This window comes from Dipodomys spectabilis, unplaced genomic scaffold, assembly GCF_019054845.1.
Source record: "Dipodomys spectabilis isolate Male_0828 unplaced genomic scaffold, ASM1905484v1 ptg000455l, whole genome shotgun sequence".
Taxonomy (NCBI): domain Eukaryota; kingdom Metazoa; phylum Chordata; class Mammalia; order Rodentia; family Heteromyidae; genus Dipodomys; species Dipodomys spectabilis.
The window spans coordinates 2,403,956-2,469,329 of record NW_024871132.1 but is presented as its reverse complement, the minus strand read 5'-3'; the positions used below and the strand labels follow the sequence as shown (position 1 = coordinate 2,469,329).

The 65,374-nt window shown below is 45.1% G+C and overlaps 3 protein-coding genes across 5 annotated transcripts; all 3 read right to left on the bottom strand.

The window, feature by feature from the left end:
* Positions 1 to 6,359: 6,359 nt before the first annotated feature.
* Positions 6,360 to 10,655, bottom strand: Rax (retina and anterior neural fold homeobox). Its single transcript, XM_042668556.1, has 3 exons — positions 10,367 to 10,655; positions 9,853 to 10,106; positions 6,360 to 6,863 (listed from the first exon to the last, which is right to left on the bottom strand). Exons 1-3 carry the CDS (start codon positions 10,653 to 10,655, stop codon positions 6,360 to 6,362), a joined length of 1,047 nt encoding a protein of 348 aa, XP_042524490.1.
* Positions 10,656 to 20,450: 9,795 nt separating this feature from the next.
* Positions 20,451 to 34,394, bottom strand: Cplx4 (complexin 4). Its single transcript, XM_042668555.1, has 3 exons — positions 34,172 to 34,394; positions 32,368 to 32,455; positions 20,451 to 20,687 (listed from the first exon to the last, which is right to left on the bottom strand). Exons 1-3 carry the CDS (start codon positions 34,336 to 34,338, stop codon positions 20,460 to 20,462), a joined length of 483 nt encoding a protein of 160 aa, XP_042524489.1. The 5' UTR covers positions 34,339 to 34,394; the 3' UTR covers positions 20,451 to 20,459.
* An 8,897-nt stretch (positions 34,395 to 43,291) lies between these two features.
* Lman1 (lectin, mannose binding 1) lies at positions 43,292 to 64,040 on the bottom strand. Of its 3 annotated transcripts, none has more exons than XR_006145652.1 (14): positions 63,777 to 64,040; positions 59,698 to 59,852; positions 59,472 to 59,579; positions 58,468 to 58,529; positions 57,431 to 57,530; positions 56,208 to 56,331; positions 54,289 to 54,347; positions 53,489 to 53,621; positions 51,827 to 52,017; positions 51,634 to 51,704; positions 47,860 to 48,010; positions 45,890 to 46,011; positions 44,468 to 45,596; positions 43,292 to 44,200 (listed from the first exon to the last, which is right to left on the bottom strand). XR_006145652.1 is itself a non-coding variant. In XM_042668539.1 (14 exons), exons 1-13 carry the CDS (start codon positions 64,012 to 64,014, stop codon positions 45,560 to 45,562), a joined length of 1,554 nt encoding a protein of 517 aa, XP_042524473.1. In that variant the 5' UTR covers positions 64,015 to 64,039; the 3' UTR covers positions 43,292 to 44,008; positions 45,534 to 45,559. The 3 variants fall into 3 exon arrangements, 1 of the variants encoding a protein (XP_042524473.1); XR_006145651.1 differs by having other exon boundaries at positions 51,827 to 52,020; positions 63,777 to 64,038; XM_042668539.1 differs by having other exon boundaries at positions 43,292 to 44,008; positions 45,534 to 45,596; positions 51,827 to 52,020; positions 63,777 to 64,039.
* Between the last annotated feature and the right edge of the window lie 1,334 nt (positions 64,041 to 65,374).

The window sequence follows — 65,374 nt, the reverse complement described above, 5'->3', positions numbered from 1 at the left end:
ACCCTAATCTGAAAATAAACCGAAATAAAAAGGACTGGCGCAGTACTCAAGTGGTACAGCGTCTGCCTCAAAAGCTGCAAGGTCCCAAATTCAAACTCCAGCACAGGCAGTGAGGTGTGAAAAGGCCTTCCCCCCCTTTTCTTCCTTTTCCTTTTCTCTTACCTTTTCTCTTTTATTTTGTCTTGTCTTTTTTTTTCTTGACCAGAGAACTCTGCTAAGAAGATAATGGGGGAAGGTGCTTTAGTGGTAGAGTGCTTGCCTAGCATGCATGAAGCCCTGGGTTCGATTCCTTAGTACCACAAAAACAGAAAAGGCTGGAAGTGGCACTGTGGCTCAAGTGGCAGAGTGCTAGCCTTGAGCAAAAGAAGCTCAGAGACAGTGCCCAGGCCCTGAGTTCAAGACCCAGGACTGGCAAGAAGAAGGAGAAGAAAAGAAGGAGGAGGAGAAGGAGGAGGAGGGGGGAGGAGGAGGAGAAAAGGAGGAGAAAGAGAAGGAGAAGAAGAAGAAAAGGAGGAGGAGGAGGAAGAGGAAGAAGGGAAAGAAGGAAGAAGAAGGGGAAGAAGGAGAAGGAGGAGGAGGAGAATAAGATGAGGAGGAAGAGGAAGGGGAAGAAGGAAGAAGGGGAAGAAGGAGAAGAGGAGGAGGAGGAGGGAGGAGGGGGAAGGGGGAGGGGAAGGAGTGGAAGAAGAAAAGGAGGAGGAGGAAGAGGAGGAGGGGGAGGAAGAGGAGGAGGGGGAGGAAGAAGAAGTGGAAGAAGAGGAAGAGGAAGCAGGGGAAGAAGGAAGATGAAGGGGAAGAAGGAGAAGGAGGAGGAGGAGGAGGAGGAGGAAGAGGAGAAGAAGAAGAAGAAGAAGAAGAAGAAGAAGAAGAAGAAGAAGAAGAAGAAGAAGAAGAAGAAGAAGAAGAAGAAGAAGAAGAAGAGGAGAAGAAGAAGAAGAAGAAGAGGAGGAGGAGGAGGAGGAGGAGGAGGAGGAGGAGGAGGAGGAGGAGGATAAGAGGAGGAGGAGGAAGGAGGAGGAGGAGGAGGAGAAGGAGGAGTGGGGAGGAGGAGGAAGAGGAGGAGGAAGCGGAGGAGGACGAGAAGAACGTGGTAATGGGCCATGGGTTGGGGAGTGAGTTGTACTGCATGAGACTTGAAGAAATGATGTTGACATTGAAAGTGCAGAAGTGCTCACGTCTCGGGTTGGAATGGCGGCCTTCTATCTGCTGAACGTGTGGCTTCAGGGCGTGGGCAAGGCGTTGCGAGCACCCATCACACTCATCGTGGCCAGGTGTGGAAGAGGGCCCGGAGAAGGAAGGCACACCCTCAGCGCCTCAGCACCACCCTCCTCCCGCGCTCTCTGACAAAACACCAGCGGTGATTTGTCCTGGCTGATGGAGGAGGGAGGCGGGGAGATGCACTGTGCATCCTCAGCGGCCACGTGCAGAAGGTGAGAGGCACAGGAAACAAGTGGAGAGGAAAATGGGATGTAGCGCCACTCAAAGGGTCAAGAATGATAGCCATCAATTTGATACAGATGCAGAAGGAAGCACAATTTTGGGACGCTCTGGGAGGAGGCCATAAGGAGTAGTTTGGTTCTGAACCTACTTAATTCAGCAGCCTACCATGTGCTCAGGTGGAGAATGTCAGCAGGCTTCTGGAGATGTCCACAGTGCGGTTCTAATCTCACCTCCTCAAGCCATGTCCGCCAATCCTGAGACATATCATTACATGCCTACCATTCCTTGTAAAGGTTGGGTAAAACAAACAAATAAAAACAACCAAGGATTCTAGAAGCCATTCACTATTAAACTTGGAAAACAGTCTTTCTCCAGCAGCTTTGAAAGGCATTCTTGTACATAATTCATGTAGAATCCATAACACCAACATACATATTCCATAACAAATATAAGGCATAGGAAAGCAACTTCTAGAATGAGCCCTTATATTTTAGGCAGCCATGGAGAGGTGAGGTGTGAGGTGAAGTCTTTGCCCTGCAGTGAGACTCAGCACTAAGTTAAGTTTCTCCACCTGGCCATGTCATAGCCATGACTGAATCACAGATATCCCAACTCCTAGGCCCTCCCCTGCAATCACTAAAAAGCAATCTGAGCCAGGCATGGTGGCTTATGCCTGTAATCCTAGCTACTCAGGAGGCTGAGATCTGAAGGTCGTGATGCAAAGTCAGCCTGGGCAGAAATGTCTGCCTGAGACTCTTATCTCTAGTTAACCACTCAAAAGCTGGAAATGGCGCTGTAGCTCTAAGTGGTAGAGTGCTAGCTGAGCAAAAGGGCTCAGGGACAGCCCAGGCCCTGAGTTCAAGCCCTATGATGGGGGTGGGGGTGGGGTGGGAAGCAATCCGCTCCAATTAGTGGGGAATCAGGAGTCTCAGCTTCCCGGGCCTAGAAGATTTAATCTAGTGTTTCAAAAGGGGGTTTCCACTGAGCAAGTAAGGTAAGTTAATGACACGACTCTGCACACTGCTGGATAGTGAACAATAGGCTGATCCCAAATGACAGCCCCCTACCCCAGCTAAAGGGGCTATATTGGCTTCAGAGTACATGGCACACGTCTAGAAGGATCGGGTGTGCTCTCCTGGCACCGTGCGACCTCATAACATTATACATTACTGGAATCATCCAGACCCCGGTGGCTCACACCTGTAATCCTAGCTACTCCGGAGGCTGAGATTTGAGGACGGTGGTTCGAAGCCAGCCCCATCAGGAAAAGCCCAAGAGACTCTTATCTTCCATTAACTACCAAAACACGGAAGTGGAGCCGAGGTTCAAGTGACCGAACGCTAGCCGGGAGCAGAAAAGCTCAGGGACAGCGCCCGGGCCCTGAGTTCAAGCCCCAGGACCCGCACAAAATCGCGTACACAACCGAACAATAAACGCCGGGGGTGTCTGAGGTCGGGCCCAGCCCGCCCCCACCCGGCTCCTCCCTCCTCCCTCAGCCCTGCCCCCAGAACTCGGTTCCCAAAGCCGAAAGCGACCAGGGACCATCAGCAGCCCGTGTCGGCCCGGCGTCCAGTGACGCCGAGCTGGGGGCCTGCGCCGCCATCAGGACCCCAGGCTCTGCAGACCCGCACCCGGGAGGCGCCGGCGGGCGGCGCGCTGTGGGCGCAGGAGGACTCCAGAAAGGCAAAGGAGAGGCCGGCTGCACAGGCCTCGCCGCCGCAGGATGGCGCGGGCCGGCAGGTGGCGGCTCCACGCGGGACCCGGATCCGCGGGACCTGATCCGAAGGCGCAGAGCGTCGCGAGTTTCTGGGAGCGCCGCGCATCTGACTCCGCCCTCCCCTCGGCACCGCCCAATCAGACGTGTTCTTTAGACCAGGATCCGCCTCACGGAGCTTCGGGGGGCTGTGGATGGCGTCAGTGCGGCACCTCCCCTCGGCGCTGTCCAATCAGACGCGTCCTCCTCCCTCTCAGAGGCCAACGCCCCGCCCAACCTGGTTCCCGGGTGCGGAAAAGCGAGGGTTCTGACGGCTGCTTCGCTGGGACTCGGGACCCAGCCGACGCGGTCTTCCGCAGGGGAAGTTGGAGGATAGTGGGAGGATTTCCCAAACCTCCCTTTTCGAGCCAGCTCGAATCAAGGCCTGCCTCTGTCTAGGTCCGGGAACAGCACCGCCAAGAGGATTCCCGACTGCTCTCCGCTTGCCTCTGATGGCAGGAACGAACCAAACCTGCAGCCTGGCTTTGGGAGATTTAGTATGCATGCGATTCTCCGGAAGGTGATGTAGGCGTACCCGGAGAGGGCTTTCCCTCGGGGTCACCGAAAGGCAATCGTCAGCCCCAAACCAGAGCTAGCAGCTAGTTTTTGGAAGCCTGAGCCCCAGCATGGCCCCAGCCTCTGCCATCTAAGGAGGGCGTTCGGTATCTATGCTACACCACGGTGTTTGAGGTCTTCGGGGGCTTTCATGCCCTTTATCCCAAGCGTCCAGTCTCGGTTCTGTGCCGGATTCTGAGCTCCCTCCTGCCTTCAGCAGGCCCGATGACAAAGGGGCAGGGGAACCCCTGCAGGGAAGGCCTCCCACAGCTAGCTCCCACTCTCAGGATCCCACCCCAGGACAACCCAGGGCTTCAAGATGGTCTTCTATACATATCCCCGTTGGCAGTTTGTCTACAACTCTCCTTCCTCGTCTGTTTAGTTCCATCTGAGAATGGATGCTCTTCCAAGCCAACTCTCTAGGACTGGCCGAGTCACGCCTCAGAGACCAGCCTGGGATCTGAGAGACAAGTCCTTGGGAAAATACCAGAAAAATACTAGTAACAGGGTTTAGGATATGACTCAGTGGTAGAAAGCTTGTGTTAGTGGGTTAGATCGTCAGCACTACACACACACACACACACACACACACACACACACACACACACACAGAGGAGAGCTATTGACCATCAAAACTTCACTATGTGAAATCCCTCTTCAGAGAAGTTTACACCCATTCGGTTGCACCTCCCAATAACTTTATCAGAAAAATGCTATTGGCCTCACTTTACAAATGAGGAAACTGAGGCACAGAGCAGTTGAGTCAGCTTACACTGCTTGTAAGGGTTGGAGCTGAAATAATCAGAAGGTCAGTTCCAGATGGCAGTGCACATTCAAGAAACATTGCTGAGTAAGCTATCTTTAGTTTTGTTACCATTGTTTTTAAAGGGAAAATGGAAAAAGGGAGAGATGGGGAGGAGAGAGAGAGAGACAAAATGGATATTACAGTAATGATAAGGGAAGGGAAGAGGCATGCTGGTGGGTGGAAAAGGCCACAGGTGTCCCAAACTGTGGAAGGCAGAAGGAAGGTGGAGCAGGTGTACTCAGGCCTGACCACAGAAGCCGGGCATCCTCAGGATAAATCATCTGTATTAAAACCAGGACATTAGGGTGAAATAGAAGGTAGGAAAAACGGAAAGAGATTTACACACACACACACACACACTCATCATCATTTTTTGTTTGTTTGTTTTCTAGGAGTTACTTTCATTCCTCCATCCATTTTCCCACAGACACATCCTCTTGGGGCTACTGCCCAGTAGCTCTATGGAAAAAGAAAGTACTCAATACATGCTTGATGACCAGGTGATGGAGGCCAAGGGGTAGCCACCCTTGGGCTGGGTAGGTCATTAGCAGGGCAGTGTGGTTATGTCCAAGAACAGCCAGGGGTGTGTGTGTGTGTGTGTGTGTGTGTGTGTGTGACACGGAAGAGGGAGGGAGGGAGAGAGATTACCAAGTGTATCACCTAGACCTTGGGCCTGCACAGGCCACCAGAACTCCCCAATCTCACTCTCCAGCAAGGGTTGATTTAGACCAGGAAAAAGGGGGCAGTAGAGTCCCGCTGTAGTGTCCAGCTTCCAGGATCAACTGCATATACGTTGGGGGCTTAGGGCTCAGGCTGGAGACTGGGATTGCTCTCCCAACACCAGAGCGGGCACCAAAGAACCACCAACCCTGAGCTCTGGGTGCAGGGCGCCCCAGGACTCCTCCGTAGTGGGGGCAGCACGGGGAAAGGTTCTGCTTCAGTCCTTGAAAAACTAAGATCACCAGGCCGGTGACTAGCACTGTGATCTTCGTGGAACCCTTCGGGCCGAGCTGGTGCAGAGGTACCCAGACCCCCACCCCCATGCCAAGCTCAGATCACAGCCTGGGAAAGTGAGTCGTAGCTCCCTATGTAGCCACTGCCGCCTGCTGTATTGTGAGAAAACAGAACGCTCAGACAGCAGAACCTAGAGCCCCCATGCACCCCCAAATTCCAAACCGCAAGCACAGTACAAGCCACAGAAGACAGCCACGGCCTCCCAAACGGGGACGACCTGCGATGGCACCCCCGAATTGGCAACGGGAACCCGGAATTCTCCGGTGCGAGCTTCGGCACCGCCCGGTCGTCTGTCACACCACCACCCCGTCTCCTGAGACCCCCAATATTCACTCCTCGCCCCGCAGCCCAGAGCGCACATAACCAGATCCGCCGAATCCAAACAAGCAACATCTTTTAATTCTCCCTCCACATACTTGGAAACTACGTTCACAGTTTCTCAAACTATTGTGTTTTTCCTTCCTGATCCTCGCTCCCCTTCCTCCGTTTCCTCCGAGGAACAGCGGGGATCAGGGGCCGTGGCCTCTGGGGCCTGGCAGGCTGGGGGCTCCGGTTGCCCGCAGGGATGGGAGCGGCGCGGCCGGCGCGACCCAGAGGCCCCTTCCGTCTGGCGGCAAGGCTGCGGGAGGTGGGCGCGGGCGGGGGCTCCGCGGGCTCGCTCAAGGCTCGCTCAAGGCTTGCTCTTCCCGGGTGCAGGAGTGTCGGCCCGGCCCGCGGACTGGGCAAGAGTGGCCGAGTGAGGGCTTCCGGGAAGAGGAGGTGCTGGCGCGCAGCGCTGGGAGCCAAGCTCCCCTAGAGGGCCTGCCAGGGCTTCCCGATGGCCTGGATGTGCTCCTTGGCTTTGAGGCGCAGCGCCGCGATGCTGCTGTTCCGTGGATCCGCCTCCTCGAGTGGGAACTTGTCCCCGAAGCCCGGAGCGCACGGGTAGGCGGGTGGCGGCGGTCCCAGGGGCTGCAGACCCGGGCCCAGCGGCGGGGAATTGAGGAAGGGTGGCGGGGGTGGCGGGGTGTAGCTGGCCGGCAGGCCCTGCGTCGGCGGCCCGAAGCCAGGCAGGCTCTGCAGGGCCGTGGCGCCCCCGCCGGGCAGCGGAGGACCGAGCCAGGACTCCAGCGGCAAGGCGCCCCCGGGTGGCCCGCCGCCGCCGCCGCCGCCCCCCGGGCCGGCCCCGAGGGGCGCCAGAGCCGCCGAGGGCGGGGAGCGGTTGAAGGACAGGAGGGGCGAGTCCTGCAGCTTCATGGACGACACCTCCAGCTTCTCCTGCCTCCGCCACTTGGCCCGTCGGTTCTGGAACCACACCTGCCAGGAGAAGGAAGCACGCGGCCGTCGGGCTGCGGAGGGGGGCTGGGGTGGCGCAGCCCGGCCAGCTCAGACCACCCCCAACTCCACATCAAACGGGGGCTCGGACTCCGTCGGACTGCCCTTCCTTCCTCACCCACCCCGAGCTCCTTTCGGGCTTCTCCCTCTTTCTGGTCTCCCGGAGCCCCTTTGTCCCAGCCTAGTCCCATCCTTACCTTGTTTATCTCACCCAGAGCAGTGGGCTTGCTCCTGATAGGAGCAAGTGCGCCAGAGGAAATGAATTTTAATTCTGCACCTGGACCACTGGACCTGGAAACCAGTCTCACCAAATCGCGGCCTCCCTGTCTGCGGTCCCACCTTAGACCCGGCTTCCGCCCCGTGTGTACAGCCCTCCCTGACTTCGCGTTTGTCTCCGGCCTTTTTGGGGCCTTACCTCGCCTTGCCCTGTGTGACAGGCATAAAGGTAAATCTTGGCAACGTCTGAGGTTAAAATGTGGCTAATTTTCCAGCTCCCTAGTTCTGCGAACTACATTGAAGCACGTGGGTTTTTCTTAAAATCACAAGAATATTTCAATCGCTCCTTTAATATAACTTTTACTTTTATTTAGTTGATTTCTGCTTCCTAGTTCTGATGTTTCTCTACTTTGGGGGAGGGAAAGGTGCACAGAGTAGGACTCCGAACCTGGTACCTGATGTCTTTGAGCATTGGCTAGCGCTCTACTACCTGAGCCATGCCCCCAAAGGGTTGGTGGTGGTGTGTTTTTTTTTATTTTGTTTTACTTTTTTGGGGGGACGTTTCCTCTACATGACATTCATTACACTTAAGTTTACTGTGCCTGCTTTCATTTTGTGGAGTTAGTTTTGACACTGTCCTCAGCTCTGAGTACACAAAGCATCTCTCCTGGTTTTTTTCAAATAGAACTGAGAGTCTATTTGAGCCCATGACGTAACACTTTCTTCCCCTGGATTCTTCACTACAGATTTGATTTAAAGACTACAGGAAATGGCAAACAACCTTTCCTCCACCAAGTTCCCTTTGTAGATTGAACAGAGAAAACTTGAAAGCACTTTGGCCAAACTGAAGCACTGTGCACTTTGGCTTCAGTGTTACATTGATGAAGGGAGGTAGAGGGAGAATTCCAAGCTCTGAATGGAGCAGTGAGTGTTGGTATCCAAAAGGGGTGGGGGCTCCCTTCTCTGAGAGCTGAGAAAACAGCAATTTAGCCCCTGAGCAGAGAAGCACAAATATGTATGAAGCTTAAGTGAGAGAGAGAAAGAGAAAGGGGGGAGAGAGGGAGAAGGGAGACAGAGAGAAGGGAGAGGAGAGAGGGAGGGAGGGAGAGGGGAGAGGGGGAGAGAGAGAGGGAGAGAGAAGGGAGAGGAGAGAGGGAGGGAGAGGGGAGAGAGAGAGAGGGAGGGAGGGAGAGGGGAGAGGGAGAGAGAGAGAGAGAGAGAGAGAGAGAGAGAGAGAGAGAGAGAGAGAGAGAGAACAAAAGTGTAAGTAGCCTTGACCCCTTGCTATAGAAGTTTGTGCCATCACAGTTATGGGGCCCCCGTGGCCTGGAGAGATGCGATGCTCCCTGCCTCTCTGGCACAGAGAGGGCTCTGGTCTCTCACTGCCTCCCTGGCTCCCCGGACCCCCATTTTCAGCTCACTGCCTCCCTGGCTCCCTGGACCCCCATTTTCAGCCAAATCAAGTAGCCTGGCTGGAGACTTGGGATAGCTCCCACCCAGTGTGCTCCCTCCTGTTGCCCCAAACACTGTTGAGGGACTTCCTTTGGTCTCCCGACCCCATACCATCTGCCGACATCACACTCCTTTCTAAACTGACACACGCTGGGCACTGTGCTGGCCGTGTGATCACAGAATAATAATCGACAACACTGTTTTCACATGTCTAAGAATTTAGAGACGCCCAAAACCGCAAACAAGTAAAGGGCAGGGAGCTGCTGGGAGGTGGGCCTCAAGGGGCCAGGGTGCCTGAGGCTGCTGGGACCCACATTCTGCAGGGCACTGGAAGGCTTTGCCTTTTCTCGGTCTGTCCCTCAAATTGCCACCCTTTAGCGAAATCTTCGTGGTTTTACTGCCCCAAATTAGGGGAACTCAAACTCTTCTTATTAACTAATCGAATAATTTAGGGAACATTTACAAATGACTTGGACTCATTATTTTCAACCCCTAACTTTTATTTTTAAGACACAGCTTAAAGCACCCAGACACCTGTGTAGCCCAATAATAATAATAATAACTACTTTTCTAGAAACGTAATTTATTAGACACACACTTTTTAAAAATCCTATCTTATATTCTATTGCCTTTCCGATGTTCTGCAATTTGTCCCCAGTGTCTCCCTTTCGGGCCTCTGTTAAACTCATCCAATTTGGAAATCCTCCCAGATTCTTCACAGATGACTAGCAAATATTTAAGGCTTTCAAATATTTTAACGATCGAGGATTAAAGATAATTCAGCTATAATTAAGGGCGAAAATCTCTTTATGGAAAAAAAAAAAGATCTTTGCGGCGGGAAGTTTGGTTGGAGGTACACCGGAGGATGGAAGAGTCAGTTTCCTAAAACCAATCCACCAGAGTTTCACCTGGGATGGGGCCGGGTGTTCGCTCACCACGCGGCGGGGCGCGCAGCTAGTGCCAGGGGGTGGCAAGGTTGAACCCTCTGGTGCCTACATTCTTTCTGCTCACTGCACCCCCAATTGCATCCGGGTGCATCTAATGAGCTGTCAGCCAGGACCAATTTCTCCTTTAACTAGACCAGAATGTCCGAAAGGGGGAGAAAGATCGGTAATCTGTGTGTGTGTGTGTGTGTGTGTGTGTAAGAGTGTGTGTGTGTAAGTGTGTGTCTTGAGAGTGCCAAGCAGGGGGGAAAAAGTCCTCTACTAAATGCGTGGGCTCGGGAGGACTCGTTCAGAAGTGGCCATCCCCATTAGGCTCCAAGCCCTCCCGGGTCTCCGTCTCTTAATCCCGGGCGCCTTACCTGGACCCGGACTTCGGGGAGGTTGACCTTGCCCGCCAGCTCCTCGCGGCTGTACACGTCCGGGTAGTGCGACTTCTCGAAGGCGCGCTCCAGCTCGTGCAGCTGGTACGTGGTGAACGTCGTGCGGTTCCGGCGGTGCTTCTTCTTGGGCTGCTCGTCCTCCGACGGCTTCGCCTCGCCAGCCACCGGCCCGACCTGCAGCCCTGGGCTCGGCCGGGCCTCCCCGGGCTCCTTGGGGCAGCAGGGGTGAGGGGCTGGTGGGGGGGGGGGGGAGGAGATGAGGCCCGGAGTGTCAAGAACACACCCCGAAATAATCCCCCCCAGCCCACCCCATCTCCCTGCGCTCCCAGCGGAGACTAAAGGCTGGCCCGCGAGGTCCGGGTGGTCCCTACGCTTTCTCTGCGCCCCAGTTGGATGCTCTCCAAGGGACCCCAAGAAAGACACCGACCCGGGTGCGGTCTGTACCGCAGATGCTTGAGGCAAAGTGGAGGAAAGGGGAAAGGGGCGCACTCACCTTCGTAGTCGGAGCCGGGCGCCGGGGCGGGCGGTGGGGACAGCCCCGCGCCTCCCCCGGGCGCCTTGGGACAGGCAGGCCGCACCCCCAGCCTCCTCTCCCGCTCCTTGGCCCCCCGAGCGCCCCGCTCTGCGGGGAAGGCGCCCAGGAGCCCGTCGTCCTTGGTGAACCCCAGGATGGCCTCGATGCTGTGCAGCCGCGAGGTGCTTCCGCCCGGGCTGCGGAGCAGGTGGCCGGCGAGCGAGAAGCTGCCGTCGGCCATGGCTGGCGCGCAGCCCGGCAGGTGCATGGGGGGGGGGGGGGAGGGAGAGCGCGGGGCGCTTCGGAGATGGGAAGAAGAAACGCGGAGCCAAGCGTTGCACGTCGGGGCCGAGAAACTTCTTCGAAGTGCACAAGCGCACAACCCGCACGGATGGAGCTCACGCAAGGTCAGACTCTGCAGACAACCCCGCCGCGGGGTGAGCGATCGCTCGGCCCGGCGCCAGGTCGGGTCCCCGCACCAAGCTTGCTAGTTCGGCTTGGGCGTAAACCAACTGGGACTCGAGCTCTCCAGGCACAGCCCGCTGGCCCTGACCCCTCCTCTCTCCTCGGGGAAGGAGGGGGGGGGATCCAGTCCCTTCTCTCGGCCCCTCCTCCTGCCGAGGGCGGGTTCGTGCCCCGCCCAGCCTCGGGCGCCCAGTCCTGCCACCCCAAGCCAATACTGGAACAACCCCAACCTTTGGATCTGCTTCCCCTCCTCCTCCCCGCCGTCCCTCTCCCCAGTGAACGCACCCGGGGCTGACAGCGGGGTGCGCCCCAGGCCTGGGGCTCGATCCCCGCAGCCCAGTCCCGCCTTCCACCCCGGGACTCGCCTCCCTACCCCCGCTCCCCTGCTCCCACCGAGGGCTTTCCGGCGTCAGCGAGTGGGAAGCCAGCCCACGCTCCAAACTGCCCGATCACCCCCACACACTCCTCCCCGATCACCCCCACACACTCCTCCCCGGCGTTCCTGGCAGTTCTACCCCACGGGCAGCCTTCTGTGCAGACGGTCGACTTCGTGGTCCCAAGGCCCAGACCTCAGATTTCTTTTGTCTCTGTTCTTTTGTCACTACGCCTTGTCCCCTCGGAATGGTGCACCTCATTCCAGCCTGACCCCCCCCCCCCAGTCCCAGGTTGTGGGGTCATCTGTGCGCCCCGCCCATGACCTTCAGGGCTGGAGGCCCCAAGTCTGACCCGGGTGTTTCGTTGATTTGCGGTGTTGTGCCACCCCTCCTCCCCCAAACTCATCTCCCATAGCTAACCGGAAAGGCCCTTCCTTGGGGGGAAAAGGTCCACGGCTGCCCAAGGGTTACTGTGCTAATCCGCTTGTGTCTCTTCCCCCTTTGGGGCCCCTAGAGGCTTCCCTGACCCAGAGCGACTGAAAGGCTGAGTGGAAAGATGATTTGCCAGAGCGAGTCTGTTTTCTCAAATATGGGGCCAAGACCCCAAGCAGGCACCTGGCCGCCCCTGGAAGGTTGTCTGGAAGCGGAATTAAAATGCTTTCCTGGATGTCTTAGGATCTAGACAGGTCTCTAAAGTCTTCTTTCCCTTGGCACTGTGATCCCCGTCGCAGCGGTCCCTTCTTCATTCTGATCTTTATTTGCTTCCAGCCCAGAAGACAGCTGCTGGTCCAGCTCTGTGGTGGAAATCACACACTAAAGGCCAGGCCAGTGCCTGGTCCTTGAGAACTGTATGGAGCAGTATGTGAGACAAGACAAAGACAGAAACTGGGATATAAGGGCTGGTCACACTAATAATTAGCTTAAAATAAAACTCAGGAAGAAGACAAACGAAGAGAGCAGGTGTGTGAGTATTTATTCATGGATGAATCGAACTATTGATTCAGAAAGTTTTCAGGAAAAGCCAAATGGATGGAAATGTTACCATTTTCCTATTTCGTTATACTCTTCATATTACCTGATCCTCATACCTCTAGGAGGTGAGCAGGACAATCTGTCAGTTTGAGTTTCACAGAAGAGGAAACTCAGGCCCTGCTGGAGACAGCTATGGCAGGACTAGAACCCAGGCCAGCTGCTTCCTTGTTCCATGTTCTCTGATGGCAGGGCATTGGTAATACTTGTTATCACAGTGTGAAGGTTCCTCTCCTCCTCCTCTTCCTCCTCTCTCTCTCTCTCTCTCTCTCTCTCTCTCTGTCAGTCGTGGGGCTTGAACTCTGGGCCTGGGCACTCTCCCTGAGCTCTTCAGCTTAAGGCTAGTACTCTACCACTTGAGTCACAGCTCCACTTCCGGTTTTCTGGTGATTTATGGAAGAATCTCAGACTTTTCTGCCCAGGCTGGCTTTGAACGATGATCCTCAGATCTCAGCCTCCTGAGTAGCTAGGATTTCAGGTGTGAACTACTGGTGCCCAGCCTCTTTTCTCTTTTCTCCTCCTCATTCTTCTTCTCTTCTTCTCTTTTGTTCTCCTTTTCTCTCCCCCCCTCCTCATCTTCCTATCAAAGCACACTTTTAGCCTGCAACCTGTCTTTCACCCTTCCCTGAGTTATCCCTGAATTCTGTATCTCCAAGGTTGAAGTGTAGAGACTAGCCTTAGCTCTAATGCAACTCTTGGGAGGTAGATGCAGATCAAATGCCTTACAGATGGTCCAAAGCACTGGCTACAGCATAAACTACCTGGTGGCACCTCAGAAAGTCTGTGCTTGTCAACCAGACCAAGTATCTGCCCTGCTGAGGTGACCAGAAGGCAGTTATAGGGTAATTAATTGGTATGTGTTGTTTCCTCTCAGATGGAGAATGCTTTCTATGTAAACTTCCCCAACACTAAATGGATCTCTATAATCACCGATAAACAAAGGTTGGCAGGGTTATCTTAAGCTCCTGCCTGCACAAGGCAAAGGGGTTTATGGCCTTATTTTCTAAAGTTAATTCCCTCTGGACTGCCCAGTTCTCCCTAATAGGCCCAGGTGAGGTGAGCTTTTATTTAGTGTTTAGTAGAGAAAGGCAGAAAGACTTCCAGAGCCACTGAGGAGGGCCTGCCGGGCCGAGCTCCACAGGGCGAGCTGAGGCTGCCTTTGTGCAGGACACAAAGAGCCAGTCAGTACCATTGTGGGCACGGTGGAGGGTACTCCAAGCAATCAGTCGGGGGTCATTGTTAGGGGCTAATCTACATGTGTATTTCCCAAGAACTCAATTAGGAAAGATGAATGGAGCCGGCCATGTTCCTAATTCTTCTAGTAGGGAGCTACATTTTTTCCATCAACCCTTGCTTCAGAGCCTGGCTTCTGAACTCCACCTCTGTTTTAATTCATTAATTCATTAGATGGATCAAAGACAACTCCCTCCTCCAAGCCCCCCACCTGGGGTTGACCTTAGCCACAGATTGAGTTCCATTCAAGTTGGCATGATTCAGAGACATGAAATTTCCAGATGTGCAAAAATCTTAGTCTGAAGTAGCTCTGTTACCTCGAACGCATATACAGGAGGTTGAATGTCTGGAAGTCTGCTCAAAGGATGGGCTTCTCATTCTGTAGATGAGAGAGGACATGGATGCCAGCAGTCAGGCCATTTGGTCACAGTCTCTAGTATGTAACTTCACTCAGCAGTGTCTAATGTTTGGGTGAATGATGTCTGTTTAGTGATCTATAGGAGGTCACTTCATAGTGTGTGTAGAGTAAATCCAGTCATCTGCATGTAGATTGTCACCTTAACAGGTGTGTTTTAATCCCTGTGTCATACCACATCTGAGGACCATCTTCTCCTTTGACCTGATATACATGTTCAAAAAAGACAACATTATTTACCAACCCAATTCTTTTGTTCCTGAGTTTGCTTTGGCAATAGATCCAAGTCCAAATAGCCTTTATGGATTTTTTAAAAAAATAACTTGGCAGATATTTTGGTAAGTGATGGATATTCCTTCCTTTCTATTCATGAGTGTGTTGGGCCCAGGTCTTGCCGGCTTGTGAGAGCTGAAAGCTAACATCTTGTCCCAGCTCGGCATTCTGTCATTCACACTGTCATTCACATTCACTGAAATGAGCCATAGTAGACGTATTTTTATCATAGACATCCACAAACACTAAAAAACCCGGGGCGCGCCCCCAGTCATTTTTTTTTTAAACAGCTACTAGCATATCTCAGCTTTTTTCTCATCAAAGAATGCAAGAAATGGAGTGACATAATTATCTCAGAATATGTCAGTTAAAGGGAAAATTTGGATTTCTGCCAAAGAAATTGACTCTTTTTTTTTAGTTGTTAGGAGCAAAGCTATATTAAGATAATGCCTCTTTACTTGTTTTCTAATTAAACTAATTGAATTCAGAGTGTCCAGGAGAAGTACTAGAGACATTTATCTTGAGGGGATGATGGTCTTGAAGCTCCACGAATCCTCTTAGGGAGCTAAGAAGGCAAATCCGAGGACACCCATTTGCAGCAGCCTTGGCCCAACCCCCAGCAGGGCTATCTCCGCTCAGCTGCTCTCTCTTCTTTCTTCCTCCTGGGGGCTCATCCCATTCACAGTTCCCAGTGACCACCAGCACTCCAACTTAACACACGCAGCCCATTCCTCCCAGTGATGGCGAGCATTCCTCCCAGTGATGGTGAGCGTCTTCTTAAAATAAGAATTTAATACATCTGATCTTATGACTTTTAATTTGAAGAGTGAAAAGAGTCCAGAAGCCCTGACAAATTTGGTGTGAGCAAATCAGAAATACAAACAGCTCCAAGTGGAATCCTGTAGCTAAAGTTGTACCATTTTACCAAAGTATGCACTCGTGGGACACTAAGGATGCACCTGGTTCTACATCTGCCAATGCCAGCCTTCTCCAGAACATTGTCAATTGCCCAAACACTGGCCCATTAAACAATGACCCCTCCCGTCCTCTCACCCCAGTCAGGGCCTGGCAATGACTGGTCTACTTTCTGCCTCTATGAGTTTGACTACTATTAGGTATCTTGTATGGAGGAAATGATATACTATTTGTCCTTTGTAGTCTTTAAAGTGTATCTAAGTTTTAGCATGAATCAGAACTTTCTTCCTTTTAAAGGCTAAATAATATTTTGCCGTTCATACATACCACATTCTGCTTTCATGTTTTCATCCTTGATGGATACTTGGATTGTTTGTACCTTTTGACTATTGCAATAATGTGGTTATGCCCATTGATATATAATATGTACTATATATTACATATGAATGAGCACAGAATAGTACATATAATGTACACTTTATAAATAATAATGTATAAGTTATAATCAATTATATGCAATTATAGTATAGTATAATTACTATAATATGAAGTTTTCATAATTACAATATAATTCATAAAATATTATATACAGTTAAGTCCTGCATCCAATTATTTTAAATATATATGATGAAGCAGTTGCTATAACTGTTGTTATGGTAACTGTTAGTTCAAGTTTTTGAGGAAGCATGCTGTTTTTCTCAGTAGCTCTGCCATTTTCAACAAAGCGCATAGTTCTAGTTTCTCCATGCTTTTTACAATGTTTTATCTTTTCTTTCTTTAAAAAAATCACACCCATCACAATAGGTATGGAATGATATCCACTGATTTCCTGCACCCAGGATTTCCTGTTGCAAAGAATGATGGGTGATACACTACCAGGAACTCTACTTTGCATGTAGACTGTTAAATAACTCATCTATTTTACACAGCTAGTCATTGGCACAAATACTCTTTTTTTCCCCACAATCTTATACTCAGTCTTCTGGAGTTTTCTAAACTATTAGTTACTTCCCATGTGTTTGACAAATGTCAAACTGCTTTGTTTTCCTCCTCCAGTAGCCCACGGAAATCATTTGATCACTTTCAGAAGGCATTTTGGTCCACTCTGGTCTTGTTAGCATCAGCCTGGGCTGGGCTTCCCTCCTCCACCTTTGATGTGGGCCTTCGTTAAGTGAAGGGAGGAGTTCCCACACAGGGATGGGGCCATCTTGCTCAGAGCCAGCTTGTCTCAGGGATGCCATTCTTTATCCCACAGGCTCCTCTAACTCTATCACAGACACTGCTCTTTAGTGTACTTCTGCAGTTTACTATGGTTTTGTGGACAATTTTTTTGGTTGTGGTTCATTTTTTTTATTGTGCATCCTCCTTTGACCCCTTAATCCCTAAAATTGCTGATCCTATATGTCCTAGTGAATCTAATTAGACCCAGATGCTTTCCCAAAGGTGACTTGACTCAAGTGTTAGGAACTTGAGTGCATACAGCAGGGCACACACATTGTAAGTTAGGTGAATGACCCTCAACACCATGAAACTGGGAAATCTTAAACATTTCTGAAATGACTTCAGAAGACCAGAAAACATTGTTTGGTACCTGCTGGCTTAGAAGGTAGCCAGCCATGTAAGAATGAAGTCTTTATAGTTGTGGCCATGAAAAGTTTTTTCAAGGATAATACCACTTCACAGTTAAGTAAATACACCACATTTTGGTACCTGTGGATTTGCTCTATGTGTCTTCTTACTTTCGGTTAGGCTTGAAATTATTCCATAAGAAAGGTTTTCAAAAGGCACAGGATTTGTTTTATGGGAGTTCTGGGTCTGAATTTAATTTGGGTGGATTCCAAATTTTATAATATTTCTCAAGAATAATATTTGTAGTTCTCCAAACTACTATTACACAGATATAGAAAATGTCTGTGTGTCATCCAGCAACTTAATTTCTGAGTATAAACTCAAAAGAAAATAGAGACTCAATTAGGTGATTTATGTTCTTAATATCATTATTCTCAATAGCCAGAAAGTAGAAGAGCCTAAGTATTTACTAAAGCACAATACAATGTCTCCATGCCATGAAAATATTATACAGCTTACAAAAGATAAGAAATTATGACACATTTTACACGAATAAAGCTTGAAGATTTTCCTAAGTGAGATAAACTAATTATAGAAAGACATGAGTGTGCTGCTTCATATCTGTAATCCAAGCTACTTAGAGGAGAAGATCCAGAGGACTGAGGTCTGAGGCCAGCCTGGGAAAAAAGTTAGTGAAACCCCATCTCAATCTATAAGCCAGGCAGTGATGGTACATGCCTGTGATCCAGCTATATGGCAAGGTGGGATCAGGTGGATTGAGGCTCCAAGCCAGCGTAGGCAATAAAGTTCATGAGCCCCCTATCTCAACAGAAAAAGCTGGGCATGGTGGTATGTGCACATCACCTTAACTATGGCATGAAGTACAAAAGGAGGATGGATGTCCAGGACAACCTGGGGGCAAATCAATACCCAATCTCAAACACAATCACAGTCAAAAGGACTTGAAGAGTGACTCAAATGGTAGAGCATCTGCTTTGCAAGTGTGAACCCCTGAATTCAGACCCCAGAACTGCCAAAAACATGAAAAGGGTATAAATAATAAGTTTTGTATTGTATATATTTGCTTACCCTTAAAAGAAGAGAATTAGATTTTTTAAAAAAGAACAAAAATAAGAAAGTAACCTCAAACCTATTAAGAGTCTGAGGTTCACTGAAGCAAACTCTCGAGGTCTATTTATATTCTATAGAAATTTGTGTTATTGCTTGCAAATGTTCTATTGCCATCTTAGGGAAGGAATTTCTTGTGAGGATTTAAGGGATGTGTGCTGGGGTTGCATGGGGACACGCTTTATGCCTCTGTCACCTTGAGGGAGATATTTGGCTGTAACAACTGGTGCTGGGGATCCTCCTTTGAGTGTGGGCTGGGTCTGAACAGGAGGACAGAGAGGAGGCCCAAAGCCCCAGGTGCCTCTCATGGGTGACAGAGAGCATTCTGTGTTCAGCATTGCATAGAATCTGAACGCCCACATCAGCTGCACTCATGGCTCAGACACTTGTGGGACTTTGTCTTTCAAATGCCTGAAGACAAAAGACATCGTTTCCCTCTGCAGGAAGATTCATCTAGTAGAAGCTAAGCCTCAGTTCTTGGAAGCTGGAAGCCCATTTTGCCCCTTTTTTTATCTCACTCTTCTCCTTGTCTTGGCCAGTTCTGTCTGTAGGTAGTGATTAGGCAGGGGAGGTCATAAATGCTTAGGGAACTCACAGACAGGCTAGCTGGACAGTGGATAACTGAGCTTGCAAAGTCAGCCTTATTTCAAAAAGTAGAACTCCTGCTTCATGGTACTGCAGGAGTTCAGCTCTGATCCAGATGAGATGAGGTCTACTTAATTTGTCTTCTTGGATTTATTCGTCAACATCACTCCCTGGTGTCACTGTGGTTCTTCGTGCATGTGTGGAGATGCTCTCTGATCACAAGTTTTTTGTTTCCAGCCCTCTGTCTCTCTGAGCCCTCTCTCTTCTAGTACTTATCAAAAGCTCCCTCTGACTCTCCCAACCTCTCCCTGCTCCCAGAGCCCTGTTGTCACTTTGCTCACCTGAAGTCAGCAAAGAGACTGAAGCAGAGCTCAGTTCTCTCATATAAGCTACCTCTCCATCTGACGTTCATCACACCGTCAAGTATTGCAGCTCCAGCTGCAAAGTTCCAAAGAGCATAGACATCTTATCTGGCCAGGTGGAGGGCCAGTCAGAATGGACAAGGACAGTCAGTATGGCTACCTAATCGATGGCCCATGTTAGGACAGGAAGACAGAACTGATCCAAAGAAATAAGGATGCCTTTGGCATAGGAGGAAAGGTGGCTGGAGATATCACCAAAGTCCTGAGTGAGAGTTTGTCTAGTCTATGTTGTCTCATCGAATAGACTAGTGGGTCAAAGATACATGTTCATCTTAGGTCAGTTTTAAGAACTATGAGCATTATAAAAATTCTCCTACAAAACAAATCACAACTCACATGCCAGTTCTAAGTGGAGACAAGTCTTTTAAAGTGTGTCCACAGTATCTGGAGGGTTATAGACTATAAAGCTAATTATCCTTAAACACTATAAAAATATTTTTCAGCAAGTTCCAAGGACTGTAGATTCTGGATCTCCGATAATAATTTTATTTGCATTTTAAAAATAACATGAAGCTGCTTCTTCGACACACTCAGGAACTCAGGATGGAGCAGATTAATGCATGGATTTTGAGTCTTAGTTCCTTTGGTTCTCTAACAGAACAGTTCTTGGTAAAATGAGCCTTGAGCATTATTAATTCTATGAACGTGTTTGCTGAAAAGCTGCCATTTTGGTCGGGCTTGGTTAAACAGCTCTAAGTGCTGCAGAGATAAATCTGTAAATAAGTCCCTTCGCATGCGTGCGTGAGAAGATGTCAGGAAAAGATAGTGTGTCTGCCCTGGAAGACTGTGGTTTAATTTGTTGGAGGATAGTCTGAAGGGGGTGAGATGGGGAGGGATAGGAGTAGAAGAAGATAGGGAAAGGGGGCGAAGTAGGGGGGAGAAACAACTGGAGAGCAGACAGAGAGACAGAGGTTGACTCAGCTTCTTAATACTATTTGTCTATGCCTTTGTGCCCAATGCCATCACTAAGTTCAGACAAGAGACTTAGTATTATAGTAACATTCTCTCTAGTGGATCCTCTGCCTCTAATCTTGACTCCCTTAAGATCCTTGCACGGCCCCTGGGAAGAGCTCTGCAGTGCAAAGGGATGATGAAGTGGAGCCTCTGCCTCCAGTTCTTGTCTTTGGCTACGGCCCTGCTGCCAGCATGTACAGCTGCTGACCTTGCTGAGGAACATGGCAGATATCACGGAGTGGCGAGTCAGATGTGGGGTGACCTTTGATTGTCTTGTCACCTTGGCTTGCCATGGGTTCCCTCTCTTTCTGACATTGTGCTCATGGCTGGACAGGGTGAGGTTCTACCCTCTAGGGAAGAAAGTTGAAGAGGGAATGTCATTGGCCATCGCTCCTATTTGCTTCTTCCTGGCTCGCCTAAAGTTCTTTAAGATACGTGTTCTGCATCATCATTGACAGCTGAAATTGCCTAGTTACTCATAGTTATAACTAAAAGGAAAGCATGTTTCTTGCTGCAAGGGTAGTTAGGTGCGCTGTTTGGAACATAGTGAATGGTCAAATTATTGTCCATGGGTTTGTAGACAACTTTCTCATCATGGTTTCCTTAACAGTGTTTGCTATGTGGAAATGCATGCTGCTACATGCACACAGGGCAGAAGAGCAGTCTTCCTGCAGGTGAAGGGGTTCCCTCCCTCTCCACGCCCCCTCCTTTCACATCACAGAGCACTTCTGCTCTGCAGACTGCTTAATTTCAGTGAAGGTGGCCTGGGCCTTTTCTTTGATGGTATCCAAGTCCATGTTCTGAAGATTCTGTAGCTGCCCAAGAATAGAATCCTTATCTTCTTCCTCTTCTTGATCTTCGTCTACCATTTTCCGGAGATCTTCTGGCAAATCTACGTCATCTCCAGCCAACTGGATTTGAGTCTCATCCATTTCACTCTAAGTCAAAATTAAACAGAGAGAGAGAGAGAGAGAGAGAGAGAGAGAGAGAGAGAAAGAAAAAGAAAATACTGGAACCGTGATCAACTTATGTAAAATAGAAAAGCAGCAGGAAAACCCACAGTCTACCAAAGTGAAAGCAGTGAAAGTCAGGTTAGGCTGCTTAAAGCAGAGTCTGGTCTTGGTGGGAAAGACCAGAGCTCTGGGTTAGGCTACACGTTGGGCTGACAAGCACCTTCTAGCCTGGAGAGCTATCTAGCTGTGCTTCCCAGTCAAGCATCATTAACACTGGGTAGGAGCCTGCTAGAAATTGGAATTTTCTGGCTGTACTCTGGATATACTGGAGGAGAAACTCCAGCGATGGGGCCCAGCGATCTGGATATTAAGAAATCCTGTCTGTTATGTACATGCACCTGGAAGCTGGAAAAATCGCTCCCATTCCAACTTCCAACAGGAAAGTACTGGAAAGTACTAGAAGTTTTGCTGAGCCTGGGAGGGGGGTGGTAGTGGTGTCCCATGTCTTGATCCATGAATTGGCAGTGACAGAGTTGGTCATTACACTCATCAGATATTAGCAGCAACTTCTGCCAAAAACCCTTGCTTTTTCTCTCCCTTATGCTGGTCAAGGGCCCCTGGGGACACACAATCATGTCAATCATGCCAGCCTCACCCCCTTTTTGCCTGGAAGCACGTGGCGCTCAATGAACACATCTACATTATAGGCAGCTTGGGTGGCATGGCTCCTAGGGGATAGCCCTGTTGCCAGATCACCTGATAGCTTTGTTCTATGATTCTAGGCCTGGTCAAGAGTCCTGGCCAGCCCAGGGGTTCCAGTGCATGCTCCTTGACCCTTGGGACCTCCTTGCATGAACCGAGTGCTCTTTGTAATGGAAATCCAAAGAAAGGTTCATGGTTACTCCCATTCCCAGATGCTAGTTCTCAGATGGTTTTCATAGATCTGATTATAATGGGGTAAACTGAGCTTTAGTAAGGATTTGGAAGGTTAAAGAGTACCAGAAAAGGAACTGATAGGAAAGGCCAGTGACCAGTCTTGTTATTTGTAACCAATGCTTATGAAATCACCTAAAGATAACACGCGCCATCTTCATCTTAAATCCCACCACAATGCTCTGATAGAAAGATTTCAGCACCTGCTGGGGTCCTGCATGGAGCTAAAGCTAACTCCTAAGGGAGATATGGGATTTCCCTGGCCTAGATATGGGGAAGAAACAACTAGAAACACTCATCATCTCTTGGTGGCATGTCTGGGTAATGCATACACTATTCCTGGCCCACAGGAATCCAGGTTCCCTCCAGGTCTTTCCCAGTTCTGACACGTAGTGGCTTAGTACTTCTCTTGCTGATATTTGTATATGAGCCTGAATCCTTTCCCTGACATTATCTTTATGTGGCTCCCAATCTGCTTCCAGAACTGGCTGGGGGGGGCCTGGGGAGGTGGGGCGCTTGGAGTGGGGAGCTGTGCTCCAAAGATGAATGTGGCCTCGTCTAGACCTGGGTCTAGCCCCTCTGAGTGCTTAATGGATTAATTAGTTCCTCATCAAACCGAGTGGGGATTAATTAGCTAGTTAATCTGCAGGGGCTCTCGGCCAATCCTGTATTTCAATTTATTTGTTATTTCCCTACCCTAATGGCCGCTTTGCTCACTGATCATCCTCTGGGCATTTCTATGGGACAAGTGGAAACAGCAGACTTCATGGGTTCTAACTCGGTTTGTGCAAACACAGGCCATCTGCTCTGTCTGATGTACCCCCAGATTCAAGATAAAATAACGTGGAAAGACATTATTCCTGGGGACCATGGCACCTTCCCTCTGACACGTACATCTCAGTGCATGTCACTCAAGTTTGGTCCCAAACAGTGGCTGTGGACCTAGAGGTTCAGGCAGCCAGAGGTCAGAGCACCCGCCAGCCAGTGCCTCCGAGGACCCGGCCTTCTCTGCTCCTGCATCTCCTGATCACAGGCCGACCTCAGAGGAGCCCACACTTCTGCCCACTGCACAGGGGTCGCTTCCTTCCTTCCCTGGCCCAGGGGAGGTTGGACATTGGGATCCACTTTGCTTCACACTCAAAGAAAAAATTTGGATCCCCACAAGTTCCACCCAAAAGAAGATCTCAACATGGCCAGCAGCATCAGCATTGCCTGAGGCATTTCTAGAAAAATGCACCATCTCTGGCCCAACCTAGACCTGCTCATTCAGAAACTGGTGGCCTGAGCTTGATCTGGCCCTCCTGTTGGTGCTGGTGTTGCTCACGTCTGACTTAAATATTGCTACTCAATATTTATTGATTGATTGATTGATTGTCTTCCTTCAGGTGCATGGACCTGTTCAGAAGGCCTGGGAAAGACCCCTGGGAAACACAGGTGGGACACTGGAACTCTGAGTAGCTAGGGGAACAAGGGAATAGACTGCAGGTAGACATGTCTTGTGGCTCTGCAGATGCCTCACCTTACATGAGGGATGACCAAGGAAAGGCAGAGAGACTTTGCAATGTGTGAGGCCTGGAGAAGATGGCCTCAGCTGTGCAGATCTCAAGGCAGCATTGGATGTGGTCAAAGACTGTGTTCAGAGTCCCACACTCACCATCACACTAGAAGGCAATGGTACTAGCCCTCCCTGCGGAAGTGTTTTCTCTGGGCTGTTGTTGTGCCTTGCAGAAATTTGACTAAGCATGGGACAAGTAGACCAGGCCAGTGAGTGGCTAGGGGAAAGCAACAAAGTTATAGCATAGAACTTGGGCCTCTGGCTTCCTTAGATCTGGGGTTGAATCAATTGAACTGGCCCTAGAACCAGGTCTGGCCACTCTCCCTAGACTATGATCCTACAAGGTGGCCTACAACAAGAGAAAAAGTTGGGACTTGGAAGTCAGAAGACCTAAGTTCAAATCCCAGATCTGTCGTTCGTGTTCTGCGTGATTGTTCAGCTGGCTGGAGAAGGTATGGCGTGAAATGGCCTCACAAGCTTCCCACCCTGGGCAAAGGGTAACTGTGGTTATTAATGTCTCAGTGGAAAGAGGGCAGCTCTGGACCTGGATCCCTGCTGAAAGAAGGCCTGGACGGTGACTCACACACTAGGAGCCCACGGGCCTTAAGAGTGTGCGTCAGGACAGACAGAGCAAGCGTGATGGGATGGATGGTCTCTGGGTATTCTCATTTCTGCCTTTCCTAGCGAACCACCTGCTGACAAGCCTTTGTCTATGATTTGCCCAATGAATGTCTTGTCCAGATTTCTGCTGACCAGTTGCAAACCTGAAGTGGAGAGAACAGGGATCGCTGGACACAGTTCATCATTTGAGGAAAAGCAATGTCCAGTAGAGCCCCCAGGACAAGAGCAGTTAGAGCCAATAGAAACCAGCATCACAGTGGGGCTGGAAGCAGCTCAGGGCGAGGGCTGAGGGCTGAGCTAGGTTAGCAAGTGAGTGAATGAGCAAGTATGTCATGAGGGGACTGACAGGCAACACTTTGTGCTTATGAATCTCCTCTAGATGTCATTGCATTTCTATAACTCTTACCAACTTAGAACAGTGTTTGATGCATTTAACAGCGAATTATTGTATGCCAACTGAAAGAATCCATCTTAAACTCTTCTTTCTTCACCAGGCTCATTAGTATAGTTATTGCCAGAGTTGACTATTTTAATGTGTAGGTACCAATACTGGGGCTTGAACTCAGGACATGGGCACTGTCTTATAGTTTTTGTACTCAAGGCTGGTACTCTACCACTTGAGCCACAGCTCCACTTCTGACTTTTTCCCGGTTAATTGGAGGCAAGAGTCTCATGAACGTTCCCTCTTGGGCTGACTTGGAACTGTGAACCTCAAGTCCCAGCTTCCTGAATAGCTAAGATTACAGGTGTGTGCCACTGATGAGTGGCCATCCGCTATCTTGATGGTGTCCTTCCCTCTTACTGACCTCTGACTTCCTACGTAAGAGTGAGGAACCACTCTAGATTTCAGACCTGCCATGTCCTGGGTCTTGATGGCTAAACTTCTCTGATCAAGCAAGATGAGGTGAGAAATTATCTTGGGTGATTCTACCTTCAAAAGTGTGCACTACTTGTGCAGGCCAGTCAACAGACCTTTGAGTAAGTACCAGTTCAAACAGTGAGGTTGTATTTGATGCTATGTTGGGTTGTTCACTCACTTTGGGAATGCAGTTTCTCAGACAGCTGTTTGGAGGTTTCTAGCTTTGTGAGCCTTGCTTCCAGCAGCCCCTTGTCCTCTAAAGCCATTTCTCTCTGTGCTAATTCTGAGCCAGGTGCTTCCCAGGATGCTGGGTGCTGGTACTCATGCCTGTACTTGGAAGGCTGAGAGCTGAGGATAACGGTTCAGTCTGTGAGACTATTACCAATTAACCATCAGAAAGCCAGATGTGGAGCTGTGGCTCCAGTAGTAGAGTGCTAGGCTTGAGTGAGCAAGCTCGGGGACACTGTTCCAACCCTACTACCAGCCCAATAAAAATTCCCTAGGTGATTCCAGCGTGTAGTGTGGCCCTGTCTAGGGCTTTCTAGCTGCTTCTGCTTATTCCACTGTGGTTCTTACTCTGAGCTACTTAAAGAGCCATAGCAGCACCAACTAGCACAGATGGTGTGGATTTGTCTTTTGGATCTCTCTGTCTCTGTCTCTCTGTCTCTCTCTCTCTGTCCGTCTGTCTGTCTCTCTCTCTGGTCCTGAGGCTTGAACTCGAGGCCTGTGTACTGTCCCTCAGTTTTACTTAATTCAAGGCTGGCATTCCGCTACCTGAGCCACACTTCCACTTCCAGCCTTTTGCTGATTAGTTGGAGATAAGAGTCTCACAGCCTTTCCTGCCTGGGCTGGCTCTGAACTAGGATCTTCAGATCTTCATCTTCTGCGTAGCTAGGATTACAGGCGTCACCCCCAGAGCCTGGCTGGAGCTCAGTTTTTAACGATGATTGAACGCCTGTACCTCTTGGGCTCTACATGAGTCAAGAATTTCTAGATACTAGCACAGACCACCTTATAGTTCTTTTCTTCTAGGGGCTCAAGAAGCATCTAAAGGCCATGATCCAAACTTCTCTCATGACAGATGAGGAAATCAAGATCTCAAGAGAAGAAGATACTCACACTTACACACACATACACACACACACAAATTGTCACTCCTCTTGTTAGAAATGTTATTTTCATAACCCTGGTCTGTGGGGCCAGGCTGGCTTGGGGTGGAATCTGGCTGTCCATGTGCAGGCTGTGTGATGTTGAGAAGCTACGGTCCCTCTCTGAGCCAGTGTTCTCACTCACAAAGATGTATCCCCCTTATAGCGGGTATTTGAGAAGGCTGTGTGGATGAGGGAAGTCACTGAAACCTGCCTCCCTATGATTTCACCTCCCTTTCTTCCCACCCATCCCTGGGTTCTTCTAGACGCTGAATTCAGTGCTGGGTCAGGGGCTGGGTGGGAGAGGCAAAAGGAGCAGGAACTGGGGCAGGCTGTGAGGGGGGGAAGGAGGGGCGGTGCAGGGAATCCCGCTGCTCATCACCAGAGCAGCTGCCGGCCACAGGAAGTGTCTCAGATCTGGCCGGGCAGCCCGGGGACGCCTACTCTGAAGGAAGCTGGCTAAGAAGATTCAAGAATCATCCATTTATGCTTCCAGAAGTAAAGTCTAAACTCAATGCGAATGGAGCCTTGAGTAGAACACATTGAAAGAGAGCTTTCTGGGACATTTCTTCTATGTTTCAACATGATGGTAATGAACTGGGCCCTTCCTGTAGCAGACAAACACCAGGTGTAACTAAATCGTCCGTCTCGGCGGGGGGCATGACGTGATTCTCCAGTGACTAACCCAGACTGACAATTCTGTTAATAGGATTAGAATTCATTGTGGAACTCTTTTCTCTTTATTAATTTGGCTTGACTCACATATACATTTTGAATTGGCTGGAGACAGGGTTCCTTTTGCTTTTAGAAAGAATCTTACAGCCTTAAGACACGTGATTTCCTATATTTGAGGAACTAGGGCATTTTAATGAGAATAACATAAAACTTTTTTTGTGTTATGCAAAAATGTAATGTCCTCTTTGGCCTTGTTCTTTGTGAGAAAATCTACTTGAAGTCCCTTCACTGTTCTTGTTATATTGCTCTTTGAGTGTGTTACCTTTCTCAACTATTTTCCCTAACAATATCTATTTATTCAGCAATCAGTGTGTGTGTGTGTGTGTGTGTGTGTCCGTCCAAGATGGTTACCAGAAGGGTAAGTTTTCCACCTTTCTGCCCAGAATCATATAGTGCGTATCAACAGTCGGGGTATTGCTATAAGAGACATGTACTAAGTACTAAGAAGACATGAAGGAGAGTGGCCCTGTCTAGGCTTAGGTGGGAAAAGGGAGGTCATGGAAAATTCTGGAAGAAGCAAGCACTAAAACAAAATCTTATAGAAAGGAAAGGAGTCATCAGGAGCAGGGTGCAGGGACAGCAGAGGAAGGTCCTGTCTAGGCAGGGAGCAGCAGGAGACCAGGCTGGAAGAACAGAAGTGATGCCCAGGCCAGTTTGGCCTTTATCCTACAAAGTCACGATCAGCCTTTTAGAAACAAAAGAGGGGGGTTGGGATGGCTCACGTCTGTAATCCCAGCTACACAGAAGACTGAGATCTAAGGATTGTGGTTAGGAACCAGCCTGGGCAGCGAAGTCCATGAGACTCTTATCCCCAGTTCACCACCAAAAAACCAGAGAGCTGTGGTTCAAGTGGTAGAAAGCCAGCCTTGAGAGAGAGAGAAAAAATAAAGCTAAGGGACAGAGCCTAGGACCCAGTACTGGTGTTAAAAAATACACAGACAGACAGATAGACAGACAGAAAAAAAAACCAGTCTCAGATCCGCATTTGAAGGCTTTCCTTCGCAAGTGGCAATGCTATGTAACTGTGGCCGTGCTAATAGAGATGTACAATAGCATACATGCACTGGTCGTGGGAGGAGCCATTGCCCCAGGAGCATTTGGAGAGACTTGCTTTTCACCAGACCTGAAGCTGTGGTGCAGGGGGCGGGGGCGCACGGGGGAACGGGACTTTCCGATGCCAGCTGGAGTGGCTGGCCAGGAGAGCCATCCGTGCAGACAGAGCCCATAGGAAGACAACAAGCAGGCATGTTATGTACACAGCTTGCTCTGCCTGTGAGATGTCCAGCTGAGGGGAAGATGGGGCCCTCGAAGAAGGAGATCCAGATGTGAGTGGGCATGGATTCGTATGGAGAAGCTAAAAGCAACAGCCAGATACAGCTACCCAGCAAGAACATGAAGACCTGAGTGAGAAAAAGAGCTGACGGAGGGCATGCTGGGACATTCTAAAACTTCAGTGGCAGACTGGAGAAGGGTCACTTATCAGGAAGACAAAGAAGAAAGACTCGGAGGGATGTGAAGAACAGGAGTGTAGCTGGGCACCGGTGGCTCACGCCTGTAATCCTAGCTACTCAGGAGGCTGAGATCTGAGGATCCGAGGGCAAAGCCACCTGAGCAGGAAAGTCCATGACACCCTTATCTCCAAGAAACCATCAGAAAACCAGAAATGGCACTGTGGCTTAAGTGGTAGAGTGCTTGCCTTGAGCTGAAGAGCTGAGGGACAGCACCCAGGCCCCAAGTTCAAGCCCATGACTGACCAAAAAAAAAAAAAAAACAAAACAGAACGTAATTGGGGGTGGGGAGGTGGGGAGGAGAACAGGGTAAAGAAGCCTTCTGCAGAGTGGGAACAGGGCATTTAAAGGAAGGTGGCTAGCAAGGATCACTCAGAAAGCACCACCGGAAGAGACATGATCTTTAGAAGGAGGAGACCAGCAGAAAAGAAGAAACTGAAGATGTAGGCTAGGGAATAACCGATGGACAAGATCCAGTGTAATATGAGCATGGTGGATTATTTTAGTCATGGTCCTAAAATATGGTCCTATAAATAAAACTTGGTCCTAAATAGGATCCTATAGATTATGAGTCCTATAATGACTCATAACTAAAAACTAGAGGTTGGGTGTGTGATGAACAGGGTAACAACTGATACAGATGTGGACATACAGACATATAACTTAGATCCCTGCAATGGGATTGCTGAACTTTGTTGGTTACTCATCTGATTACTGCAATGAGCAATAGTCATTAAAAGACATAGATACAAATATTAGTACAGCCATTAGCAATTAGCCATCACCTTGGAACTGCAGACATTTAACTGTTCGTCTAGAGAGCCAGGACCCATATTGTTCCTTATGAAAGAGCTCCAATTTGTTTGCACCAGCCAGTCATAGAGTGAAACTTTCTTTCCTAGCAAACACCAGCCAGCCAATGTCTTCAGAAAACACAGTTCTAATTCCAAAATGTGACATAGTTATCCTTATTAGACCTGACAGCTCCTGGGAGGATATTTTCTCAAATCTGCTCCCTGTTGGGACTTGTGAAGGGGAAGGGTATGAACTGACCCTCATAGTTATGTAACTGCTGTGGTGGGACCCTGGGGAATTGTGGATGAGGTACCAGGGTCATCCTTTGTTCACAGGGGGATGTGATGGGTTCGTCCCGTTCCTATAGACGTTAACACTACTGTTAGGGCTACTTAGCCAACGTGGATTTTATAAGCTAACACAGGCCAACACATCCTTCAAACCTTGAGAACTTATCTGGCACCCACTGAAGTTTGGTGACCTTTACCTTCAGCCCAGTGCCATTTGTTTCGTGAGACTGTCAGTTCTATGTCACCTCCATAGAGGACAGAGTTCAGGAGTTTGAGGAGAAAGGGCATGGCAGGAAAAAGTAGTGGATTCATCAAGAAGAAGGAGGCTCCAGTCCCTTCTGTCACTATAAGCTTACACTATGGCTTTGAGTTTGCATCTAGGCCTGTAATTTGAGGAAAGTTCTAGAAAAGAAAACTGCCACTCAGACTCCAGCACCAGAGCCATCTTGACTTGCAAAGTAGTTGTAGGAAGAGAATTGAAGGGCTGAGGAGGGAAGCTGTGGGTGTCATGGTCTAGAGTGACCATAGATGGGATTCATTAACGATTCAAGACTCATTCATTCTTTAATTCATTAATGAAGGAGTTTCCAACCTGATAGCTGCTTTCGTTCTAGACTTCAGCCAGTCCGACCTGGGCAGCTAGACCTGCCTCTCATCTTTTTTCTCTCTCCTGGGAACCTGGAGATTTTGCCATGTAACCCTCAGCCATGTGGATGGGAGATTTTTGGCCATCCAGGATCTCTAGCTCCTTCTTGGGACATCTATAAACACTAACCCAAATTCTCACTGTTTTTTTTTTTTTTTTTTTTAGGGCATCCTGAAAGTTCTCCTGGGAAGGGCTTCAGAGCACGATCCAAGGGAGAGGAGAGATTGAGCCCCAGTACAGCCACTGGAGGGCTGGCTAGAGACAGGGTTAGAATGAAAGTCCAGCCTTTGGAGCCTGGGAGACGGCTGCGCTCACAGTCTTACATTGCCCTAGTCATAAATTCTCAAGGCTGGAGATTCCATATCTATCAATTTGCCTGTCCTTTCAGAATTGTACATCATCCTGGGGAGACACTAGCGTCCTGCTGTTTCTAGAACTTTCTCCCAGTATATCATTGGAAGATCTAAAATGCCTAGCCTCCTCCGGAAGAACAAAGAATAGATATTAAAAAGTAAAAGAAAAAAGCTTGCAGGTTCTGCACTAGCCCTACGGGCATGTCTTCCTAGTGCTGGCCACAAGGGGGCGCTGGGCCATGTGCTCCCCTTGCAGGTGGCTGCTAATGAGGGCTGGAATCACTCAACTGTCCTGGTGTTTATCTTGATGTGTCCCCCAGAGCATCTTTTAACCTTCTTGGGTTCATCAGTGGATGGGAATGTGGGAAGTTATCGGGAGAACGTGACACCATGAGAGACCGAGGGGGCACCTAAGGGTGGGGCTGGCCTGCCAGTGCATGGTACTGCATGCAGGTTGGAGACAGCTGCATCTGGTGATAACTGGGCTCGTGACATGTGATCCACTTGGTTGTTTTTTATTCTGTAGTTTCTATTTAGCACTATTTTTACAGGTAGCTATGGTGGATTTAAATTGCCATGTGCTTTACAAAAAACTACACAACCTTATAACTGATTTCAGGGTCTTTTTTAAAACATTTTTTTTTTTTTTGTCTTGAAAGATGGTGTATAGAATCAAGTTTTTGCAAAATACCCCACATATGGAAATTTACCAGGGCAGCCTTGTGGAAATAAGCTTGGCAACAAACTAGGACGTTAGTGAGAATGTGGAGACTACTTTCAAGGAAATTCTCATGTGGGACTGTATGGATTTGGAATGCAGGCAGCCACTCACAAACCACTAGACAGCACAAGGCCGAAGAGGCCTTCCCTGGCCACGGGGGTGGGGGCATCTCCCTGAAATACGGAGGCAATACAGGTTGCCCCCAAAATCATAGCACTGTTTTAAGTAGAGTTCAAAACTGCCCTAAAGCGGAACAACTTGAATAAGATTTAAGGGTTCTGTATTCAAATCCTTTTGTGCATTGCTCTTCTTCATGGTCAGGGGCCTGACTTCCATTCCTTCTTTTGTGGATGGCTAGCTGTGAGATTTTACAAATGGAAATGATTTTACCCTCTGGACTGTAATCTCAGGTCTGGAAGGAGGTCCTAACTTCAGATTAGCTAAACTTCGAGGTTTATTTTCTCAAGGTTTATGAAAACAACCAGGTGAGGTCTCAAACGCAGTGTGCATTTGAAATGGGAAGAGAAGAGGGGCACATGAGCATAGCTAAGCCCACAATGTACGCTACTGGGTAAGCATGTAACTCAACAGGCTGCCTTTACCACCTCCATAGCCTGCTCGTGGAGAAATACAGTCGCGTCTGTTCTCCAGGACCAATCTCACCATGATAACTCATTCCTCCTCTTTCCATAGTTGGAATGGCTCTTGTCCCACAGGCTAGCTTGGCACAGAGAACTGAGATGATTTCTTCTCTGAAGAGCATTGAAACTTGGCACCTAAGTCCAATGTGTTCGCCCCTAAGAGTCTAGAAATGAGCAAGACTATTGACTTACCACTAGTGAAGGAAAGGGTCGAAGGCTCAGGTTGCTTTAGTTGGGAGTCTGGAATTGATGAATCAATAACACTACAGGAATGTGTCAAGCCTAGGCCTTTCTGAACCCCTGCATGTTTCTATCAAGAAATGAGAACTCTGTGTACACAGAGCACATTGCCGGAGTAATCACAGCTATCATCTGTTGAGATCCTGCCAGTTGCCAGGCAATGCTCATGGTCCTTTATATTTTCTTGGATGAAACTATACTGGATGAAGTATTATCATTGTCATTTTACAAAGGAAGAAACTGAGGCCATCTGATGGCCTCCCCAAAACTATCTGAAGACCTAAGTGAATGTGAAGCACTGGACCTGGTGTCTAGAATCCACTCAACCCAAGTCAATTGAGACCATTTCCCCTTGTGTCTTGAAAATGTGTTTTCTCTATTTATTTACATAATCAAATCAGCTGTTGTTAATGACTTCATCTTTTGCATGGAAATGGAATTTGATAGAGTTAAATAACTGGAATGAGGTTTATGAACTCTTAATTCAATGCTCTTTTCATGATAGCAAAGCAAGCTATATAGATCTCTCTCTCTATATTCATGAACATGGCCTTCGGATAATCCGACACTATTATTGCCAGTGAGGAGGTGATGGGGTGCTTCTGCGTGCAGGGCCTTACCTTGGGGAGCCTGTACTTTTCCCTGAGGTGGACTCTGAGACACGCCCTCTCTGCTTTCTTTTGTGTAAATGCAGCATCCCTTTCCATCCTACAAGGTAAAAAAATAAAAAATAAATAAAAGATCTTAAAGACACAGATAGTCCAGGACAATCTAACTGCTGCTCAGAGAATCTGGAACCTGGGATAGTCCCTAGTTTCCCTCTGTCAACAGACACCTGGGAATTCCCCAAATGTCTGCCTCTCTTTTACTCTACCTTCATCACTGGTACAGATCCAAGAATCCCAAACACACCTTGGGACTGGGGAAGTCTTTGAGATGTAAACTAGGACAGGGATGGAGTTTTCATTCCTGGTAACTGCCCACTTGGTCCAGGACCTTAAATCACCTATGAGGGAGCTCCAAGGTCTGACTCCAGCCATGCTGTGTCAGAATCCCTAGGGAGGGGGAGAGGGAGGACGGAAGGAGAAGGGGAGGAGGAGAGCTACATTTTCCCCAAATAATATAGTCATTTATGATACAAATATAATCATGCATGTTATAGTAATATAAGTAATATATTAAATATAATAATAACATTATATATCATGTAATATCATATATAATGAGGTACTGTACTAAAGTGGTATTACATATATTATAGTAAAATAATGTAAAGCTATTTCCCTTCATTGTCATCCTCTCCAGGTTCCAATTTAGGCAGAGTGGTCCTTCTGGTTAGGAGGAGGTAGAGCCAAACAAGGTAGGTTAGATTTCCATCTTGGCGGAGCAGAGTCCTGTGCTGTGGGTAACCTAACTGGACCTAATGATCATCCTGACTTGAACGGACATCCTTGCTGATAATAATCCAGACTGAAGCAGACGCTTGTGGGGTATCAACTCTTTATTATTAGAAAACTCTTAACATGAATTCCACTGTAACTTTTTAAAAATTAAGTGTAGATTATACTTATATAATGATTCATCTCAGAGTAATGGCGAATTATTGATGTTTACATTTCATAATACCCAAAGAAAATGCTATGATTATTTTCATGTTTACCTTTACTGTATTTTATATTGCCAGGAGAATGCCTTCATTTTTAGAAGTGTAGGGCTAAAACAGTTAAGGTTTAAACTATCATATCTGTAGTGTACTTTAAAAAAAGATCGTTTTATTTCATCTACAAGCCAAAATGGAAAACTATTAACTGTTGACTCTCCATGATTGGCATATGAGTATTCATCATACCATTCTTTTTTTCTGTATGGTTAGCATTTCCATAATAACTAGCTCACAATGTTTTCATAGTTTTGACAAAGCTACCTCTTATGACACAATTGTCACGTTGCATATTCTACATATTTTCATAAGAGACTGAGGAGGTTGCATTGTATGTTATTAACACCCCTGTACCCCACCTTTCCCCCTCCACCCCTGGTTTTCTAGGAATAAAGTCTGACTCTTGACTATCTGAAAATTGTCAGGAGGATACATTTCAGAAAGTTTGTAAGGCAGTTAGCCTCCTCCTATTGGGTTTGAACACTTAAAGTGAGGCCAGTTACAACGTGTAGAGCAGGAAGCATGAAGCTGCATTAAGAATGGCAGATAGATTCCTGGTGCATTGCTCACATCCACTTGGGTAGGGGGAGGCAAGGTGGCGGGTTCATTTTAGCAGAACAAACCTGCCTGGGATGCAGGGGAAACTGTCCAAGGAAAAGCATTCTGAAAGGTACAAAACAAAAAGCAACCAGCTGGGGGGCTGAGGGTCATGTGGCTAGAATTCGAGTCCTTGGCCTGCAGGGCGCAGAGCTGAGCCTACTCACTTCTCCTCAATCATCTGCTTCTGGTACTCCTCATACTCCTCTCTGGTCATCCCCTGCGCGGCCGCGGGGTCCGAAGGGCTTCCCTCTTCTTTCTTTTCTTCAGTCCCGCCTCCAAACCCGAGATTCTTTACCTGGTTACTTATCATATTTTTCACAAAGAAAGCCATGGCTGCTGCCCTGGAAAATGAAACCTGGAGCACAGACGAAATCTGAAAGAAAAAGAAGAAAAACAGAAACGAAAACCAACCAACCGGACCAAGATAAAACTCCAGCCAGCCTCCAGGACAGCTACACATTTAGGAGCAAAGGCTTTGCAGGGCCGCCTCTCTTCAAGGGCATGGTGCGAGGCCAGAGTGGTTTGTGTGCTGTAAGCTGGATTAAAGGGTGAACTCTTAGTATAGTGGCAGATGTTCCGATTACCAAAGCCCGCGATCAGATGCCACCGAAGACCTTCTGATTAATGCACTCAGCTAATTTCCCAGGGAAGATACCCCTCATCGTCTCAGGGCCCACCTCCCCCATTCCCCACACATTTTTCAATTTTATTGTCTTTGCAATGCTGAGGATCGAACATGCTGGGGTGAGTTGCTCCACTGCTAAGCTGTGCTCCTAAACCCTAATTTTTAAATGATCAACCCAGGAGGGTCTCATCAGTACAATTAATTAATCAGAGCCTACGGATGATACAGCGGTTGTGGAATTCCCAAATTCCAGTCTTTGGGTTCAACATCCTGTTGAAAACCCGAGTTCAATGAGACTCAAACTCAGAATGCTTCATTAAGCAAAAATAATCCTTTTGATCCATATTTTATCTCATTGGACTGTAAGTCCTAGGCAAAGATTAATTTTTTTTCCCGGTTGCTTGGATTTTGTCCTGCTTTGATGGGATATGCACAAGTCAGGCAATTGTGTCTAAAGGGTGAGCCGTGCTGGAAGATGAGGTTAGCAGCTCTGGCTCCTCATATACAGTACGTGGGAAGGATATGCTTGGTATTTTCAAGACAAGTTCTCCCTGTGCGCTGGGGTAGCTTTATCCCCTTACACACAGGTCACTTCCTGGGTCCTCTGAATTAGTCTGGATACAACTGTGACAGTTTTCTAAAGTAGCAGATTCACAGCTAGCTGTGGTTTTCTTCAGGTCAAGGTAAGAACTGGGGATGGCTAAGACTTTAATCTACGCTCGCATGTTTCTAATTAAGGCAAGGGGGAGGGAGGCAGGGAGGAACAGCTCTGGGCTATTTGGAACCTTTGCTCCCTGTTTTCTTAGAAGGCGCAGAAGCTATCTCAAAAAAAAAAATTGACCACCCCTTAGCATCATTACATAATCTGGATTTAAAAAAAAATAAAAATGTTTGTTTTATATATTTGAAAGGTCTGCTTTCTTTCTTTTTTTTGGGGGGGGGGGTCCAGTCGTGGGGCCTGAACTCTGGGCCTGGGCACTGTCCCTCAGCTCTTCAGCTCAAGGCTAGCACTCTACCACTTGAGCCACAGCGCCACTTCTGGCTTTTTTCTTTTTGCTTATGTGGTGCTGAGGAATCGAACCCAGGGCATGCAAGGCAAGCGCTCTACCACTGAGCCACCTTCCCAGCCCTGAAAGGTCTGCTTTCTGTTTTATATACTGCTCCAATGGCCTCCATAGGAAAGACAAATGAAGATAATTTGGGGTGAAATATCAACTTTACTGGGTGAACTCTGATTCAGAGCATACATTGATGTCTGCTTTCACTTCTCAGCACATTATATCTAAGTTTGTTCCATTTATCATGAATGATATTTCATCTCCATCTGGTGCTGCTATCGCTGGCGTCACCCACCTTTACAGACTGAACTGAGTCTTAGCACTTACTGTTTCTTAAAAGATGAAACAGCCGGGTGGCTCACGCCTGTCATCCTAACTACTCAGGAGGCTGAGATCAGAGGGTCCAGCCCAGGCAGGAAAGTCCGTGAGACTTTATCTCCAATGAACCACCAGAAAACCGGAAGTGGCGCTGTGGCTCAAGTGGTAGCCTTGCTCGCCTTGAGCTGAAGAGCTGAGGGACAGCGCCAGGCCCAGAGATCAAGCCCCACGACCGACAAAAAATAAACAAATAAATAAAAACGTATTTTATTTTAATGACCTCAACCATTATTATTTCATCATAGTATCTATTCTCTGAAAACAGTTTGTAAGGCAGTTTCTCCCCCTCTGGTTGTTTCCCGTGCCAGGTGTGAGGCGTGTAGGGGCATCAGTGTGCGAGCTGAACATCCCCGGCTACTGCCGTGCTGTATAAAATCAAATGTTACTGGCTTCCCCAACACGTCAGTTCATGGAGAGCAGAATCCTTTCTTAAAACCTGTTTAACTCCCATTTATTACAACGGCCCCTTTACACGATGTCCTGACTGTCCCTTGTGGGGCCCCCTGGCCTGGGTGCTCTTCTTGCACCTCTCCATTTGACGCATCCTGACTTAACTCAGTACTCTGTTCAAATATACTTCCTTACAGGGAATTTCCTGACCACGCTTAGACGAATGGACAGAGACTCTCCTGACCTGCTGTGGGCACTCTGCTGGATATTGTTTCCATGAATGCAGTTGTTCACTTTTCTATGACGGTGTCAGCTCTGAGAGAGGCTGGTCCAGTTTGGTCCACTTCTGTGCAGCTTCATCACTTACAATCATACTCAGGCCATGGTAAGTGGCTGATAAAAATCTGGAGGAAAAAAAATGAGTGAATAATGGCTTATTTTAAACCCATCATGAGTAGAGGTTAATGAAGTTACTGCTTTAGGCAGGGACATCATCTTAGCCCTCGGTGAATCAAAGCCACAATGGGCGCTGTCTTCTTTGCTGTCTCCCAGGAGTAAGACTACCAGCTATAGCTTCAAAAAGCGACATCCCACCCTGCGTTAGTGGATCACCATTATAAATACTGATTGGTTGTGACCTACTCAGCTTGAAAACTTTTGATGGCATCTGACCTAAAGAATTTGCTAGAGAAATAATAATCTCATTAGTGGGTTTTAGAAAGCTATCACATTCAAACAGCATAAATCAATTTAGGCCCTTCACTTGGGGTTTTCTTTTTATATTAAACTTAATTGTTTCGGCCTGTATTTAAGGCTTGTTTGTGGTGTCATTTTATTTTTGAAATCTATATCAAGAAACTGGCTTTCAGGTTGTCCTGGTTTAGTAATTCCATCCTCAGTCTGTCTGTCTGTCTGTCTGTCTGTCTGTCTGTCTGTCTGTCTGTCTGTCTGTCTGTCTATCTATCTATCTATCTATCTATATCTATCTATCTATCTATCTGGAGAGAGAGAGAGAGAGAGAGAGAGAGAGAGAGAGAGAGAGAGGTAAACCTGAAGGTCACAGAACTAGAAGAAAAAAATAAAATGAGGGAAAAGTCCTGGGAACTAGAAGGATCATTATAGAAACAACAAACAAATCAAATATATACTCTTAATTAGACTAAGTACCAACACAAGAAATATGGTTCTTGTTTTAGACACAGACACTTCATACATAGCTAATGATCTGTCTCAAAACATGCCAAATAACATGTTTTTTCCCCCTCTCTCTTTTTCCCTCCCTTCCTTTCTCTCCTTCCCTCCCTTCCTCCCTCCCTCCCTCCATCCCTCTCCTGCTCTCTTTCCCTTCCTTCTTCCCTCTTTTAGCTCTAGAGTTAGAAATCAGAGCCTGGTCCAGGCTGGATAGATGCTGTATCAGGGGAGCTACATCCTCAGCCCATGTTCTTTTTGTTTCTTTAGGGCTATTATTTATGTAGACACAAGGTTATCCAACTGCTTATGCAAACAGATTTCTCAATCACAACAGTAACATTTTCACTGAATTATAGTACTACATTTTCATTCAGTTATAGGACTTTAGAGCTCCTTCCACATCAGTTATCGGACTGATTCTAAACCATTTGGGACACTGGGTGCCCAGTACATCTTAATCTGTTCTCTCCTAAAATAACACATTTTTTAGGAAATGTACCTTAGGTTGGCCCTCCCAATCTTCTAGGACTATTCATCAATGTTATACTTGGTCTATATAAATCCCTACAGTATTTCTCTGGCCAGGACTTTCAACTTTTTGATCATAGCTGTCACATGTTGGTGAGGTGATAACTATATTCTTTCCTCTATCTCAGTCACACAAGTTCCATGCTAGGAGAAAAGTGGTGATCGGGGGTGAAATTGTGTTTGTTCTCAGCAGGATATGCTGGGCTCCATGATCTGGTTGTCATTGCTATCATTTCTGTGTAGAAGGGGACAATGGGAACTAAGACCAATCCCTGAATTTATTGCTTGCAGCTGGCCAGTTTCATCTGAACTAGGTACAAGCTTGGAGTTCAGGTACATTTGGTGCTATTGTTGAGTGGTGATTCATCTACTTGCATAAAATTTGAGGCGGTGCTTAGGAGGACTCATCCAAAGCAGACAATAAGCTTGCCTCAGTTGCAAAGCCTTAGTTCTTAGAGGTATGGGGTATGAACTTTTTATTAAGATGTTGCACAGAGGGGTTACAGTGACATGAGTAAGGCAATGCGTACATTATCTGTCGATCATTGTTACCCCTTCCCTTCCTTGTTACTGTTCCACTATCCCTTCCCTCCCCCACCTCTCCCCTCGCTGCCCGAAGTTGTAAAGTTTGTTTCCAATATACTGTCCTGTGGGTATGGGGTATTTTGAATGTTGTGCTTTTCACTCAGGCTCACCCTGGTCAAGGCCAATGAACTCATTAGCAACAGACCTGTAATTCAAGGTTAACAGCTGTTCTGAGAACTCTGGCACACTTTAGGACTTCCCTAACAATAGGAAGTAACATGCTAATAGATGAAAGTCATTCTTCATTTCACTGGACATGGGATGCCCAGATACCTACTGCCCAGCTATTTTGGATGTCTGTGGGCATTTACAAAACAAACTAACTACTGGATTGGTGGACTGAGTAAAGCAGATGACCCTTCTCATGGGGGTGGGGGGCAGGGGGCAACATCTAATCTAAGGGTTTTACTTGCATAAAGAAGTCAGAAGGAAATTGAATTTTCTCTGCCTGATCTGATCTGGGATGCTGGTATTCTTCACCCCCACCCCCCCCTCACTGTCCCCCAGGGCCTGGGAGCTGTCCCTCAGCTCTTCAGCTCAAGGCTAGCATTCTTACTTGAGCCACAGCACCACTTCTGGTTTTCTGGTGGTTTATTGGAGATTAGAGTCTCATGGACTTTCCTGCCCTTTGAACCATGATCCTCAGATCTCAGCCTCCTGAGTAGCTAGGATTACAGATGTGAGCCACCGGTGCCCAGTGATGCTGATAATTCTTTTTTTTTTTGGTCGGTCGTGGGGCTTGAACTCTGGGCCTGGGCGCTGTCCCTCAGCTCTTCAGCTCAAGGCGAGCGCTCTACCACTTGAGCTACAGCGCCACTTCCGGTTTTCTGGTGGTTTATTGGAGATAGGAGTCTCACGGTCTCTCCTGCCCGGGCTGGCTTTGAACCACGATCCTCAGATCTCAGCCTCCTGAGTAGCTAGGATTACAGGCGTGAGCCACCAGCGCCCGGCATGCTGATAATTCTTTAGCTCACAGAACTCCGATTCTCAAGACTTCAGATGTGAAATATGCACCATCTGTGCTCTGGATCTCAGGCTTTGAACTAGACCAGTGCCTCTCGCGGGTGACCAGGACCCAGACAGATGTGGGACTTCTCAGCTCCTATAGTTGAGACAGTACCTTATATGTCTTAGCCTTTTCTTAAGGCCACCTTTGCCCACCACAAGCATGGCAAGTGGTTTTTGTCCTGGATCTCTTCCCTCCAAGCCATTTTCTATGAAGACTAGAAAGGCGAATGTTCTGTCTGCTTAAAACTCTCCTGCTCCACCTCTGCTCTCTGGGAAGTCCAAGTGTGAGATCCCTAGTCCCTTCCAGTACAATTGCTTACCACTTCTCATACAAAATACCATTCCTCTCTGGGAGTAGGTTCTCTTGCAGGGACCCAATTGGGAGGATGGGTGGGTAAATTTATGCTATTCACATTAGGACTTGATTCAGATAAAAATTTCTTAAAAAAAAAATTTTTTTTTTGGGTCCAGTTGTGGGGCCTGAACTCTGGGCCTGGGCGCTGTCCCTCAGCTCTTCAGCTCAAGGCTAGTGCTCTACCACTTAAGCCACAGCGCCACTTCTGGCTTTTTTCTTTTTGCTTATGTGGTGCTGAGGAATGGAACCCAGGGCCTGATGCATGCAAGGCAAGCGCTCTACCACTGAGCCGCCTGCCCAGCCCCTCAGATAAAAATTTCTATGGCGATGCTCCATCCCCTCACCCACCCAAACATGCCTATTTCTGCAGTGATTTTTAGACGTCTTGGTGATGACACCACAATTCTGAAGTCCTTCCACTGTTCTTGTTGCTCCCTCCCTGCCAGGGGTACGGCAGCCACTTTATCACGTCCCAGCACCTGAATCTCCACGCGAATCACTTTCCAACTATTCAGCTACATCCAATTTGGCATCCAAATCAAATTCATCCTCCTGTATTTGTTTGGGTGGCTCTTTGGAGCTGTAAGCATCCTACTTCCCACTCTTGGCATGATTTGTGATCTTTTATAAACCCTTCAGTGTTGTCATTTTAGATGTACCTATCAGTTGTTTTTGACACTTATATATTCCTAGATTCTTGGAGGTGCCATTTTCTATTTAGGTGTCTATTTTTTTTTTTCCCTTTTTCTTATTTGGTATGTGATTTTTGGAGCCCATTTCCATTAAGAATGGCTGTTTTGGGGTTATCTGATGTACTTTGGTTGTGGAGTTAAGTGTGATTTTTGTCTTGCCTCCTGGATTCCACCAGACCAGAACTAATTTAGAGTTTCTGGCTTGGAAAATTCCACATCCTGCAGGCTGTCTACATGCTGTAAAGGCATAAAGCATACATCTGGGCTTCAATTTATGCTAGGGAAATCTGTTAGCTTTCTAAAGAGACGTTCCATGCCTTCTCAAGTTGCCAGGGCAGGGTAAGAGCTTCTGTTCACGGTGCGTTTCCACCAAAGCTGCAGCCCACTCAGCTTTGTCCAAGGGTCTCAGGCAATCTGGGTCTGAGGTAGCGTCTCTTATTACCCCACATACACATGGCTGTAATGCCTACGGCCTATATTCAGTTCAGTTTTTGCTACTACTCTCGGCAGGCTCCCTGAACAGGCTACACAATTTCTGAATTTTAAAAATCCCACCTATGTCTTTAAATCTTATTGGTGTTTGTGTTTACAGGAGGGGGTCCAAAAACCTGGTCTGATATGATTTGAAGCCTCCTTATAAAGACGCTTGGAACAGAGCTCTGAAGTGCCATAAGCAAGAGGGGCGACTGGAGGCCCCTGTAGTTAAGTGGCAGAGCCAAAATTCAAGCCCACCTCTGACTCCACAGCCTGCAAGTGGCTTACACGGTACTTGCTAAGAAAGTTTAAAGACTTTCTAAAATTGCCTCTGTCAACACAGGATTTCATTATTAAAAGTGAAAAAATCAAAGGCACCGTTGTAACTAGTGTCCACCCGGGGCCCTGTCTGCTTTCTCTGCTGCGTCCACAGCTCACCCCACAGGAGGCAGGCAGGCAGGCAGGCAGGCCACCCAGGCCCCAGGGCAGGCCGTGGAGCATGGGCAAAGGAAACATTGCAAATCAGGACCTATTTGGAAAACAAAGAGCTACTTACTACCCAATATTAAGGAGAAAAAAAGCAAACTTACTAAAATATTTCTTTATTTGAACAAGGTCAATGTCATTTCTTAAATTCCAGCTAGCATCAAATAACAATCAGGAAAAAAAAAAAGTAGACAAAATGTTATCCAATTGAAACTTGACAGTGGATAGAAAACTTTTTTAAAATTTTAATATCTTAGAGAAATATATTAAACAGGCAACATACAGATCTAAAAAGTTGCAAGTGCTGATTTTACATTAGATCTTATAAATAAAAAATCCTCAATAGAATTGTTCACTATCTCCCTTCAATAAGCACATGGACAGGGAAAGATAATCACATCTTAGTATCACAACTGCTATTTGTGTTCTTTACAAAGATTGTATCTCTGCAGAGCAGCAGGGCAGACAATCCCTTATTCAAGTAATTTCTATTTACCCCATGTTATAAGAAAGCACAGTTGTCTGAGACAGAATATCACCACAATCACATCAGGAAAGCAACAAGCGTTAGCAGGTGGGCTTCGCAATGGATTTCTTATAACATCAATATGATTTGAAGATAACTTTTTAAGTTTCAAAGTCATCACCAAAGTACCAATAGGTACAGGGAACAACCTGGATTTAGTTTGTACCTGCTAACAAACCAAGAGTTTTAGTAAAATTGCAAGTATAAAAAAATAGTGCACCAATGCTACTTTCATAGATAATGAAAATATCAGACTATGATCTCAGCTAGCTTGCTTTCTTTTCTGTCCCTTCCTTCCTTTCCTGCATTCTCCTTTCTTACTCTTTCGTGCTAGTATTAGGGTGTGAACTCAGGGCCTGGTTGCTGGTCGCCTAGCTTTTTTGCTCAAGGTTGGTGCTCTGCTACATGAGCCATATAGCCAGCTTTTTTGGTGGTTAACTGGAGATTAGAAAAATCTTCTGGACTTTTCTACTTGAGCTGGCTTTGAACTATGATTCTCAGATCTCAGCTATCTAAGAAGCTAAGATCATAGGTGTGAGCAATCAGTGCCTGGCTCTCGGTTCAGCACTAGACAAAATACCTATTTTCTTCACTCCCACTTTAGTGGTTCCTAACCATTACTGGGCTCAGAACCATCCACTATGCTCACTCAAGACTAAGCTTTGAAGCCCCACTTCTGAGTTTGAAGCAGTGGCTTGGGACTGAACCCTGGCGTCTGTATTATTAACAAACACTCCATGATCCAAATGGCCTAGGGACCGTATTTTGAGAAACACCAACCCACCTTTAAAATTAACAAAACACTGGTTATCATTTGTGACTTCATGGTAAAGTTTCAAGCTGAATAAAACATTCCAACAGTTAGAACACTAACAGGTATATTAAACAAATGTATTAGCCATAATTACAGTAACTGCATTTTCTTTTCAAAAGTGGCATCATAAACATAATGATCTATATTTAAAATTGAAAAACAAAAATTTGTTTTAATTCAAGGCACCTGTAAAATACTTGCTGGTGTGAGAGAGAAGTGAATTAATTCAATTACATGTAAGAATAAAGAAAATGAAATTCTGGCAGTGATATAACTTTTCCACAGAGCAAACACTTTTGCTCAGAAATGAGCAACTTAAAAGAGTCAACGATTTTGAGGAAGACAAACCAAGCTTCCAACAGTAAGAGAAGCCTCCTGCGTGAACCACATGACTGAGCTCATGTCCCATATCACTGCCTGCATGTGCTTCAGGAACGAGCAGGATGATTCCCCTTGAATTCTAGCCTGAAATACGGATTCTGCATAAATCTGGAATTCCTGTTCTTGTTCAGGCACATGTGACCAGGGACTTTAAAGTAATACTGGATTTGGCAGGTTTTGACCTCAAGAGGATTTCCCAAGCTTCGTAGGTCTACAATTCAAATTCTTCTAAAGGTATTTTATTTCATGACATAAATGGTCAATTCTGTGATGCTGATGTCTCTGAAACATGAATTTCAAAATATTAACACAACAACAAAAAAACTGTGAGAGCAGCATTCTGAATGCTGAAGTGGCTGAAGTAGAGTGACCACTAGGATATTCTTTTAGTGTTTGAGAGTCAATGCCCACATAGACAGCGGTGCGGCAGTTTGCACACACAGGACGGGTGTGCCACAGTGCGGAGCTCTTCACCAAGTCTTTACATAGATTTTAGGTCATCAGCCCAATCTGTAAATGACATTTAAGAGAAAACTCAGCCTTGGAAGAGCTCAAAAATACTATTTCATAAACAGAGGGTGCTCTGATACTATGGCAAATCAAAGATAATCAGTTGACATATGAGGTAAAAGGAATTTGAAGACAGCAAAATCTTTATCGGTTATGAAAACAAAAAGTAAACTTGCACTTTAAAAAATGTCACTTACAGCCAAGCATCGGTGGCTCATGCCTGTAATCCGAGCTACTCAGTAGGCTGAGATCTGAGGATCACGGTTTAAAGCCAGCCCAGCCCAGGCAGAAAAGTCTGTGAGACTCTTATCTCCAAAAAAAAACCACTAGAAAACTGGAAGTGGCACTGTAGCTCAAGCAGGAGAGTGCTTGCCTTGAGCTGAAGAGCTGAGGGAGGGATAGTGTCCAAGCCCAGAGTTCAAGCCCCAGGACTGACCAAAAAAAAAAAAAAAAAGTCACTTACAGATGGTTTCTCTAATTCTGAGAACTATGTACAAAGACTATAAAATCTTCCAGTCTCACATTTCATGGCTTAATTTGCCAACAAAAGGAAGAAATGCCAAGAATTGCCTTGATTTTTCTAATATTGCCTTCAAAAATCTTAATATTGATCCTACAACAGCCTCCTTGATTCAAGAGTCTCCAAGAAGTCACAAACTCTGGTTATGTGGTTGTAACCAGAATATAGTGGTAGGTTTTGTGAATTTAAATATCCTCAGAATATGCAATGAGAGGCAAATTATATGCCAGATAAAATGGATGAAAAAAATTCCTTTAAAAATATAAAAATGATTCTTATAATAGTGAACTGACACCACTGGAATGAAAATATTCAAGAACATGGGTCACCATGAAATAAATGTATTTCCAGGTAAAATATCCATGAAAAATCATTATCACAGGAATGTTTCCACCTAAATGACGTTTTTAGGAAAAAGTAGCTCTCTTAACTTTCCCTCTCAATTTAAAAGTGAAACATAGCAGAGGAAGAAGGCATTTCATTGAATAGGTTATGAGTTTACTGTCAACATTCTAAAGCTCTCAGATAAAACAGTTTTCGATTCCGGGGTGAGTGGTGTTAAGGACTGAGGATGGGAAGTTAGATGAGGAAACTCTGACCTTTAAAAAGGACTTTGGTTACAAAATACATGATGAGGGCCATTTTAATTATACCTTTTATTTTGGGGCGTAGGAGGCAAGTGCATTTGTGTGAAATAAGGAAATCCACTACTGGAAACTTAGACGGGAACACTCTTAATAAAGGGACCGCCTCCATTTTCTATTATTGACCCTTTTACTTTCTAGTATTCTGATCAGTGACAGCATTCTACTGATCAGAAATTCACTGAAATTTAAACAGATTTAGGAACTATGAACACATTTATATGTGGTTGTCTTTAAGGTTTATTCTCACTGAAAACCAATGTTTAAACACTTCTTTCATACAAAATTTAATAATTTAGCCTATGAAGTAATTTAAATACTTATGTTCCCTCAAAAAGACAACATTTTTGCGCATACATACAGGATGTACACATACAAAAAGGATGGTCAAAAGAATTTTTTGGCAGCTGCTTCTTGCTGAGTCCTATAAACAAAGGAAAGGAAAATTAAAAGAAGTTTCCATACTGGATTTCAAAAAGAAACAGAACTGACTTCATATTAAAATACGAATGCTTTTGAAAGCATAAAATACATTAAGAAAAGTATATATTCTATACATGGACTTCTAGTGTGAACTGAAATAAACTAGAAAAAATATATACTTGTATACAATTATTTACACATTTGCTGAAAGTTGTTTTTATGGGCATATTTAATTCCACCAAATATTTCAACTGAAAGAGAGAAAAGACAAGGTTGCATTTTATTAAGACTTACCTGTACATGATATAACCAATGAACAACACCGTTTGTACCACTACAAATATGACGAAGTGGACAGTAGATAAGCATGACGGGAACGGCGGGAGTTCAGGGCATTTCGGTTTTTCATTGGATGGCTATAAGACAAAGAACTTGGATCATAACTACACTCATAGTTTTTAAAGACATAAATGCAACTGTTACAAAACTCATCGTTTACTATATAAACAACTATTTTCATTTATTCACTTTCCAACTGACTTTCTATCCCTTTAAATTTTATTTATGTCTTCTAGTCTGGACAATAAACTGCAAGGCTACCCCACTAAGGAACTACTTGACAATACGATGGCTCTTCCTCAGACCCACAGCATTCACCCCCCCCCCCCCCGACTGTAACTCTAAAATAGGTGTTTTATTCCTTATTTCCCTATCTATGTAGGTATTTCTTTCATTTTAAGGAGAAAATTAAATATCAGGGACAAAGATTTCACCTACGTCTATCCACACATAATGGCTTCTAAGATGAGTTGTTTTCCATATGATTACCTCATATCAGGCAAAGTTTTTTTAGGACACATGTGCTATCTGTGGCATCAACTATCACATCAAAGGGGAAGAGGAAGAGGAGGAAGAAATAATCTCAAATAGGACTAGCACACAAATGCTTTGGATGAGAAGTCATGCTTGGTAACAAACTTATGAAGCCAAATTTACAAACATAATTTATATATTTGTGGTCTATACATAAAAATGCCATGTCATAAGTCCTTGAGTTCAAAACCCACTACAGAAAAAAATTTAAAAAGCCACCTTTCATAGGCAGGTGCTGGTGGCTCATACCTGTAATCCTAGCTACTCAGGAGGCTGAGATCTGAGGATCAAGGTTTGAAGCCAGCCTAGACAGAAAAGTCCCTGTGAAACTTTTAGCTCCAATTTACCACTCAAAAACTAGAAGTGGTGCTGTGGCTCTCAAGTGGTAGAGACCTAGTCTTGGGCACAAAGAGGCTCAGCGAGCACTAAGGGCCTGAATTCAAGCCCCACAATCAACAGAAGTCAGCATCCAAAAATATAAGGGCAACAAGATTAGAAGTTGAACTGAGGACTTACGTTTCCTCTCTTTACCATTTACTAGCTAGTAAACTTGAGAAAACTCACTTTAATATTAATAACATATTAATCTAACATTTCTTAAAGTACCTCAAATTAAAGAAAAGGTTTTTACAAAGATAAAACTAGCCAGGCATGGTGGTACATGTCTGTAATCCCAGTTACTTGGGAGGTAGGAGGATTGAGAGTTCAAGACCAGCCTGGAAAAAAGTAGTAAGACTTTGCTATAAAAACAAAATAAGAACAAAAAAGTTTAGGAGCACAGCTCAAGTACTAAGGAGGCCCAATAAATAGGTAAATAAGTCAATAAATAAGGAAATTAATTAAAAAGTAAAAAAGATAAAGCCTCATATAAAATGTAAGTAGCCAGGTCTGCTTCTAATAAGTTTGACTAGGAACTATGGACCAGTCGTATTGTCACCCAAGTCTTATACAAGGCAATTGCAGAGCCAGGAAAGAATCCAGTCCAATCCCACAAATAACCTGTGTTTGGTTGATGGCAAACCCAGGTTAACAAGATAGCTAGAAAGATCAGATCAGAATCTTTGGGGAAAGACACGTCAAAGACATTATAAAAACCCATGGATCAGAGACAACACTAAAATGGGAATCAGAAAATATTTCATTGGATGGTACTGTAAATCCCACACAACAACTCCCATGCCATCATTCTGCCCTGCAGGGGTTAATGGCTAGAGGCACTAAGCTCCACCTTAAGCAACTAGGAAACCAAAATAAAGGGAATTTGGGAAATAGAGAGCAATTCTAACTTAAACCATCATCAGCATCCTCAAGCATTAAGTATTTCAGTCAAGTGAGTTCTTCCCTTTCTGCAGAAGGCAACGGTAACTACAGAAGGAGAGGGAACAGGTTACCAGACTCCGCTGTGCCAAGCTGTCTATGTCTCTCTTCACCACGTGCAGGTGCTCCTTGATGTCCATAAAGTGCTGCGTCGACTCATAGACGCCGGCAGCGCCTGGGTGCTGTATGCCACTCACCAGCCTCACCGTTTCACTCATGGAGTTCCTGAGACAGAAAACCCCTTTACCCAGTGAAGTCACTAGAAGGACATTTTTTTTCAGTCATAGGTTAAATAGTTCTATACCTTTTAAAGTTGAACATAGGAGGTATTAAAAACAACAAAAGAACCCAAACCAACCAACCAACTAATGAAAACAGAAGCCAGGCATGGTGACACATGCCTATAATCTCTGCACTGCGTAGGCAGAGGTCAGATGATAGAGAGTTTGAGGCCAGTCTGGGCTAACAGCCCAGTTTTTGTTAAAAAAAAAAAAAGAAAAAAGAAAAAAGAAAAAAATAAGCCAAGCCATGATTGAGTGGTTGCCTATGGTTTTTGGTAGGTGCCACTGCCCACCATTGTAAGAGAACAGCACAGCACATACAGTAGCCTAGGAAAAGAGCAAAATTCAGAACTAGAAGAAATGCTTCTAATGAATGCCTACTGCTTTCAAATCATGGTAAAAAATTGTACGCTGAACTCCCTTGGGGACCCTGTGTCTGCGAGGTAACTGGAGAAGACAGCCAGCAGTGGGCGCCTGCTCTTCCCTGGACTCTACCTTGTATCCATCCCAGTTTTCTTTGTTGACTTGACTTTGTGTGACTTTGTTGCCAACGAGTGAAGCAGCTTTTCTGAGTTCTGTGAATACTTTCTGTGAATCTCCAAACACAAAAGTTCATTGTGCCTATTTCTCTCTGCAGTTCTATCAAATGACACCAGCATATAAACCTAGTGCTTTGCTGGGCACCAGTGGCTCATACCTGAAATCCTAGCTACTCAGAAGGCTGAGATCTGAGGATCACAGTTCAAAGCCAGTCTGGGCAGATAAATCCATGAGACTCTGATCTCCAATAAAGCACCAGAAAACTGGAAGTGGTATTGTGGCTCAAGAGCTAGCCTTGAGCTGAAGAGCTGAGCGACAGAACCCAGGCCCAAAGTTCAAGCTCCACGACTGCCAAAAAACCCCCCAAAACCTAGTGTTTCAACCAGAAGCCGACCAAAGACGCATCTGTCTGGCCCAAATATGAAGTAAACACAGTTTGTTAAGTTGAAGGATCGTATGGCAGTCTCAAGTGTAATGGGCTTATTAAAAGGTAATTCTGACAATACACAACATTTTGCCTTACATCCTTGAAAGCTATGATTCCACAGTTAGATCATACTGAAGGTTAAGTATAAATTTTTAAAAATTATATAGGATGTTAGAAGCAACAGACACTTGAAAAGTAGGTATGAAATATCACAAGTGCTTTCTGAATCAATGTTATACAAAATTAAGTTTTAATAGCATGTGTGCTCAAGAAAATCTGCATGACTCTCAGCTTTTGAATTAAAACATCAATTAAGAATTACATTTCCCCATGACTAAAATGCTTCCTTCCAAATATAACTTTCTAACCTGAATGCATGTAAAAAATGCAGTCATATTTAATATTCTGAGAATATTGCTTTTCAGAAAAGAATACTGTTTAAGTAAAAATGTCCTTTAAATGTACACAGATTCAAAGTTCTCCTACTCGATCATTAATTTACCTGTGATGGGCATGTTGTAAGTTGGACAGCAATTTTTAGGGAAATAATATGTGTGAGAAAAATATAATTCCTGCCTTGCTGAGACTAACAGTCTACAAGCACTGTCTTAGAATAACTAGAGCCCTACAAAGAAAAATGTAGTTAACTGATCTGGTGCCTAGGGCTGAGTGTTATGGGATGGGGAAAGGTCTAGTGGGAAGATCTGTGGGAAAAGGAAAAAGGGAATAGGCCAAATGAAAGAAGTCTAGATAGAATCTGGGGAAAAGCACCTTCTAAGGGATGATGGAAGATAGAACAAAAGTGAAGAAACTAATGGAAGCAGAGAAGTCAGAGAACACAGAAAAAGTATGTTAGAAGTCTTAGAAAGTTTCAAGATGGAGAATTGGGTCCAAGCATCAAATACTTCAGTGAGAAGGTCGAACTACATTTAAAGATTCTGTTTTCAACCACCTCCCCCCAAAAAACAACTAAGATTTCCTAATATAAAAATCCATAAAAAACACAAGCCACCCTGGTAAGTTGTAAAGGCAACTGTTTCCTGTCCCTTTAGGTTTCTTTCTGAAGCTAAAATCTGAAGAAAAAGTTCTAGAGCACTAGCCCAGAAATTTGAGTGTAGTTGCATTAACTTACATGGATGACATTTGTTCTTACTGGTTAAGTGGGAGTTTGAAAGGCAGGTCTGTACCAAATGCTTCCATGGGCAGTAGAGTTGGGGGACTGGGAATTCCTAAGCACAGCTTGGACTCTAAGAGCATCTGGAACACAGCACCCTTTACAGAAGAAAGAAGACCGAAAATAGGTGGGAAAGGGTAAGAACCAAGGGGAGCTGGGAACAGGTGGCAAAGATGGGTGTAGATGCGTGCATGCACACACGCGCGCGTCTTGTCTGTCTCTACACTGGTGGGGGGCGGGAGGGGAGGAAGAAGCGCCAGTATCAGCACTTTAATCTACTGCATTGTATCAATGTTAATTTCCTGCTTCAGACAACTATATTGTGGTTAGGTGAGAGCTCAACACTATGGTAAGCAGGTCAAAGACATTTGAAATCTTTTTTTTTTTCATTTTCTAAAGTAAAAAATTAGATCATAATTAAAAAGTTCTGAAAAATGGCATGTTACAAGATTCAGTCTATATTCATAAAAGAATACTATTCATTTAGCTTTAACTACTTGAATAGTTCAACTATTCATTTGTTCACATTTTAAGAGGTGTTTTTTATGATAAAGATGTCAGTGCTCTAAAAACTCAGCTTATGGAAATGTGACATTTTGACCTGCTCTAGGCATAAGCAAACCATTCTTACTACAAGTTTATCATCTAACATCCAAAGACACCTTTCTTCTCTGTTTCAACTTTTGTCCAGTTTCTCTTTGGGTACGAAATGGGAATGAAAGAGGTTGTCACATAGCTTCTAAGTAGCTTCATAGCATCAAAAAGAAAAATAAGTTCCTTTAGGTGGGCACAGTAGGTCACACCTGTAATCCCAGTTACCTGGACAGACAGGGGCATCATAGGTCTGAGGTTAGCCCTAACAAAAAGTAATTAAAACAAAAAGGGCTGGGGATGGAGTGGTAGAGTGATTGCCTAGCAAGTACAATGCCCTAAGTTCAAGTCCTGAATTCAATTCCTAGTATCACACACACACAAGTTCAAGTCCTGAATTCAATTCCTAGTAACACACACACACACACACACACACACACACACACACAGAATTCCTGCACTGTCTGCTTATATTGGAGCTCTACAATGCTGAATATACTTATTCTCCTAGTATTTCTCAGACATTTGTTACATAGAAATCCATATTCTTTTTGAGTTCTCTAAATATAAGCACATGCCAGCCTCTATCAAGTACCTATGTCAAACTTTTTTGTTTTTGAAGATGTTCAATTTTTGCTTTTTCAGCCTAAAAGTAAATATTAAAATATAGATGCTTACATGGAATTTTTAAATATTAAAATGTATTAGTACCCCTGTTTTTACAAAATGAACTCAGAATGTGATTCTTACCTTCACGGAGGAAGATTTTAACACATACACCTTTCTTTAGATAAGGGTATCACGTAACACTGAGATGCTACATTTATATACTTACTTCATTTCATTTACTTGTCTCATAATCTCCTGCTGAGTTTTCACAACAGTATCCAGTTCTTGCTGACTAATCTGGAGGAAAAAAGACAACAGCTCAACACTCCACGACCTACCAGAGCACTGCACACAGTAGCCTTTTTCTCTCCTTTCCTTCAGACAAAGGGAAAGGCCTATCTGTGGATTTGAATGCATACCTGCCCATGCTGCCCTGGGACCCCTGCTCCTCTTTTAGAAATCTCCTCTGTCAGCGACGAGACATATCTTCTCTGCTCATCTAGAATCATATCCAACTGCCGATTCAGCTGCTTGATTTCAAGATGAATACGGTTCTGGCCTTCAAAAATTTGTCTTAGCTCACGATCTCCTACACTTTCAAATACGTCATCTGCTGAAAAGTGATTACAAATTAAAATTAATAGACCATATAGATGGTTTTGAAGTACTGCAATTGGCACAGTGCCAACAAATGCCAAAACTAGAATATCACCAACTTTGTGGTATGATATCCCAAATACTAAATGTACATAACAGTAAATTTAACTAGGTTACTATTTGTTTTTTAGTATCCAATGACTTAACATATAAATTAGGCCTGAACTTTTCTATTTAAGTAATTTTCTCTTTCATTTACATAGTATGATTTTATTAGGGAGAATCAGTATATTATATTAGAAACAAAACAGTGATGGGTCTGGGGGGAGGGTGTTTATATCTGAAGATGGATGGGGACTTTCTAGGGTGACAAAAACATTCTGTACTCTGATCTGGGTGATGGTTATGTTTGGTGCATACATTTGCCAAAACACAACAAACTGAGTGTGTAGATTACATGCTTTATATATGTATAGAAGGCACATGAACATATACATATATATAAATATGTATCTTCACATACTACAATCAGCTTCAGGATATAATCATAAGTGATTATGCTATAATGTTTAAAGCAAATTAAAGAAATTCACATTTCATTTTTACTTCCATTAGGCCTAACTCTTTATTATTGCAAATTTAAACACTCCAAAGGCCTTATTAAATAAATAGTCCTGATAATTTATACTGATAGGGAGTAATAAGCCCAGCAGATAATGTAAAGTCACACTATTTTCCTTAACATGCAGCTTTGACATACTTATAAAGCTTAATTTCATTGGATTAGACTAGCATTCTAAATTATACTCATTAAAGGATTCTTAGTAGTAAGAAAAGTAGATATCACCTACTCTTGCAACAGTTTTGATAGATTTCAAGTATTATCACTATGGTAATGACTAAAAGGAGACATAATCCTTAGTAATTTCACTTAGCAATTACTGAGCCTCAGCTACTAATACTGCACTGCTATGGTTTTTGTTTGAGGTTCTGAAAGCACAATACTGAACACAGAAACAAAATGCCTATCCTCACAAAATTCCCATTCTTTTTTATTTTATTGTAAAGATGGTGTACAGAGGTTACAGGTACATGAGTAAGGCAATGAGTGTATTTCTTGTCGAGCATTGCTACCCCTTCCCTTGTGTTCTCCCACAATTCCCACCCTTGTCTTCTGGCAGTAATAGGACCTGAACTCAGGGCCTTGAGCTTGTTAGGCAGGCATCTGAACCACACCCAGGACTCTTAAGAGCTTCCACTCCAGCTCACTGTTCATCTCTACACACACAGTACTTTTAACTCACATGTCATTAAAGCCACACTCGCTTTTGCCAATAGACTCAAGATTTGCTTATCACCTTTTCAGAAATTTCATGGAACGTGTAAGTGCAGAGAGCAGGGCGAATCAGGCAATACAGACACAAACATGCAATATGCAGCTAGGGCTACAGCTATGCGCCAGCAAGAGCTTTGCCATGACTCACCCGGCTGCCCTTGCAGGTCGGGGTGGCCCTTCTGGAACTCCTCTTTTTTTTTGTCCAATTCTTGTTGAAAGTGTTCAAACTCCTCCTGATACTTTTCCTTTTCTTTTTCTGAAATCTCTTTATCTGGTGTAGGCTGTTTTTGAAGTTTAAGAAAAAATATAAACAAAACAAAAAACAAACAGAAAAGGGAATCTGTGAGACATCTTAATACCTTTTCTCATGCTAACTACTCCACTACTGGTTGGAAACTTACTCCTTATTGATATCAGAGCCAATTTTACTTTTTTTTCCTTCACATTAGTACTAAGACTTGAACTCAGGGCCTGGGTGCTGCCCTTTAGTTTCTTCAATCAAGGCTGGCATCTTACCACTTGAGCAACAGCTCCACTTACAGCTTTTTGCTGGTTAATTGGAGATAAGAGTCTTATGGACTTTTGGCTTTGAACCTTGATCCTCAAATCTCAGCCTCCTGAGTAGTTAAGATTGAGGGTGTGATCACTGGCACCTGGCCCAATTTACTTTTGCTACCAAGAATAGCACTAAAAATATCAATATTTACTGATGGAAAATGCACTTGCACTTTCTGTAAGTGCACTAACTTCCTACACCATCACAAAGCGGTCAGGACAGGTATCTGTTAACCAATGAAGAAATAGTGCACCACAGAGCTTCGTAGGAGATCATGGGCAATGAAGAGTAGAAACAAGACACAAACCTAGGACAGTCTTCCCAGTCAGACATGAGGCAACACTGTTGGAAAACTGAAAATAAGCTGTTGGAAAAACATTGTCTTCACTTACCGGCTCTTTTCCGGGCTCAGTTAGTTGGAAAGTCAGAAAAGAGAGAACATCATGGTCATCTATGAATTAAAAAAGAAGTCTCAAAAAATTCTATTATGGATTTTTACAGTTGTCAATTTACCGTATAGTATTTGTTGCTTCAAAAAACTATCAGCTCTAATTTGGCAAAAGTAATAGTGTTCTGTGAGCTTAAGAGACAAAAATTCATTACATTAGAAACCAAAAAGTCTTCACATTAGAAACAATGTACATTGTCACAGAAGCACTGTATTATCAATCTGACTTATAGAATTGTAAACTAACCCCTTTGTACAACTATTTAATAATTCTAAAATTATGGTAAAATGGCACAGAAAAGAAAAAGAAATGATGTACATTCACTTTCTCTGTATCTTATTAAACATCTGTTATAAGTGTTTAACATATAACAGATGTTCAATAATGTCAGATAAGGAATGGTAAGGGATGAACAAACAGAGTCAAAACAAGCGTAAACTACTAATTCTGGAACCACAACCCTCCCATATTTCCCCCCAAATCTTCTTGGCTGATAATACCCAATCAAATAAGATGAAATCTTGGTTACATATTTTTGGTACTATCTGACTCAAAGGACATACAATTTTTTGCCTTTCATATTTGCAGATTTGGATTTTATCTAAAAATCATAGAAAGCCAAGTTTATTTTAAGCTGTTTCCGCAGCCTGAACCTCATAACACTAAATACCAGTTCTGGCTAGTCATATGCACAAAGCAATTTATTTCAAGTGTGCAGTAATCTTTTTTTCTGCCACTCCTATGGAGATCTAGAGATGTAGGCAGATTATACGAACACATACACTACTGTTACAGACTGGGTAACTTGAACCAGACCACAACTTCCTGAGAATAACCATTACTGTGAACTTCAGAAAGTCCTATTTATGATTTGGCAAGCTCATTTAAAAATTGAAATGATATGGAAGTGGTGTTGTGGCTCAAGTGGTAGAGCACTAGCCTTGAGCTGAAGAGCTGAGGAACAGTGCTCAGGTCCAGAGTTTTCAAGCCCCATGACAGACAGGAAAAAAAAAAAAAAGCAGAACAAAGGGTGGGGGGTAGGGGGGAGGTGAAGGGTAAACAAAGGAGGAAGCTGCAATGCTTGGTAAGAAATGTATGCATTATCCTGCCCATGTAATTGTAACCCCTCTGTACAGTATGTTCTCAAATAAAATAAAATAAAATTAAAAAAAAAAAAAAGAAAAATCAAAACCATATGATTTTTCACTGGGCACTAGTGGCTCATGCCTGTAATCGTAGCTACTCAGGAGGCTGAGACCTTAGGATCACAGTTTAAAACCAGCCCAGGCAGGAAAGTCCGTGACTCTTATCTCCAATTAGGCAGTAGAAGACTAGAAGTGGAACTGTGGCTCAAAGTACACTCCCCTACCCCCCACCATGATTTCTCTTCCTTCTCTTCCCGGATTATATAATTTGTACTTCTGAATATTATTTAAAGCGACATTGCACTATATAAACACAAAATTGTATTAGTATGGAATAACTTCAATTATCACATATCTTTGTTTAAAGTCTGGCCCCCAAAAAACCATCTCCTAAGGTTGTCAAATTCATTTATATGTGATGTGTCAACCCACAGTCCTCAATTGACAATTAATCTCTTAAAGCCTCTATATTAAACATGGTTCCTTTACTGATTCTGTAATCTGTGTATTTGTATGTGCTTGAGGCAATCGTATACTTATAGAACAACACAGGTTAAAAAAAAACAAAAAAACAACAGTCCCAATAGAGTCAAAGAATGCCATAGCACACTAAGGGGCCGAATAATCTACACAGTTCTACATAAACAAGTATATATGTCTTTAAACTGTACAACAAGAAGCAATCTATACATTTTCAATATAAGACAGTAAACTTACCTGCAAGACCTCCTGTGGCAGCAGATATTCCAAAATGTCCTTGTGGGGGGATAACCATATTTTCTACTTTGGCGCAAAATTCATAATCATTTTTGTCTGGTGTAAAGCCATTATTAATCATTACCTAAAAAGAAAAATTATAGCCACAGCTGTGTGACATTATGGAGTGAACTGATCAATTTTATTAGTAGTTATATTCAATCTTCCCTTCATTATTATAAAGGGTAATTTAATATTTCTCATGTGGCATTATTGTATACGATAATGGAGCTGGGTTCAACTCACAATTCGTTGGTTAGTTACTTGGTTTGGCACTGTTCAAGTACTTAAACTCTCCCACATTCAATTTCCAGTGTTCTAGTCACTGGGAGTTAACTGTGCATAGAGTATAGAGCACAAGTGTGATAATTTAAGGGTCAGGAATCTAAATCTAAATCATCTTTCACACATACCATTTTAACAATGTTGGGCCCTATGTTATTTTTCAAAACTGTTAATTGGATCATTTCACTTCTTGCTTAAAACTCTGAACTGTCTTAAAAGTTCCTCTTAGGATAAACTGTAGTACACTCCACTCAAGGTCTGTTACTCTCAACCTTTCAGTGTCACCTCCTCTAGATCTCTTGTCTTGGAGCCATATTTTCTTCCCTCAAATATTTCAACCCCTCTCAAGGTCCTGTGACTGCTTTCTGTGGCTAGAAAACACACACACACACACACACACACACACACACACACACACACACACACACACACACACACACACACACACACACACACACACACACACACACACACACACACACACACACACACACACACACACACACACACACACACACACACACACACACACACCCTTGCTTTCAGACCTTCCTTGTAATCCCACAGAATTACAAGATTCTAACCACAGGATTCCTTGATGGTACCTGTGTCTTTGTCACACAGAATAGAAATGGTATGTGTGTTTTGTCATTACTCTGTGTGTTCTTTGAAGGCAATGACCTTTGTTTGACTCATCTGCACATCCTGAAGTCTTGGATATGTATGTCACATATGCCAAACAGCAGGATGGTTAAATAAGGAAATGAACAAAGGAAACCTGCTGGCTAAGTTTTATGAGATGCTCAGGTTTGCCAGTTTTGAAGCCTCGTGCTTTTAACTTCAAGAACTCAAAAAGAAAAGTCCTACCAGAAAGCTGTGATTTGTTTATTATCACTTACTGTCAATGCTTTCTGGTAATAGATAATCTTGGCCCGGACAGGATAGGGTTTGTTACGGAAGTCCCTCTGGCAACTTGCTAAAGCTTGACTGGCGCCATCACTACAGCACAGAAGAAAGGAAAACAAACAAGAAACAGACTTAGGAAGTGTTTCAACATCTAAAATTCTAAAAGATTAATAGCAAGGTATGACTGAGTCTTAGGATACTTCAAGCTGTTTATTCTTAAGACACAAAGATGGCAGGCAAGTGTTTCCTGTGAGAACACTGGGTACACAATAATCTAATGTCACCATGGCTTGATAAGAAGGGGAATGACTTCCTGTGCTAAGGGAGACAAGCACAGAGGTCCTCTTATCCTGTGGCAGAAGCAAATCTCTCATGAGGCTTTTAGCTGCAGATCTATAGGCTTCTTTCTAAATCCACTGAACAGAGTGAGGACAGAAGGCCCAGGCACTTCTAACAGCTGCACAGGGATGGGTGATGAACTACCTGAACTGGCTGAAAACCACCAAGATGGGAAACAGTAAACTTACTGATTGGCTAAAAAGTAATTATTCCATAACTATATGAAAATTTTAAAAGATGTACATACTTAATTTATATACATTATAAATACACTAAATACTCAGAAGCTTTGCCATCCATTTACAGTTTTTACATAAAGCAGTATTCAGATAGCATAAGTGCCATACACTGTATACTCATTAGTTTGGTCAAGGCTAAACTTCATTTTTAAAGATCTCTTTAAATAAAGATTAAAAGTGGCTAGTAGCATCACTAAGAGCCAGCAACATCTGATAAGCCTTAAAATTAAATGAAAACATACTTGTTTTGAAATCTGAGATTTTTTTTCCATAGAAAGAACTTTAAGATAGAAACAAACTGTGACCTTCTCACTGAATTACAAAATGATAACAAAAAATAAATTGCAGTTCATATGGTTCAGATTTAGTTTGGTGTTCAAATCTGAATATATTTCATGAGGTTTCCAATGAGAAGCAGAAATGGAAATGATGTAAAAAAATCACACACTTACTTTTGATGGTCATAATGGATCTGTCCATTATTGCCCACGATTACTATAGCAGGATTATTTTTCTAAAAAAAACAAAACAAAAAAAGAAAACATTTAAAGTCCTGAACTTAAAAAAAATTTCCAGATCCTTCTTGATATGTCTCTTACAGATGAGACTGTAGGATTCAATATTTAAAAATATGATGATGGTCTTGGCATTTATGGAGTTGCAAAAGATCTTTAACTTGCTAATAGTGATGTTTAAAAACACCAGTGGAGAACAAGCAGCTGCTAACCCACCAGTTAATGCTTCCAATATATAAGCACATTTGTTCTTGAATATTTTAGAAGAAATCATAAAAACTGACCTAAGCTGGGTGCTGCTGATGGCTCATATCTGTAATCCTAACTACTGAGGTGGCTGAGTTTTGAGATTCAAAGCCAGCCAGTGCAGGATATTAAGACACTTATCTCCAAATGACCAGCAAAAATCTAAGAGTGGGCTGTGGCTTCAGTGGTAGAATATCAGCCTTGAAAAAGCTAAGGGACAGAATCCAGGCCTTGAGTTCAAGTCCCAGTACTGGCACAAAAAAGAAAAACAAAAAATTGACCTGTTCAAATAAATGGTTAACATAAACATAGCAAATGTATGAATACGTGAGTCAGCCAGAGATAGTAATACATAGGAATACTGTTATGAAAGCAAACTATTATGGTCTCTACACACTGCTGCTTTCGCTGCCTACATCTAAAGACTGACTCATGTTTACTTATCATAATTACTAAGTACAAGCTGGATGGGGAGAGTCATTGCAAAGTTCTGACTTAGGTCTCCATTATAACTTTAAGTTTGTGTATGAAAAATTTGTCTCCATAGTTCTTAGTTGCTGAATTCTCTGCTACATGGAGATTATGACCTGAGGAGTTCTCTACTGCCAAACACATCAGTGACAGATAAGATATGCTTCTCACAGCCTAGTCTGGCTAGGAGAAAAAGTGGGTAGCAATTCTGACAACAAATATACCTTTCCATCATTGTCAAAAGAATCAAAAAATATTCCAACACCATTCCACATATCAGCGGATCCAAAGACGGGGCCCTCCAAACCTTGATTTTCTGTATACCAAATTGCCTGAAAATACAAACAAGGAAGTTAGAAGCTAGTGGTATGTACTATAATCATACTGCTGTACATTATGCTAGGGCAAATGCATGTATCTGTATCTTCTCAAAAATAGAAATGTACATACTAGGCCATCAGCTCCAATCCGACCTCTTCCAGTTACTCGAAATGTCACCTCGACTTCCCAGTTCTCGAAGGCTGCTTTTGTCTTTGTCCATACTGATCCTCTTTGGCTTTTTAATGATGGTGCTATTCGAATTTGATCTGAACTTGGAATAGCATCTACAGCAGAAAGCAGAGAAGAAAAACTTTACGTTATAATTAGGCAAAATTAAAACATCAGTACTGAACCACTATATATAATCTATAGAACAATTTTGTTATAAAATAATTTCACGTTGAAAGTTACAACTTTGAAATTTGAGAGCTAACATCTCTTATTTATCTTTTGGTTTCTTGTAAGTGCTGGGGATTGAACCCAGGGCCTTGCAAGTGCATAAAGTAGGCGAGCACTATACACCACTTGAACAATGTCCTCAGCCTCATTTTTATACAAAGAGTATCTCCACAAAAATAAAAAATATAAAGACCACACCATCCAGTAAAAATTATAGGGGCAGAATGGAGGAAATGACTTACAAGGTAAATTTGTCTATTTAATCTTCAGACTTTCTATAAATATCTAAAAAACTTATGAATCGTATAAAAAGCCTGCAATGTATTGTGTCAATTTAGAAACCTTAAAAAACTCAAACACTGTGAACACTTACCACTGGGAATCAAGACACTTGTTCCTAGTCTGAGTTCAACTGTGATTCTGAACAATAATCTTTCTACTCTCCCAGACCGATCCTATGTTCATGTGTAAAATGAAGGGCTAGGATTGATTAGCCCCACAAATATCCCAAAACTTACATGCAAAATATTCAGCATATATGCAGAATATTTTTTTTCTAGGGAGAGAGGCAAATGAATTTTTTTTGAGGTACTGGGGTTTATACTCAGGGCCTCCAAGCACCCTATCACTTGAGCTATGCTCCCAGTCCTTCCATTTCAATTCAAAGTAAACTGTCTAAAAGAATTCTCAGAGAAAATTGTGGTTCCCACCGGTGATTTGTACTTCCAGCTAGGTTCAAGTCCTAATTCTATCAGTTACCAATTGTTAGTTTTAATCAAGTTATTCCACCTCTCTAACAACTTCATGGATATGTGCTTATGCAAATGTGTATACAGACACGCCTTGGGGATATCAGTTCAGCTTGAAAACACCAGAATAAAGCAAGTCACAGATTTTTGTGGCTTTTCAGCGTTTATTAAAGTTATATAGTATGCCTGAGTCTATTAAATGTACAAGATCATTATGTCTAAATTCTACATGTGCTTTAAGTAATTTACTTCTGAAGAGATTAGATCATCAGCTGTTGGAAAACATCAACAAACTTCAACTTGTGAATAAAAAACTCATAACGTGAAGTATGAGAAACTGATGTATGACAAAACTAGGTATGCTTATAAAAATGTTTCAATCCTCTTATTATTGGGCTTGAGCCTAAAGTTTTTGAACAATGCTAGCATTTCCTCCCAAATAGTAACCATTCTGACATTTATGCTGGGAAATAAAACAACTACAAATCACTTTACAGGTAGGAAACATTCATAAGAAGAAAAGCTGAGACATTTTTAGTGTGATCATTCACCATCTGCTACTAACACTTCCAAGCACTGAAAAGCCTGAGAAAGGACAACATGGAAAAAATACTGACAATCAGAAGACCTAGGTTTGAGTTCAGCTGTCCTGACACTTGCCAGTTATATAACCTTTTCTAAGAACATTTCCAAACAGCAACTGTTCTGTATAAATAACAGACAATACCTGCTCTGCCTGCTAAGGATCAACTCAGAGTATGAAGGTGAAAGAGCTTTCAGAGCTATAGTTAGAAAATGTTATCTTTTCTTTTTAATGCCCTTTTGGACCTAAGGATGCAGAATGACAGTGCAAAAGGACAAAGCTAAGAAAGAAACACCAGTTTATCTTGAACTTGAAGTCATAAAAGGCTGTGATTAAACCAGATTTAATTTCTCTATTTTTTTGTTTTGAATGGATCAGAGAGTAAATGAAGAGTGGATATGAACAATGGCATTAAGAGAACAGAGATTAAAAATTACAGTAACAAGAAAGCAAGATACATATCTGTATCTATTTCTAACATAGATTTCTAAAGATATAAATAGATAGGTATCAGTAATTCCCAGAGTCTACAGTACATACATAGGGCATGGCTAAAAATACATATCTCTATTTGAAATGTAGTCTACGAATACAACTTAAATCCCATAGGTAATTATACTGGCATTTTTGCAACACACTAACTGGTTATGGGTCTGTAAAATAAAGTTAAGGTAGTAAATTTTAGATTGCTGTCTTTAATTTCCTGATGTGTACATGTGAGAAAGAGATAGAAGCAAGTAGGCAATGGAGTGGTACAAAACAAAAAGTGTGAGTAAATCTACCACTAATACAAGTCAGCATCCTTCCAAAAAGCAAAATAAAAACCACAAAAAATTCAAGCACTTGTGTTTGGTATCATGTATATCATCTCTACGTACATTAAGAACAATGTTATCTTGATTTAAAAATATACCCAGCAGGCTTACAATGACTGCCAAATAACATAATTACACTGTGCTTCAACAACTTAATGACTTGGTCATTAAATAAAATTGAAATTTAACCTTATAATTACACATTAATTCGAGGGAAATGGCCTTTTTCTTAAAAGTATGCTTCCTATTTAGTAATTGCTTGTCCATAAACAAAACATTTTGTTCCAAGCTTTTGATAATCTAAAATAATATATACAAGGCCTCATATACATGGTTGCTTAATCACACAGAAAAGCATTTGCTACTTGTTGCACAGGTTGCATCGGATGGTCCCTGAACAGAGATTATTACATGCCAAGCGCTAAGGCAGATGGCTCAGTCAGCAGTTGGCACATCAGCACGTAAAACTGCAGGTATGTTTGTTTCTTTTCCAAACATGAATGCTCTAGCGGGACTTTGATTTATGAGTACCAAATACAGAGAAAATAAAACTTGAGGCAGTAATTATTTCCATTTCTCCTGTTCCTTTTTTTCCCCCTTGAAATGAGAAGCTATGCCACTGTCTCAAGTTCAGAAACCATGCCAAAGAGGGTATCCTGCTACCAAACAAAAGCGAGACTGTGCCTGCAGAGTGGCCTGGCGTGGAGACCCGAGATTATTCCCACTCTCCCAGAAGCAGCTTTAAGGTGAAGCCTGAGACGAAGGCATACACAGCCTCTCTGGAGCTGTCTAGGAGGGTCGGACACCAGGGAAGAGACGGGCAGGGGAGAGGGAGCTGCCAGGGCGGCTTTAGGTGAGGAAGGCGGGTGAGTGTGTGTGTGTGGGGGGGGGGCACGTGTCCCTCGGAGACGTGGCGTCCGGGTGAAACGCGACACCTGGGAGCCGGCTGGGGGGGGGGGGGGGGGGAGTGTACCGACGGAACACTACACCGCCAGAAGCAAGAGACCGAGGAAGGCCGGCGGGAGTGGACGGAGCACGGGGAAAACTCTCTGGACAACTGAGGGCCGGAGAGGGACCCGTGCCCTGAGGGTGCCCACCGCGGCTCAGGGGAACCCCGGCCCCTCCGGAGGCCCCCCCCCCCGGCCCCGGAACTCGCACTCCGAGGTCCCCGATCCCTCGGCGCTCCCGCCCGGGTCCCTCAGCCCCCAGCCCCGGAACCCCCGCCCCGGCCCCCCGGCCCCCAGCCCCGGAACCCTCGCCTGGCCCCCAGCCCCAGCTTACACCCCGCGTGGGCCCCCGGCCCCCAGCCCCGGAACCCCCGCCCGGGCCCCCCGGCCCCCGGCCCCCAGCCCCGGAACCCTCGCCCGGGACCCCCCGGCCCCCAGCCCCGGCCCCCAGCCCCGGAACCCTCCCTCGGGGCCCCCCCCGGCCCCCAGCCCCAGCTTACTCCCCGCGTGGGCCTCCGGCCCCCAGCCCCGGAACCCCCGCCCGGGCCCCCCGGCCCCCGGCCCCCAGCCCCGGAACCCCCGCCCGGGCCCCCCGGCCCCCGGCCCCGGCCCCCAGCCCCGGAACCCCCGCCCGGGCCCCCCGGCCCCCGGCCCCGGCCCCCAGCCCCGGAACCCTCCCTCGGGGCCCCCCCCCCGGCCCCCAGCCCCAGCTTACTCCCCGCGTGGGCCCAGAAGGGGACGGTCCCGTCACTCTGCACCAGGTGCGGCCCCTTGAAGCTGTATTTGTACTCGAAACGACGGTGTGGCAGCTCGGCCGGCGTGCCCGCGGCGCCGGCGGCCATGGCGTCGCCTCCCAGGCCATCGCCCCCGACGAGACGACTGAGAGACAGCAGCAGGGCATAGAAAAACGGTCGCGATCGGGCCTGGGGACGCTTTCGCCTGGATCCCGCCATCTTGGATTCTAGGACGCAGAGGCCGGCGGGAGAGGGAGGGGCGCGCGAGGCTGCGGATGGCCAACAGGGCGCTCGTTGATTGGTGGAGCCCGAGGGACCCCTGAGGGCAAGGGGTGAGCCCCGCCCCCGGGTCCTGGATCCCGTCAGCCCTCTGGCTCCCAGCATGGGTGGGCGTGGTCCGTGTGGGCGTGGCCATGGGGCGGGGCGTGGTTGTGGGCGGGGCGATTTGTCTCGAGCCTGGTCCCATTGGGAAGTGTTGGAACCTTTGTATGTTCTTGGGAATGCAGGAGAAGCGACCCTTGGCCTACCTGCAGTAGGCTTCCTCCCGCCACCCAAGAGACCTGAGAATCTGACAAGGTAAAATAAGTTCATGTCGAGTCATCTTTTCACATCTTTTCTCCACCTCATTCCATTCTTCTCCTTAGGCTTGCATTTCTACACAATACCGGTATAAACTCCATTCCTCCTCCTTTCCTGATTAAAAGAAGCCCAATTTGTTCAGGATGCTTTGCATTTCATGAGAGGTGGGTTGAAATGCCACCCACCAAATAGGCAAAACTTCACTTTGCTGATTTGTTTCTCTTCCTGCATGAAATGTGTATGCAATGTCTGACAGTGAAGCAGCCATGGTGCTACCACTAAAAACAATGGTGCAAGAAGTCACAGGTCTTAGATGATTTCCTTTAGCTCCTCTAATACCCAGGGCTGCCACTTTCATTTTCTGATAAGACTCACTCTTGTAAGCTTGTTTCCAAGTTCTGTTACAGTCAATTCGGTTGCCATAGACCCTGACGTGTATGGAGAGCTGATCTGCATCAGGCAGTCGTAAACATGAGTGTTTGGAGTGGTAAACATGCATGGCCTCATTTACAATGAAATGGACCCAATGTTTGAATCTAACATCCACCCTTTTGCGCTTTGCTTCTTTTATAAGAAAACTGCTTTCTCAAGCCACATGTCTACTTTCCCTAAAACAACATCCTGAACACTTTGAAAGCTTTTCTATAAGTTGTCACCAGTGATAAATCAGCAATTAAGCACCAAAGCTTTGAAGTTAGCTGGCTGGAGGTGAATCCCAGCTTTCTGAACATGTGTCTTGACATTTAGCCACTCAAAAACTCCATTTTCTCATGTGTAGGATGGAAATTAGTTTAAAAAAATCTGTCATCCATTTAAGAGAGAATTTAGTGCCTGTGCCTAGTGAGCTCCCACAACATATTAGCCACTTCGTGACATTTGCTCACCTTCCCAACAATAATGATGAAAAAGCCATCTCAGCCCCAGAAACTCAACCAGTTCATTGTGGGTGCATTCACCTAACACCCAGTCCCCTTCCCCATATCCATCTCTTCAACTTCAG

Bases quoted from the DNA above. Each gene is read 5' to 3' on its own strand.
- Rax (XM_042668556.1), bottom strand. From the start codon at position 10,655: ATGCACCTGCCGGGCTGCGCGCCAGCCATGGCCGACGGCAGCTTCTCG. The intron at 10,107-10,366 runs GTGAGTGCGCCC...CCCCCCCACCAG, and splicing joins GCCCGGCTCCGACTACGAAG to CCCCTCACCCCTGCTGCCCC. The intron at 6,864-9,852 runs GTAAGGCGCCCG...TTCTCCTGGCAG, and splicing joins TCCCCGAAGTCCGGGTCCAG to GTGTGGTTCCAGAACCGACG.
- Cplx4 (XM_042668555.1), bottom strand. From the start codon at position 34,338: ATGGCTTTCTTTGTGAAAAATATGATAAGTAACCAGGTAAAGAATCTC. The intron at 32,456-34,171 runs GTGAGTAGGCTC...TTTACCTTGTAG, and splicing joins AAGCAGATGATTGAGGAGAA to GATGGAAAGGGATGCTGCAT. The intron at 20,688-32,367 runs GTAAGGCCCTGC...ATTTTGACTTAG, and splicing joins AAAAGTACAGGCTCCCCAAG to AGTGAAATGGATGAGACTCA.
- Lman1 (XM_042668539.1), bottom strand. From the start codon at position 64,014: ATGGCGGGATCCAGGCGAAAGCGTCCCCAGGCCCGATCGCGACCGTTT. The intron at 54,348-56,207 runs GTAAGTTTACTG...TTTAATTCATAG, and splicing joins TGCCACAGGAGGTCTTGCAG to ATGACCATGATGTTCTCTCT. The intron at 48,011-51,633 runs GTAAGTATATAA...TTTCTGTCTCAG, and splicing joins AGACAAGTAAATGAAATGAA to GAACTCCATGAGTGAAACGG.